Source organism: Corythoichthys intestinalis, chromosome 1 (genome assembly GCF_030265065.1).
Source record: "Corythoichthys intestinalis isolate RoL2023-P3 chromosome 1, ASM3026506v1, whole genome shotgun sequence".
NCBI lineage: Eukaryota > Metazoa > Chordata > Actinopteri > Syngnathiformes > Syngnathidae > Corythoichthys > Corythoichthys intestinalis.
The window spans coordinates 40,063,227-40,135,315 of NC_080395.1; the positions used below are offsets into that span (position 1 = coordinate 40,063,227).

A 72,089-nucleotide genomic window follows, 5' to 3' on the forward strand; every position below is an offset into this window, starting at 1 on the left:
TGTTTTTCAACCTTTTTTGAGCCACGCCACAACTTTTTCATTAAAAAAAAATCCCAAGCCATACCACCAGCTAAAAAGTAAAAATGAATTTCTGTAGCCTATATCAACAATACAGTGGTACCTCTACATACAAATTCCCTCCAGGACCTGGCTTGGAAGTTGAATTGGTCGTATATCGAGTGGGATTTTCCCATAAGAATACATTATAATTTAATAAATTTGTTCCACAGCCCCAAAACCTACGATAAATCCTTAATAACTGCTGCTGGTACAATTACAAATAGCAATTTTAATTGCAAAACAAACAAATTATAAATACAAGTTGTAATATCATGTAACAAATTGGGTTCTAATGTGGCAGTTGAGTTTTGCAAGCTGTTCCTGAACACACCGTGTGACAGAGTGAGAGAAGTGTGGAACAGTTTTTACTTCTTCTTTTCGTGTTGTTGATGGCGTAGCCGTGTTGTGTTGTACAACTGAAATAGATTATTAAAAACTTTATGAAGCCAGCGACTTTGCTTGTCGATCTTACAATAATAATAATTGTCACCTTAACTTATAAAGACTAGAGAACGGAGGTTGGAGGAGGACCGTTGAGATTGGAGACATATTCCGGCCGTATTGTCGAGCCAGGTCACTAGCGCGCACACCACGTTCATAGTTTTCTACCATTTCCATCTTAATCTTAATGCTAAGCGTCACCTTTTACCTTTATTCGCCTCCTGCAGTAACCTTCTTGGGACCCATGTTGATTTAAAATCTGCCGTGCATCCGTCTGTCTTGCCGGAAAACAATGAAATTACAACGCTGTCAAATCGTCGTACTTCGAGCATTTGGTCATATGTCGAGAGAATTGACGACTCAAATTTTACGTTGGAAGTCGAAAGGATCGTATCTTGATGCGATCATACAGTATGTCGAGGTACCACTGTATAGTTGTATATTGATAGAAACAACACAAAGAAAAACACAATTTATAATCATATATTTTTACTCACTCAGTGTGACTTTTTGTATTGGAGTAGATATCACTGCATCACCAATGCTTATTGCCTCACGCCAGAGACTCTTCCAGTAGAAACAATCTTTGCTCCCTTTTGACCACAATTCAATGAATTTTGTCCAGTCTCCAGTTCTGATTTAGCATCTTTCATTTAAAAAAAGAAAAAAAAACCTTTTCAATCGCTCTCACCGTTATAGTTTAGCTAGCTAGCCGCTAACTCTTAGCTCTTAGGGATCACTACACAAAGTAATTAGCTACCTGTTGATACCTACTGATATGGAAGGGTATTACATGATTACAGACCGTAGGACAGCACTAAGCTGGCCACCACATTTCCCCATGGCTTACGGTGACCCCACCCCCCTACAGCTACAGTTCCAAATCCGGTCTGGGTGCACGTGTTTCTTCACTGTTAGCTATTATGCCACGATTGTGACCACTTTAGGTTTGGTAGTAATTTAGTTTGCGATTATCAATGTCATCACTGGAGAAACAGATTTCATCCAAGATTTCTATTTTCCATCCGATAATTTCCACTCACTAGCACAGTGATGCATATGTATTGGGGTGTGCATCTCCATTACGGTGGCGATTAGATATGCATCTCGATGCCCTGCCAGCGATACGATATCATTTGCGATACACTGAATCCCTGCCCGATACGATACTTACGATTAATCCATGTTTTCGATACGATGCGATATGATTCATCCTCCGTCCCAATTTGATATGATACAATACAACCTGTTCCCGATACGATGTGATGCACTTCGATAAAGTGCGATACACCTGTTTGTGATGCTTTTTGATAAATTAGTTCAATCAAATGCGATTCAGTGGGAAGCAAAAATGATGTATCGTATTTTATCTACTAAGTAAGCAAACAAAAAAAATAATATGGAAATTAAGTATGTTACAAAAGGCTTTGGTTTATTAATATAAGAGTAAAACAAAACAAAGATAGCTTAAAGATGCTGTACGTGTAAACGTTACAGTAACATTAATCACTCTCAATGAGTGACTTAAAGTAACACTTTGCAATGTCTACATACCTGTCTGCCAGACAAAACCTAAAATGAAATACACACAACTGCTTGTGCAGAAAAAAAAAAAACACAAACAACTTGGCAGTGGCATCTGCTCTAAACTGACCACTCTCACTGAGAGTCTTAAGTGCAATGTCCATCTATTTCCCAAATAGTAATATGAAAAACAATAACAAATAATGACCTTTCACAATTAGGTCTATCTTTAACAAATCACAACTGCTTGTGAAAAGAATATAAACAACTTGGCAGTGACATCTGCTGTAAACTGACCACTCTCAGAGTGTCTTAAGTGCAATGTCTATACATAAAAAAACAATAAATAATAACTTTTCACAAAAGTAGTAGCTTAGTAGCTTTACTGTTCTTTTTTTTTTTTTTTTTTTTTTTAACCTGTCCAGTTCAGCTGTTTGACACGGAGAATGGAAGTCTAAGTGCCTGGGTAGTCTGAACAGTTTTAATGTTTCACATTGAGAGTCTGACATACTCCCTTTGTGATCATTCAACATACCTCATTTATTATGACAAAACAGCGAACAGGAAGGGGTTATGGGGAACAGAAGAAAAGAAACATGAGAAGAAAGAAGAAACACAAACAACAAGAAATACATTGAACGCCTAACTACACTAACTGGTCATATGTTGGCGCTATCGTCAGCTAAATGTATTTCTGGTTGACACCATGTGGGGGGCCTGTTGACCAGGGAAAGAGGGGGAAGAAGGTGGGGGAGTCTATAAGCTAAGTGATAGAAAGGGGTAGAATGTACACAAATCATCTCTGTGATCTAGAACCCAGTAATCGTGTGAATGCCTTGTGAGTGTAAGCCCATTGGCAACCGACCCTACGCCGCCCCATCACCAATCTCGGCATCGGGACCCCCCCGCCCGAGCGCACCCAATAACATCCAGCTGTACGCGGGCCCCGCCAGGCGCGCAGCAGCCACGCAGACGAGAGGAGACGCCATGCGGGCGCCGACACAGGGCTACGGCCCCCACCCAGCCAGCCCGGGGGGGGGCAGCGCAGCCCATCCCTCCTCCCGCAGCCCAGCAAAATTTAAATTATATTAACATACACAATAATCTAACTATCCAGGAATGCAAAAAATAAACAATTGTCTTAAGACCACTCAGCATTGTCTGTCTAAATAAAGAAATTTAATACAACTGAAAAAATGTCTTAGTTAGGGAATACAAAAAAAAAAAATAAAAATGGAACCCTCTTTCAGGTAAAACACTACTGCTTTTGTCCACAAACACAACCAAACTCAACAAAAAATGAAAGCTCCTTTGGGCTGATTTAAGACCACATAAATCAAATAAAAATGAAAATTTGGGAGAAGGAGTTAAACCTCGGTTCACTACATTTCTCACAATTAACGTTAATAGTAGAAAACATACTGAAGTTACTACTACTCGAGTGCAGGTTAGCAAATTCATACAGTTTAATATAATGCCAACTCTGATGCAGGTCGGACTTTCAGTCGCAAAATTAGTGGTGTGTTCTCCACCTCCCCAACATTGAGGTCTTTTTACATTACTGACAGCGGTTGCTGCTGGCCTAAATAAAATTCTAATATCCCTCATCTTCGAAAGGGACAGAGGAGGCGCCCTAATTTATCCCAACATTTAGTTAATTAAGATAGACAAAAGAAAGGCACAATAATGTACTGGTGTCATTAGACACTTCAACCCTTTTACCGCTAATAAAATCCACTTATAAAGCTCTTGCGTCAACTGATATATAGGTGGCATTGTAGAAGGTTGACAGGAGGGATGAAGAACATGTTTTACTGAGGAAGCACAGACCATACGAGCATGACTAGGCAAAGGGGAGTGTTTACACACACGTGACAGATACTGTATATCATTTAGTACAGAAGCAAATATCTATCCAATGAAATCATGAACACCACAGACTACTACAATTGTAAGCTTTATGTCTCATATTTAGTTCTGATGATCAACATCTGGACTAGCATGTCCTGAGGGAGTTAGACGAATGATGGCCTTAATGAGAACCAGAGTTCCTGTTCAACTACAAGCAATGCAACCCCCTACCCCTCCATTTTCCCTCACTTCCCTTCATCTTTATACCTGCATTTTCTTGCCTTAATTTCCTGCACCAGTTGCTGATCCTCCACAATTGGCCTCACTTCACAGTTGTAGCCGTATTTTCTGCTTTGAACTGCTATGAACTCTACACTCCCAAAGCTTCCTACTTCCTCCTCCTCTATCTTTACAAACCCGATGCTCGCCACCACATCTGACGAGCATGTGCTGCAGAGAACTCCCCCTGTGCCCCTTTAGTTTAAGACCAAGAGGTACTTCGGCCAGAGTGGTAGAGAGTGAAGAACAACAGGAAGGACGGGGGAAGATGACAACAGTAAAAGTGGCGTTATTGTGCAAAAGAGGCAGTTTGAGTCGTTTTGAGAAAGAGAAAATAACTCTGAGGAGGTAGAAAAGAGGTAGGAACAGGAAAACGGAGTCCAGCCAATTGGCATCATTTGAGTTATTCAGCTCAGCTCGAAAACTCTGTCCAGACTGAAAAACCACCAAGGGCCTCTCCGTGCTGTGAACACTGTGGACGGTCTGCAAGAGGAGCACACGCATCCACGAGTGTTAGGATTTATCGCTGGGACTGACTGACGACGCTGGACTCTGTTATCCTTCCTGGCAGCACTCAAACTAAATTCTCTCAGTACAATCCAGCATTCAGAGCCAGGGCTACTACAATGGGCCTGCAGAATGGAGTTTGATATTGACTTCCACAAACACTTTGCATGGCTTCGAAAGGTAAGACCCTATCGACATGCATGTCTTACACTTGTATAACTTTTGCTGTCTTTTTGTTTCTCCTTTGTTACAATGATGTCACACACACTCACACCCACCACCACAAACATTTAAAGAAAAATGTATGTGCATGTGAGTGTCAATCATTTCCAGCCACTCACATGCTGTAGATGTTTTAAAGTCAACACAGCCCCATCATGATGCCATTATGGAGCCATCAGTCCTTCAGCTGCATCCATTAGGTTATAATCATGCAAAGATTGTAAGACACAAAGATAACCTTTTAAACAAACAATTGCAGTCACAATGGAAACTGCCCACTAAGAATACACTTCACATAATAAAATTTTTCTATGTTGGCTCATTATATACTGAGCCCTCAGTTAAATGCAAACCATTCTGAGACACCAAAAATGTGCAATTTATAGAAAAAGAAGTGCAAAGATTTAGCACTTAGCAGCATGTGATCACCAAAATATATTTTTTAAAATTGACATTTGTATTTGAATATACAAGAAGAGCTTAAGAGGTCCAATGTATTATTCCTGGATAAACCCTGAAATTCTCGCAAACACATTGTGCCTGGCGTCCTTGTGTTTGCTCCACGTTGAACCTTGAATGTAAACAAACCACTGCAGTTTTGTAAGAGCTGAGAATTTATCTGGCAAGTAACCAACAAGCACAAGGAAGAGTTCAAATTTACTGAACCATTTGGTCATTTGTCCTGCTGGTCATTTGTCCGGCTTCTCATTTTGAAACTAAACTTTAGACTGTAACTGTGTCAGTAAAAAAATGTGTGTGCGTCAGACTTCAAAAGTAAGGAATATAATAATTATAATGTAACTAGCAAATAAAATATTTGCATTTGGGAATGAAAATTGCAGCCACCAAAAGCTTTGCACATAATATCTATTAAAATTATGCGTGTTGTTGTTGGAAAAGAGTTTGCTAAAGACCTTTTTGGGTTCAAAACAAAACTATTGCAAACCACTTGGGATTCTTGGCGCAGGCTAGAGGCTGAACTACATAATGTTTCCACAAGTGTGGTTTTGTGAAAATTTCCCAGTAAATGTAGCTCATTGGACTGCAATCATAGATCCCTTGCCCATTGATAGCTCAAAAATATCCCTAAATATACAGCAAGCCCTGAGGCTTTATCCAAGTCCCCACTAATCAGATGGAATAAAATGTATTGTACAATTTGAATACAGGATTAGGAGCAGTAAACCTCTTAGAGGCGGAGATGTTGAGGAGTGCTTCAAATACATTTTAACTGAGAGTCTCTGCAGCCTTGAAGAATGCCAGATTTGACCTTTTGGAGCTTAAGGAGCTGGTCTGTGTCAGCAATCAGTACTGGCGCAACTAAGTTTAATAGTTGCCCTGTATATTTCCAAGGTAAGCCATCAGTCAACAGACAACAGTGAGTCATACCAGGAGCGTTTATCACGTTTGGAAGGAGACAAAGAATCTCTCATTCTGCAGGTAAGACAAAATCTTCTTTACTTAAAAAGAAAGACAATATTTAGTAAGAGTTAAACTACTCTTGAACGAGTTGACTCAAAACATGTCAAAGGGTAGAGGTAGATCACACTGTTGTGATATAAATGTTGCATAATCCAACAGCAGTAACAAAGCTCTATTATAGGCTTAGTGCTATTACTACACAAGCCTGTTGTGCAAAGATTGTGAGATGGTGTTTCTGGGACTGCTGAATAAGTACATACCTCAGACAGGTTAAAACTAGTACACAAAAATGGACTGTACAAGTGTATGTGTGAGAAAAGTTGCTGAATTCTTTTGTTTACGTAGTTGTCAGATACAATCGTACAACAGTCTGCCGGGAAACTATCCCAAATTGAATGTTACTGCATAAGTTCTAGCTTGCGTCTCTGAAAACAACAGTTTTCTGTATATACACAACACTGGGTCAACATTAAAGAAGACAAACCTTTGCAGGAAGTTGTTTTCAGTTTTACATTAAACTTTTATAAACTATTCCAATAATGCTCTGACTGCTGAACTCTTGCCAGCTTACACTGAGACACAGAGATACTTTGTGTCATTCAATAAAATATAGAGGTTGACATTCCAGCACTAATGAACATTGTATATAGATATAGTAGCTGATATGCAGCAATGTGAAATTTATGAATGGTAATAATGTGAGAGTTTTTGCGGTGAAGCTATAAATATTTACAACAAATACATGAAGAGACAAACGTATCGCACAGTGGAAAAGGTCACATCAGACAATCTGTTCTTTATCTCCTGAGTAAGTGCTCTTGAAGCCCCGTGAAGGTAGGGAAGGTGCAGGTTAAGAGTGAGCCAAGAGAGATGCTCATCTCAGCACATGGTAATGAAGCCTCGCTGGCATGGAAGATGAGTTGTGTAGGCATAAGAAACAACCTAGAATAAAGGTTACACTTTTCATTTTCGATGTCGTAACAAGTGGAGGTACTTGACTGGCATTTTTGGATGTGGTTAAAGTACAGTCAGCTGGCATGCCTACATCTCCTGAGACCTGCCACACAATAGTTTCCCTATTTGGAAGCCTTTTTTACATAAATTTAGCATTTTTAGCGCAGAATCGACAGGACCTTCAACAACACTCTTTTCTTTAGTGTGTCAAATTGTTAAAATGATGTTTAGCTCAAATTCACAGGAGCTTTAAAGTGCGTACGACAGGAGAAAAAAAGTCTTAAATAGCATTATTATGTGAATTATAATCATATTTTGAGACAATTCGACTATATACAACAATTTAGCAAAGTGAAGATGACGAGAATATATTAGTCTTTTAATCTGCCGGTTAGCCACGCCTACCATTATAGGGCTCTAGCGTCCCCAACAGGTGGATGACGTCAGCAGAGTAACGGTTTCATCTGATTTAGTATGCAGCCCACTGAGGGGGAATTATTCGGAACGAGAAAAACGCGACGAAGAGAGCTGCAAAATGTCATTGTTTCAGTCTCTCTACTCCAATATTTTTACAGGATATTCTTTTTATCCAAGTATTTTTCCCAATAGCTAAATAAATGGCATGGTCATGACAAATAACAGTCTTGTGCTAAATGGAATATGAAATAATAAAAATGCATTTATTCGGGACGGCATGGCAAAATTACTCCATAATAGTCAAAACTGTCGATTTCACCTTTACTGTCGCACCTCCCGAACGATATTTTATGCCACCTAAGTCGGGCTTATGCCGTTTCCCTTCCCCGGCTTCGGAAAATGTAAATAGAATAAGAGGCGTGACAGCTAGACGACATACTAACCCGAACCGAGTGATGTTTCAAAGTCTTCGAAGCAGAAAATCACACATAACTAGCCTGAATCATTTCACATGATGACTGCGTTGTCGATTGTCTTCGCCGATCGCCAACCCGCCCGGAGGCTAACAAGTTAGAGCACGTCGTATCTCTGCTGAGGGCAGAGGGCTCGTTTGCGGGGAAGCAGCTGGACAATGCCGGACAAACCGTCCGACGTCAGAAGAGCGTGTAGCTGCCAAATGGTTAACACGAATATGGCAAAATTATGCTTTACTACACGGCAAAGTCGTAAACAGCGAGACTCATAGGCGGGCGGCTGCAGTTGTTATGCAGCTAACATGACAATATGTGTATGAGGAGAGCTTTTTACATGCCCATCCGTGATCAAACGTAAGTAGTCCTTTATTTAAATAAAGTTTGTAGTGTTTACTTTTGTAATTGCTGTATTCGCGGCTATTTTTAACACAAAGTTGCAATTTCTGTTCGGTTGGAAAATTTGACAGAATACCGGGCACATGAAGAGGGCAATAAGCCGAGTATAGTGCTCTCCCGGCGGAGGGATGTGCGACAAGCCGCCGGTCGTAGGCCGAGGGGACAAGGAGCATGTCAGCCACAAAGTGCAAGCCACCTACATATTAAAATGATCCCATTATTTCACATAATACAAAACACGAAGTTTACTCACTTCCTCGTAAGTCCCATGGTCCCACAGTAGTAGTGGCTAGTTTTGGCCAATATGGGAATGGGGTGAATGGGAACCTTTTGAAACCCCAAAAAGGCGAACACGCCTCTCCCTCGTACAGCAACATTTTTCTGCAGCCATTTGGCTGGCGTGATGCGAAAAATAAACAAATTAATCCGCAAAATCAGCTGAATCCTTAGTCCTTCTCATACAACAGTACGGCTGTATAGTGAAGAGGACTCCTTCTCCCGTACACGTCACAGCGCCCTCTTCCTCAATGCAAGACCGAAGCCGGAAGTCTGTCATTTTTGTAGCGTGGGATGAAAAATTTTTAATAAATATATCGATCGCTTCTTCACACATCCAAGTGGTCCATTTCATTCAGGAGCATAAAATACCACATATATTATGAAATAAACATGCTGTTTCGTGTCACAGGCACTTTAAGATGTTCTATTACGTTCTCCCTTTGCAGGATTCAAAACATTTGTTTTTCCATACATGAACAGGTGGGCGTGCTGACAGACCAGGTGGAAGCGCAAGAGGTAAAAATCAGTGACCTACAAAGTTCGGTGGTGGAGCATCGGCTAAAACTAAACGCAACGGAAGAGATGCTGCAGCAGGTGAAATTCTGCATATCTTTCTCTGCTTTGAAATGCTGGTTTAAAGTAATAAAAGAAACATTGATCAGAAATTTTATGATTACGTTTTGTCCGAATGAATTTGCTTCAGAGGATCGCCCATCAGTCATTCAAAACAGATTCCTGCTGCAGATTCAGTCTCTGCTAATATATTTTGCTCCCTGGGAAGACATTCCTTTTAAAAATTCCATCCTTTTGAGCCACACATTACCTTGGAAACCAAAATATTTAGGATGCCCAGACTCATTCCAGCACAGTGTCTCAGAAACATTGCCTGGTTTATGATGGGCTCGACTGGTCTGTCTGGGCAGGTGATTAGAGCTGAAATAGCCACACCCCCTAACCTTTAACCGCAACTTTGTCTGTTCATGCTTTCTCGCTCATATACAAAGGAGTAGAAGGGAAAAAAAGGAAAGGCAAGACTGACTAATGGCGTAAGAAGGAAAGAAAAGCTGAAAAAAGGTCGCAATATGGGCGGGATACTGGTTAGAGGTTGTACTTATTGAACAGAAAAAAACTTCCACTTGCAGTTATTTGCAGTTGACTTGTACTGTCAAACTTACTAAACTCCATTAAGCACACCATGGGGAAGGATATATGACATTTAAAGCTTCATGAGCCTGGGAACTATTCACTGCCATGCGGGAAGCAACCTTTGCTCTGCTGTAGGCAGACATTACAATACAAGGTAATGCAACACATAAATGTGTCTTTTTTGAATGTTGCTCTTGAACTTCACTGTTCAACCTGTGATTGTATTGTACCATGATTATGCAATTGCCCAGTAGAAGTCTCATTGTTAAAGCTGTATGGGTGCAGCATATGAGAGAGAAGCCAGGACCGGTTTGCCTGAGACGTGGTCATTATGAGGCTTTGGACTTGAGCCGCAAATCTTTTCTTAGTGTCAAAGCTCTAATATTTTCCGCATGCCCCAGAAAAGTAAGGCCAGATATTTTCCAAAATCATTGTTTCAAAAATGTTCCTTCACACCATACTGCTTCAGATGCTCATTTCTGATCTTTGAATGATTTAGCACCTGCTGGGAAAGAACAAAATTTTCCCTATCTGCCCGTATGGTCTTGTGAAAGTCTCCAGGTGGAAAATTACCTATAGTCACTCACAGCTTTAGCTTTGATTGGCAGAATTTCAAACTGACAGTCTAAAAAAATGTTTAAGTTGTATTTCAGTTGTTTGTCAGAATGTTGCATGTTTGAGCCCCATTTTTCCCTCCCCTCTGCTCCCCACCAATCCTGCTGTGCACTTAGAGTGAGCTGTGAAATAGGCATTATAAATAGTGGTCATGCGTTGTGTATATTTAGCCCCCTGAAAGCAGTGGGCTTGTCCAAGCAGACTGTTATTACAGACCTTGTAGCTTGCTTTGCAACCTCATACCTAATGTCGCCTTTGTTAAGTATACCACTATGTGCATTTAGTATTTGTATTTGAAGTGTTTTTTGCTGTATGGCAGGAGCTCCTACATAGGACAACACTGGAAAAACAGAAGCTGAGTCTTAAGGGGGAGGTGTCCTACCTGAAGCTGAAGCTCACTGACATGGAGGAGAAACAGAGCAATGGAGGAGAGAGGCAACACAAAGCAGAGGTAGGGCTTTTTCATGACCCATAGACCATATGTAAAGACAGTATCCATTCATGATGAAAGCTCCATTAATGTGAGTTTGACGATTTTCTTAATTTCCAATCTAAAAGAGGTCATTGGGTTTTGGAAACCTTTTGACTGGACATTTTTGCAAGTGAAAGTGAGACAGCCTCACGTACAAAGAACTCTATACTCTATTTTCATTGAGCCGTATTTTCAAGGAAGAGCGAGTTTAGCTTTAATCTCCTGGGGCTTTTCTGTTTGGAGAACCTTTGGAAATTTGAGCAAAAGTCTGCCAAAAATGAAAAGGCAACACACGGAAACCTGTCCCATATTGTGGTCTTGAACTCAGCTGCTGATTTTATGGAAGTCCATAAACACTCTGTGGACAGATGGAGAGGAACAGTCATAAAAACATGTGTTGCCGATTAGTAGAAGGAATAAAAGTATCCAAGAGGTTTAATTTTTGTTCTCATTTCTAAATGAACTCTACATTTGTTCAAGACAGTTGTCAGATTACCATTGACCCGGCCATTTTGGTGGCTGTTATGAAACTGAGAAGAAGTACAGTTAGAGCCAGACAGAATGTTGTAATGTTGCTGTCAAAACATAGCCAGTCAAAGAGCCTTTGTGTCCTCGGGTGAAAAGAGTTCAGGCATAGTAGCCCTGGCTTGATTGACGGAGAAACGCTCAGTCTTCACTGGCTAGAAGATTTTGTTCCTACAGGTTGGCAAAGATTCACCAAGTCATTTGGAAGGAGCTAGAAAGCTCTTGGGCAGTGTGAGGGGGGCTTAATTTGTTCAAATGCATGTGAACAAAAATGTCTTTGACAAGGGAGTAAAGAAAAATTCTCAGAGTTGATCATGATGGCAGACGGCTGCTTTCCTTTTCAGAGCACTTTTATTGTCTGCACGTTACCTTGTGACATCTGTTTGGAATCAAAAAGAAGAAGAAAAACAAAACTTCTTTGAACGCTTAGCAGGGCTCTCGTGCTTTTTAATACACAAACACACACGGCAAGTTGAAATCCCCGCCCCTTCCAACCAGTAAGCTCAGGGTTTAAATTTAGCCATGGAGGGGCTTCAGATCATCTGTCGTATCCTCTACACTGGACCCCATGTGAGACTTCCTTTGTCCACAATCCCAGGATAACTTGGGTGCTGTTTACAACCACTCTGACGGAACACTGGCACCAATTTCCTTTGAAACATGTAGTAATCGTTCATCCCTGTTGCATTTAAAAATGTAAACTATCCATAGTGGTACTTCTAAAGCTGATTCGCTGGTCATTTAAGCAATCTTAATAACATATTTGTAAAAAATAAATACATAATTAATACATATACTGTAAATAAAGAAACATTTTCAAGGTTGAAGTCAAGCTAGCGCTTGGGTTTATTGTCTGATAACTTGTTTACACATTTGTAATGAGTGTTAGAATAATAATCAAAATTAAACAATTATAATAGGTCGATCTGAACAAACCACCAAATTAGCCATTGGATTAGAGAAAAAGTTCATGTATTTAACTAAATGATGAAGCATGATCAGAGACTTCATAATGATATTGACGGGACACGGGGCGCGGGGCTGATTAATAGAGGGCCTGCATTGTTGGCGTGGCTGTAAAAGCTGAGTGAAATCACAGACAAAGAGCTTTTTTCATTGAAAATTCTTGTGAATAAACGCTTATATCCCTGAATTCTTTATAGCTATGGATGCAAAACAGACTCGATTCTTGGTCAAAGGCCAAAAAAAAATGCAGTTAGCACTTATTTTATGTAAATATGTCGAAATACGATGCTAGTCCGTCAGTCAATGTGGCGGCTGCCAGATGTAAACAGAGCTTTTCCGGTGAAAATTCTTGTGAATAAATGCTTAAATCCCTGAATTCTTTATCGATATGGATGTAAAAACAGTCTCGATTCTTGGCTAATAGCAAAAGAAAAAAATGTGCAGTTAGCATTTATTTTACATGAATATGTCGAAGTACGATGCTAGTCTGATAGTCAATGTGGCAGCCGCCTTATGTAAACAGAGCTTTTCCGGCAAAAAGAAAAAGATGTGCAGTTAGCATTTATTTTATGTAAATATGTCAAAGTACAATGCTAGTCCGTCAGTCAATGTTGCGGGCGCCATATGTAAACAGAGCTTTTCCGGTGAAAATTCTTGTGAATAAATGCTTAAATCCCTGAATTCTTTACAGATATGGACGTAAAACAGCCTCGATTCTTGGTTAAAAGCAAAAAAAAACGTGCAGTTAGCTTTTATTTCATGTAAATATGTCGAAGAATGATGCTAGTCTGTTAGACAATGTGGCGACAGCAAAGAGCTTTTTACATTGAAAATTCTTGTGAAAAAAAAGAGAAAAAAAAAATAATTACCTTGAATCCTCGAACAAATCACTCCTGAGACAATCCTTCCTGTTTGTATGCAGTACAGCTTTCGTACTTTTTCAACATAAATCCGGCGTTGGATCGCTGCATGTGTCACTACGACCGACTGCGAATAACTGAAGCGGATTGTAGGGTGGCCCCCTACTTGAAGGCGTGGGGCGGTGAAGGTCGAATCTGACTCGTCAATATCATTATCAAGGCATGATGGCATGATGTTAAAAAGAAGTGGTTTTAAAGAAAAATGCAAGCTAGTAATTCAAATATTGGACCCCTACATTGTGACCTTGTATCTCTTGAAAAAACATGTCACTCAAATCTAAGCATTATCTTAAACACAGATAAATGCATCTCCTTTCCGCTTTTTTTCTCCTCTAAAACATTCTTTCAATTTCTCTCCCTCCCACACTGCATCCGGCAGAGCGTTGTGAATTTCATTAGTGAGCTGCAGGAGCAGATGTGTAGGTTTCAGAAGGAGATCAATAGCAAGATCCAGGAGAAAAAAGCCTCAGAGAACCCAGCTGACGGTGGCTCACCAACGCCATGCCCCACCCACTCCACATCCCCCGAGGATTCGCACGCCGACCCCTCATGTAACTCGGCCGCAGAGGTGAAGCTCAAACTAGAGCTAGAGGCTGCACATGGAGTTGATAAGAGTAGCTCAGATGTGAAGCAGCTGCGACACAATGGAGGAGAGAGCGTATGCACAGTCTGATGCATGGCTTGTGACGTTGTGCACGGCATGCTTTATCTCTTTTTTTGTGTGTTTATACACTTGCGTTTAGACTGAATGAAACATTTCTAGTAGACATCAAACAACAGCAGCAGGGCTCAATATATAGTACACTATCTATTATTGGTTGCAGAATTCATTGTTCTGTGTTCAAGACAGTCATGCGCTTTTAAGATACACATGCATGTACACAGTGTGTCAAACAAAAAGATGGCATTCTTTTTGAAATGTGAATTGATTACTTAAAATATGACATGCCGCATCATCAGTATGACAAATTCATTGTATGTTGCAGGGTTTGGTGCGGGAGCTCAAGATTCTCAAAGACAAAGTACAATACTTGGAAGACGAGAAATTAGAGTATGAGAAAAGACTCAAAGCCAGCAAGGTAAAAAACTGATGTCATAGTAAATCATAACAGTATCAGCACCAGATTCCATTGCTAACTGTCCACTCTACTTGCTTCAATGCTATTGGATGTGCCAGGCAATGTGAGTGACTCTCATTTTATGTGTACCCTGATATCTGTTTTCTCAAAAACTATTTCAAGTACGAAGTTTTTAAAAAATGAAGATGCTATGGCTTGCTGTAATTGGCAAAAAGCTACATAAAATGTACTTTAAGCCTACATTTTCCTTCACTACCACTGTCAATACTCTTTCAGATTTTTTTCCTCCTCATTCATTATCTTTTCCCCAGTTATTTGTCGTATGGCCTGAAGATCCTATAAAGTGTATTCTCAGTAGGTTATAAAGTCAGAAATCACTTTTTGTTTATTGAAGTATTCAAGAAGGAATGCTTTGTCCTACATTACAAGTAGTTGGACAAATTTGTTTTATCAGCATTCTTCCAGCTTAAGATGCACTTTAAATAGTGAAAGCCTTGCTGTGTGAAAATTACATTGGCATTACAGAACTGCATGAGTTCTTAGATCCTAAGCTAGGCTAACGGTAATGTTTTGTCTGGTGTACTCACAGGTGGAAATCAACAGTCTTCAGCAGCTTCTCTTGAATAAGAATACAGAGATTGAAAGCTTGCATACTCAGCTGCTGACAAGATCTCCTCTAGTCACTGCGAGCTCTGAGAGAGGTAAGCAACAAAATCCTACCTTCTAATAATAAATATACTGTGAGTACTTGCTGGTAGGTCACACTGTAAATTAGAGCTAATGAGTAATTTTGGTTTATTATCATTAAGTGCCTTTGACAGCAAAAAGCATGTTTATTTCATATTTCAGTATTTTATGCTCCTGCAAGAAATGGACCGCTTGGATGTGTGTGGAAACGATCGTTTTATTTATTCAATTTTTTTAATCTCGCGCCATGAAAATGTTTGACTTCCGGCTCCAGTCTAGGGTTAAGGACGAATGCGAATGTGATGTCACCCGGGTCAGCATCTCACAATGCAGCATTGCTTTATAAAATGCAGATGGACTGAGGAGTCAGCTGATTTTGAAGATGAATTCGTTTATTTTTCACATCAAGCCAGCCAAATGTGCTGCAGGGTTTTGTTGCTGCACCAGGGAGAGACGTGTGAGCCTTTTTGGGTTTCAAAAAGTTCCCCTTCACCCTGAGATTGGCCAAAACAAGTCCGAAAACAGTGGGACCATTGGACTTATGAGGAAGTGAGTAAACATCATGTTTTGTATTATGTGAAATACTGGAATCATGGCACACATTTTAATACGGAGGTGACTTGCATTTTGTGGCTGACAATGCTCCTTGTCCACCGACAATGCCACTGGGCCAACGACCGGCAGCTTGTCGCACCCCCCCCCACCCCCCCAGTCCTCTTCACGTGCCCGCTGGGAAAGTGCTAAACTCGGCTTATGCCCGTGCGGTTCGCGGTTCTCCATATCGTCCAGACTTCCGGCCCTCTCTGCCGTCTTTGTGTTGTGTGCCCGGCAATAGACCACTATCCCCGGGTTGGGCTTGGGCAGCTACGCACTCCTCTGATGTCGGCCAGTTTGTGCGGCGGTCATTCTCCAGCTGCTTCCCCGGCAAATGAGCTCTCCTGCCCACAGCAGGAAACCAGCAAGCTGTAACTTGTTCGCTGCCAGGGGGGTAGCCTATCCGTGAAGACAATCGACAACCCCACCACTGTGTGACATGTTCCGGGGTAGTTTTGTGTGATTTTTCGCTTCGAAAGGTGAGAATAAGCATAGGAAACCCCGCTCGGTTCTCCTCTTTGTTTGTTTACGTTCACCGAAACAGGGGCAGGGAAATGAGAAAAGCCGGACTAACTCCGGTGGCATAAAATATCGTTCGGGAGGTGCAAGAAGTCGACAGTTTTGACCATTATGGAGTAGTTTTGCCACGTCGTACTGAATAAATGCATTTTTGCACATTCCCTCCAGCACAAGACTGTTATTTGTCTTGGCCATACCATTTATTTAGCAATAGGGGAAAAATACGTAGATAAAAAGAATATCCTGTAAAAATATTGGAGTAGAGAGATTAAAACAATGACATTTTGCTGCTTTTGTTGTCGTGTTTTCCTCTTTCTGAAAACTCCCCCCTCAATAGGCTGAATTGTAAATCAGATGAAATTGTGACCCTGCCGACGTCATCCTCCAGCTGGGGACGCTAGAGCGCTATAATGACAGGCATGGGCTATACGGCAGATTAAAAGACTAATTTCTCCTCATCTTCGCTTTGCCAAATTGTTGGATATTGTTGAATCGTCTCAAAATATGATTCTAATTCACTTAATAATGCTATTATGCTGTCACAGGCACTTTAAATCTGTCATTCATGTTTGGAGCACATCACATAATGTTCAATCACTCAAACTGCCAGCAACATTTCTTGCTCGCCCAAAATTATTTTCTCGTCCAAGAGTTTGAAATGATAACCATGTGTGAAAACTGGCATCAGTGGCTTCAAAGAATGTTTACAATGATGATGATCATGATGATGTAATGGAAGTGTTCAAACATTCCAAATGTCGAACATTCTAGAATTCCAGCTAAGTTTGTGAAAAATTTGGTGAAAATCCTGAATAAACTGGTTGAATCATAATTACTTTAAAAAAAAAAGTGCCTTTCTTTATGTGAAATGATTCAAAATGTACTGTACTGTATTTCTCTTAATCATAGACCAGGAACTGCAAAGACTTAGAAGTGACATTAAATCCTTGGAAGATGCTAATGATGAAAAGGTAAGCCTCTCTTTTCAGTCCATCTCTGTAATTAAACAGATAGTTGTAGTTTTGCGCACATGCTGTATCCGCGGCATCACTATGAAGCATGATAACTTGCACTTTCAATATGTCGTCATCGTTCATAGGCACCACCCTCCATCCAATTATAGCACAGCCTTGTTTTTGTGTTCTCCCTGGTGGGGACTTTAAAGACTTGCAGACGTGCACCCACATGTGGCAGAGCCGGTGAAAAAACTCATACACGCCCCGAGGCCAACCATTTCAGGCAAAGCCACACTTAAGTAGGCCTCGATCTGCCAGGCCTAATTTAGGAGTGAGCTTGGGCACCACTTCAAAAAATTAAAAAAAAGCACTCTGCAGCTGGTCACCACAACTAGGTTTTCAAGTCGAGCCGAAGTCAGTCCCCTCCCCAGATGCTCTTTTCATACAGACCATATGGTGAGAGGGACATTCGTGTGGTTTAGTGGTCAGGAGCAACAGGAAGCAGCATCTGTGTGTTTCTTAAGCTCAGATAAAAATCTTAATGGGTTTTGTTGACCTTGAACACCCTCTCATTCCTATTTCTGGAGGACCGGCGCATTGAAGAACTCACTCTGCTCTTAAACCAGTGCAAGCAATTCAGAGATCAGACACACAACGCAAGGCAAGGTAATCGAACATTTCTCGCCTACATTTTCTCCGTCACACTCTATAATTTTTCTAACAGTACAATCAGAGGAAATCATTGGATGTAAGGAGATGTCTACACATACCATATACTTCTCGCTTCCCTTTGCTACTGTAGCACCACCTGGTGGCCGTTCCCTGTTGAACGGTAGTACAAATTCAAGTAGCAGTGAGGAAGAGGAGCGAAACCCGATGAAGAATGCTGATTCTGCCAGTGCAAAATCCGTGGATCTAAAGTCTGATGTGGGTATAAACTACAGCTTCATGATTATAACTTCATTTTTACGACCAACTGAACTGAAATGTTGATCCATATGATTATGTTTTTCTATAATTCAGGTTTCCACCAATAGTGCGTCCTCTCATCAAACATCAATTTTGTCTCAGAAGGACAGTGATTGCAGGTATTTCAAGCTGCGTTATCCTGATGACATTAAATCTATGGCGGAATGTTTTTTTCCTCTCATAATCCTGCTGATGTCTGCTCAGGCCAGAGACGCAGACATCATCCAGTAGCATGACTGACTTAACAAGTAGTCAGACACCAAAGGTAATTTACTGGTTTATATATTAGCTACTTCCTGAAATGTTAGATTTCATATTTAAAAAGCATGCTGAGGTGAGGAAGCTTGGGAATGCCAATTGTCAGGACCAGCATTTCTGCAAAAAGTGTACCTGTGGCCAGGGCCGGAGTGGGACTCATTTTCGGCCCTGGAATTTCATGCCTCAGACCGGCCCACTCATTTAAAATTATGTCATTATGCATACACGTGTTAAGTTCAGTGTTCTCTAAAGCCGTGTACTGTAATTCTGTGTATTCCAATTCAGTGCAGGTAATGGTTGTTTAACAAGGTGGCTCTATTTTAACAAGTGCAACACAACATATTTTGAACAAATTTAAAAATGGATTTAAAAAAAAAAAAAACTATATTAAATGATACATTTGAAAAATAAATTAGGCCAGTCAAACGATTAAAATTTTTGATCAAGTTAATTACAGCTTAAAAATTAATCGTAATTAATCGCAATTCAAACCATCTATAAAATATGCCATATTTTTCTGTAAATTATTGTTGGAATGGAAAGATAAGACACAAGATGGATATAAACATTCAACATAAGGTACATAAGGACTGTATTTGTTTATTATAACAATAAATCAACAAGATGGCATTAACATTATGAACATTCTGTTAAAGCGATCCATGGATAGAAAGACTTGTAGTTCTTAAAAGATAAATGTTAGTACAAGTTATAGAAATTTTATATTAAAACCCCTCTTAATGTTTTCGTTTTAATAAAATTTGTAAAATTTTCAATCAAAAAATAAACTAGTAGCCCGCCATTGTTGATGTCAATAATTACTTACACAATGCTCATGGGTGCTAAAGCCTATAAAATCAGTCACACCCAAGCGCCAGCAGAGGGCGGCAAAACTCCATTAAACACAATTAACAAGTGGGCATGTCATTGTACTGTCATTTAAATCTGTCTGAGCAGGGCATGTGTATTAATTGCGTCAAATATTTTAACGTGATTCATTTAAAAAATTAATTACCGCCCGTTAACCCGATAATTTTGACAGCCCTAAAATAAATGAATCAATAAGACCTTTTCTGCAACATCAAATATTAACAAAATGAGTGCTTACAGATAAAACAAACATAGCAACATAACAATATGAAAAATAAAGAATACGTATTGCACATTGTTGTAACAACTTCTAATGATACTATTATCCATTTTCCATTTCCACTTTAAAAACGCCACGTAATTGATTATATTAATTCTAATGTTAACTCGCTGAACGACATGGCAATCTTACCTTCCAGCTCTGCACCTGTGGTGTGTTCATTATGGCTAATGCTTGCTGCTACATATCCCTTGTGAGGTGCTACAAGAAGCCAAAGTTTCCACAATTACATATTGTCGTATCACACGGTGCAAGTTGCATTTTATTCGCCATCTGGCCTTACCACTTTCGTTGTAATCCTCTGTAGTTTGAGGCAGCAAGGTCGTTGCATGAAAAAAATTAGCTATTTTTGCGCATTTTGCCGATTCTTTCACGAGTGCTTTTCTTTTTAATTCTTATTTTTCAGCGCCACCCTTGCTCTTTTTATCCATCCGAGCACCGAGTTAGCAGCTAATTTGGCTCAATACAGACTACAATTAGGGGGCGGAGCTGCATGCTGTATTTTTCGTCTGCACACGTGAGGATGAGTCTGGGAAAAAAAATACTGTTTTTTTTTTTTTTTTTTTTTTTTTTTTAAGACGGCCCACAGGGACAGCGGTAACATAATGTAAGTTATACTCAGTGACACTGTCACAAATAAATACCAAACAAAAAATGATAACAGTGTAATTTTTTTTTTTTTTTTTTTTTAAATAAAACCCGGACCGCCCCATCTGGCCGGCCGGCCCTTCTGGAATCGTCCAGAAGCTCCCGATTAGTCACTCCGGGCCTGCCTGTGGCTGTAACTGACCAGGGAGATATTTTGTAACTTGTAACCAAAATGACACACACACACACACACACACACACACATATATACTGTAACAATCTAGTAGGAGACTAAGAAACCAGCCAGAACCTTAGTTGCCTTTGACCTCACAAATCAAACTGTTCTAGGCGGACTGAAATTCCCAAAGACACGCTCAAACATAGTCTTGAAAGTATTCCAAGAGGAGTGGAAGCTTTGTGTTTTGTTTTGCTTCTTTTAGCTCTGTTGCATATTTCATAGGAGTGTGTACAGTGAACCTCTGCTATCGGTAGGAGAGATGGACAGAGCACAATAATTGACTCCCGTCCTAGAAATGTTTAAATTAATAGTTCTGATGGTAAATATGGTGCAAACTATAATCCCAATCAGTATAAATTCACACTCATTTTGCACCATTTTCCTTAAAAATAAATTGATTTTAAATGATTTGGTGAAAAAAAAACATTTTAAGGCCATTTATTATTATTATTTCTTTTAATTATTTGGTAAGGGCTGTTCGGTCCCTGTACGACCGGTGCCAGAGTTTTGTCCGCATTGCCGGCAGTAAGTCGGAGTCATTCCCAGTGAGGTTTGGACGAATTCTGTTCATAACTTTTATGGACAGAAATTCTAGGCACAGCCGAAGCGTTGAGGGGGTCCATTTTGGTGGCCTCAGCATTGCATCTCTGCTTTTTGCAGATGATGTGGTGCTGTTGGCTTCATCAAGCCGTGATCTCCAACTCTCACTGGAGCGGTTCGCAGCCGAGTGTGAAATGGTAGGGATGAAGATCAGCACCTCCAAATCCAAGACCATGGTCCTCAATCGCAATAGGGTGGCTTACCCTCTCTGGGTTGCGGATGAGATCCTGAGTTCAAGTATCTTGGGGTCTTGTTCATGAGTGAGGGTAGGAGAGAGCAGGAGATTGACAGGCGGATTGTTGCAACTTCTGCAGTGATGCGGACTCTGCACCAGTCTGTTGTGGTGAAGAAGGAGCTGAGCCAAAAGGCGAAGCTCTCGATTTACCAGTCGATCTTCGTTCCTACCCTCACCTATGGTCACGAGCTGTGGGTCGTGACTGAAAGAAAAAGATGCCTGTTACATGCAGCCGAAATGAGTTTCCTCCGCAGAGTGTCCGGGCTCTCCCTTAGAGATAGAGTGAGAAGCTCGGTCATCTAGGAGGGACTCAGGGTCGAGCCGCTACTCCTCTGCGAGAACCCAGCTGAAGTGGCTCGTGCATCCTTTTCGGATGTCTCCTAGACGCCTCCCTGAACAAGTGTTCCGGGCATGTCCCACCGGCGGCAGGCCCCGGGTATGACCCAGGACATGCTGGAGAGACTATGTCTCTCGGCTGCCTTGGGATCCCGCCGGAGGGGCTGGTTGAAGTGGCTGGGGAGAGGGAAGTCTAGGCTTCCCCGCTAAAGCTGTTGCCCCCACGAACTGATCCTGGATTATTCAGAAGATGGATGAACGAACGAACGAACGAACAATCGAACGAACGATTTGGTTTCAGGAAAAAATGCACCAGGAGTTCGCAAGTGTTCAGCAAAGATGATGATTGAACATACTTCCTTAACATCAATTACTAGTTTTCCTTTATCTTTGGCATCATCTTGTGTTATTTTAGATTGTAACAAAAATTCCATAAAAACCTTGCATACTGTATGTGATGTTTTTGTCATCAAAAAGCTTACATGTTCAATAGGGGAAAAACTGATAAAAACATATCAGGAAGCCAATATTTTTTAACTTATGGTCTCTTAGAATTTGCACACACAAATTAGTCTAATGTGTCGATTGTCATTCATCATGTTCTTGTAACTGTGTGGTCCTAAAGCAGAAGGACGCCAGGAGTCCGGTGCTGCCTGTCCGTTCGTCTCCCACAGAATGCACCACTGAGCTCCAAAGTGAACGGTCTCCAGATGACAGTGAAGATGGAGACTCCAGCCAAAGTAAATACACAGATATTAACAAGCCAACATATTATATTACCAGACACTATACTTATATTTGGAGCAAACCGCTCCCCCCCGTAACCAGAAGGACTGCTCTACTTTTGATCATGAGTAATTGTAGGGACGTCAGACGAAGATCAGGGTATGGATGTTTTGGTTTTTTTTTTTAAATCCCAAACCAAACACACCCTTTTCTTTTCTTTAATAATTATATATAGCCCAGCTCCACCCACCACTGACCATTATAACCCACCCAAATCCATATTGCTGCCTACAGATATTAAATACACAATTTAAACCTTACGCGTACAGTTCAGAGTTAGAAAATGATCTGTAATACGTAATTACTATCATCACTTTTCGACAAAGCTTTTTAAGTTATTAAAAGATTAGCTTTATTAACATATGGATGCAAGGGCGTAGGTTTGGTCTTAATATTGGTCGGGACAATATAACAGTATAACCTGCATGTCCACTTTTTGCTGGGGACCGGACATTAATTAGACCAAACATATTTGGTGAATGGGGTCAGGGCTACTTTTCTCACCAATATGAACCTAAATAATTGATAGGCTAAATGATCAATGCAAAATAAATCTGTATTGACCTATGCTAACCTTTACACTGCAAATTTATAATGTCTTAATCTGATAATTTTTGTTAAATCTAGTCAAATAATTTTCTCCATCTTTTTTTTTTTTTGGAGTGTGAAAGGCTAGTTCACAGATTAATGCGTCAGATTCTTCCACTTTACTTACTATTTCTTTGTATTGAGCCCATACATCTAAAAGTTGGCCATTTTTCACCTAAATCAACAAAAATTTTCTTTCAAATAATGTTTTGAACAATATTTTTGAATTAACAACATTTCTGACTAACAAGTTTTTCTTTTAAGATTAAACATACAAACTTTTTGCTTAGAAAAAGTGTTAAGCTTATTTTCATCCAGCTCTTTTGTCAAGAAATCTAAGCAAGTAAAATTGACTAGAAGCACTGTAGCAGTAGCAAAATTAGTGGTGTGTTCCCCACCTCCATAACATTGATGTCTTTCTACATGACTCAAAGTGGCTGCTGCTGGCGGAAAAAAAAATTCAAATATATAATATAGGGGGCGGCGACATGTTGTATTTCTGTCGGCTGTGAATGTGTGTATGTGTGTGCGGGGGCGGGGGGGGGGGTCAAGTCATCAGCCAATCAAACGTGCGTTTGAGTGAAAAAAAAAAATAATAGACTGGCACATTCAGCGAGTGCAAAGGGGTCAGTTTAAGTCTGAACATAATGAAAGTACTGTAATTCACAGGGGTGCACATAATTTTTTCGTCCAGGTTCTCAGAGGAGGACCTGGAGATGTGACTTGGTCCTCATTGAGCTTGAGAGCCGACCCGCCTGATGCGATAAATTTATGACAAGCTTTACTTCGAGCCAATTAACTTTAATTAATTATATTAACAATTAATGCTTGATTAACATCAACTGGCACAACAAAATTGGCATTACTTTGAAGTGAAATGTAAAGAAATAAACATAAAAGCACCAATTCAAAATAAAGGGCATTATGCGGCTCCCACATTAACTCCAAGCCTTTTTAAAAGTGGGATGTCCTCCTCATAAGACCTCATTGAACGTGCATGTTTAGCTTTGTAAAATGCGAGCAAAAACACGTTTGTCAGTGCATGTCGCTGTTCATTACCTTTATTCCACGACTTGTCCATAGGGTGAGTGGGGTCATGTCTGACATCGATAGTTTGCTTAATTGCCACATGCTCTCTGTTTTTTTCGTGCTTTTCAAAGTTTGGATGGCTGAAATTCTTTGACCCTACATAAAATGCGCTGCTCTTATCGGCGACATTGGGATTCTCACGGCACATTTTGTACCACATTTCCGTGCGAGCATCATTTGCTTCTAGCCATGGTACCTCCTGGAGCCACTTTTCAGCAAAAGTCCTTTTTTTCGGTAGCACCGGTGACGTCTCTGTCGTCTGTCTGTCTTTTGATGGGGGTGGGGGAACACGGAAGTAATTACTCAGTGTGGCCTGCCTCTTCAACATTTTGAGAAGTTATTTTCTCGTGTCCGCCGCAAATACAGTGGTCAGCCATCGGTACGGAAAAGCGTATGGAAACCGTTGAGGGCCAGCGCATTTGTCTACGTCCAGTACGCATGCGCGCATGCGGACCACTTATGTGCACCCCTGGTAATTCACTTAATTTTGGTAAGATCAATTCTATCCTCACAACATATAGGGAGACAATCTAAATGACCTATATAACTGAAGTCATTATATAATGCAAATAAGGTTGCTTAAAAGTTGGTGGGGATAATTTGAGCATTCTGAAAAGTTGGTCGTGTTATGTCCCTACTGTCCCTATGCAAACCTATGCCCTTGTATGGATGTGCATTTGAACAAACATGTAGTCAGTATCAACGCTCATACAGTGATTCTGTATCACAACAGTCCTCTTTTGTAACTTTTTCAGCCAAATTGGAGAACATAAACAACTGCTCTGTGACACACAGCCCACCAGGCCACAGAAATGTGGGATCACCAGAGTACATGAAGACAAACCGGAGCCTCAAGAGACTTTGGGGAAAGTGAGTGTGTGAAATATACTGAATAAGGGTAGCCCAATAATGAATGATGATCCATTTAATAATCTGCGACTATTGAAGATGATACCTGCCTCATTCTATTTCACTGAATAGATAATAAGACAACAATAAAGCATTAACTCAACAATTTATCATGTGTAATCGATTTAGATATGATCATGATTTTGTACAGGGGCAATGAAGAAATTATATTTTCATTGAACAGCAATTTTTTGGGTGGAGCCAAAAGAGAGAGAGGATTTTCAATTCCCCCCCCCCATGGTGGCACAAATTCACCTTGCATTTTGACTTCACATATTTATTGAATCAGCCAATTCAGAAAATAATACATAAATAAAATTCATTTAACTTTAATTTATCACTCTCTTCTACATAGACTTCGAAGAACCAATTCTGGAGGAGTCACTACAGGTGATCCAGACACTGGTCCTTTTAGAAGAGGGGGTTTCCGTGCAACGGCTGGACCCAGACTAACACGCACCCCAGAATCACCGGAATCTGCACGGTAACAGCTCTTAACACACTGGTAGTGATAGAAGTGCATCCAATGGTTTCAAACACATTTTTGATTTTCTAAACTGAATATTAACAACATCTACTATAATATCAATATATCGATTTTTTTCTCTCTCTTTTTTTCTTTGTCAGTGACATGAATCTCCCATTTAGCCAATGGACCAAAGAGCAAGTGTGTGGCTGGTTGGAGGACTACGGCCTTGGCCACTATGTAAGCCTGGCCAGGCAGTGGGTCGAATGTGGCCAGACACTACTTTCTGCCACACCTCAAGATCTTGAAAAGGTGAGACAGATACAGTGTATGACAAAAGTGAGTACACCCCTCGTATTTCTGCAGATATTTAAGTATATCTTTTCATGGGACAACATTGACAAAATGACACTTTGACACAATGAAAAGTAGTCTGTGTGCTGCTTATATAATAGAGTTAATTTATTTTCTCCTCAAAATATAGCCATTAATGTCTAAACCCCTGGCAACAAAAGTGAGTACACCGCATGGGAACTACGTACATCCCTAAATGCCCAAATTGAGTACTGCTTGTCATTTTCCCTCCAAAATGTAATGTGACTCGTTACAGGAGTGCTGTCAGCATTGCTGCAGAGATTGAAGAGGTGGGGGGTCAGCCTGTTAGTGCTCAGACCATACGCCGTAATCTACATCAAATTAGTGTGCATGGCTGTCACCCCTGGAGGAAGCCTCTTCTGAAGACGGTACACAAGAAAGCCCGAAAACCATTTGCTGAAGACATGTCAACAAAGCACATGGGTTACTGGAACCATGTCCTAAGGTCAGATGAGACGAAGATTAATTTGTTTGGTTCCGATGGTCTCAAACATGGGTGGCGGCGACCAGGTGAGAAGTACAAAGATAAGTGTGTCATGCCTACAGTCAAGCATGGTGGTGGAAATGATTCCCCCCCCCACCACCATCACCTCTTCAATCCCTGCAGCAATGCTGACAACATTCCTGTAACGAGTCACATGACATTTTGGAGGGAAAATGACAAGCAGTACTCAATTTGGACATTTAGGGATGCACGTTGTTCCCATGCGGTTTACTCACTTTTGAGATACACTGTATATCCAGGACCACAACAATAAAATCTTACCAGCAGCAAGGGGAACAAGTTAAAAGTCCAAACAGACACTATCATAATAATCCTGAGTCAGATTTGACCTGTAACTAAAATAGATAATCTTCTTGGTTGGATTGATTTGAGCTTCTTTCTCAGCTACATTGCCCTATGTCAACAGACACAGATGTTTCTGTTCGTCACATGATGTGGATTTCCAAATTAAAATAAGGTTGTACTGTAATTTAGATGATGAATTACAAAGCAAAAAAGTAGAAACTGAGATCAAGTGTGTTTTCTAACCTCAGGAGATGGGTATGAAGCACCCTATGCACAGGAAGAAGTTGCAGTTGGCATTGAAGGCGTTCTCTAGTAAAATCACAGAGAAGTCATCTGAGCTGGACCACATCTGGGTCACCCGTAAGACTCATGCTTGTATGTTTATAAACTAAAATCCAATAAGTTTTACTCATACGATACCTAAACCTTATAGGGTGGCTGGATGACATTGGTCTGCCTCAGTATAAAGATCAGTTCCATGAAGCTCGTGTGGATGGCCGCATGATACAGTACCTCACAGTGGTAAGTCTTGGCGTAAGTCCATATTTGCACATGAGGCTCATGTTGCCTTGTCCATTTACCCAGAATGACCTCTTGAGCTTAAAGGTGACCAGTCAACTTCATCATCTCAGTATTAAATGTGCCATCCACGTCCTCCATGCTAACAAGTTCAACCCCCACTGCCTACGACGCAGGCCGGGGGAAGAGGTAAGCAAGCGTGCACTCTGGATTGGGCAGGTTTGTATTAAATGTCATCACAATTGTCTTCCGTGTTGCACATACAGTGGTACTTCGACATACATTCGCTTCGACACATGATCTTTTCGACATCCGATGTAAAATTTGACTCGCCATTTGTTTCTACATCCCATGACATGCTCGAAATACGATGATTTATGACAGCGCTAATGGAAGATGGAAATGATAGAAAAATATGAGCATGTGTGGGTGTCGGTCATTGTTGTTAATCTTACTTTTAAAAATCAATTAATTACAGTTACAAATTACTTCTCCCAAAAAGTAATTGCCTTAGTACCGTATTTTTTGGACTACAAGTTGCAACTGAGTATACGTCGTACCAGCCATAAAATGCCCAACGAAGAGAAAAAAAAAAAAACATATATAAGTCGCACCGGAGTATAAGTCACATTTTGGGGGACATTTACTTGATAAAATCCAACACATAGAACAGATCTGTCATCTTGAAAGGCAATTTAATATAAAAGTACAATAGAGATCAACATGCTGAATAAATGTACAGTGTACAGTGCATGAACAACGAAATGCGAATATAATATACTGTCCTCACCAGGATGCTAAGGCTTGGTCCTGGCTATACAGCAAGCTAAACTCCCAAATGACGATGCTTGACGTCCGTATAATTTGCCGAATCAATTTCGTCCTCGATACCAAACAGGTTCGCATCCACGTAAATAAATGATAATTAGGTGCCGTAACAGTAATGACACGAACAGTTAGCATGCGTTCGCTACCATTAGCACATCGTCCAAACAACCACACAACTGGCTTTAAGTGTCCGATCATGGGTGGGAAACACACAACAACAACAGAAAAGATGATCCACACAGGCGTTGCCTCTGTCGAGATATTTTACAAGCATAAACAAGGAACGTAGGTTCGCAGCCATGTTTCTCTCTTGCTAACTCGCCCACTCACTCAAGCTGCGTAGCTGTCCGTCTTCTTGTGGCGTGTAAGCGGTCTTCTTCACGTAAAGAAGTGCGAGTGCGCCATCACGTGGGCGTGAAAGCGCCACAAACCAAAAGCATGCATTTCAATATAAAAAAGTCAATAATACAATTGAACACACATTGCCAAAGGCGGAACACGAACGTGGCCATAGCTATTAAGTTATTCAGATAACTATAGCATAAAAAAACATGCTAAGAAGTTTACTAAACCATCAGTGTCACTCTAAAACACCAAAATAACATGTGAAATGATATCATAATGTGTTAATAATTTCACACATAAGTCGCTCCTGAGTATAAGTCGCACCCCCAGCCAAACTATGAAAAAAAACTGCGACTTATAGTCCGAAAAATACAAAAACATAGGTCACACTATGTGAAGTTTAAAGGGTTTTTGGAACAATTGGCCCGAGCCCAATTATTTACCCTAAACTTAACTAGACACAGGGGTATTGCGGATATTGCGATAACTAGATAGTAACCTTTGCTATTTTTGGAAGTCATTTAATGTTGTGAATCAACCGTTAAAGTTATTAAAATTTCTCCCGTTATTGCATTAGTTCCCTTCTGTCTACTTTTGGCATGTGAACGTTTTAAAACTGTTTCATCATTTAAAGATATTCAACTTAAGATTTAGCTGATTTAGGAGTATTTTAGATGAAAAGTTACTTAGGTTCGCTAGGAAGGTTCTCTACAACAGAGCCTTCCTAAGAAGTCTACTGCTTTAAGATGGCTGTTTACTAACGCATCTAGTTCTCTATTCATGTTTCTATACATGCCTCTTTTGTCATTTGGCATCTAGTTCTATATATATGTGATATGTACCGTAGCATCATGTGGGCGTAGTTTGAGGGCTATCGGCTACAGTCAGGTATTACTGGAGTCACCTAGCATCGCGTTTGCAACGGCATCAAAACTCCCTCACAACTCCCTTGCCTCCTCCCCACTCCTGCTCTGCTCTTTCGTCTCCGTGAGTCTGTCTCCCGCAGACTTTTATTGCGTCATTCAACCAACATAGTAACGCATAGTAACGCACGCCTTTCCATCCTCAGTAATGGTAACGGTGTTGCCAAGATGAGAAAAGTAATTAATTAGATTTATCACTACTGAAAAAAATAACACAGTTAGTAACGCTGTTATATTCTAACGCTGTTATATTCTAACATCGTTATTAACAACACTGGCGCGGTGGACTGACTCGAAAATACGGCCGTAGAATGTCTACAATTTTTATGGTCCTCCCCTGACCTCCATTCGCCAGTCTTTATACGTTAAGGCAGGGGTGGGAAAACTATTCCACAAAGGGCCGCAGTGGGTGCGGGGTTTTGTTGCAACCCATTAAGAGGACACATTTTCACCAATCTGCTGTTTTACAAGTGCAATCAGTCGATTGCAGTCAGGTGCTTCTTATTTATGCTGAAACCTCATTGGTTATACTATGTGTTCTGGGTCAGTTGGAACAAAAACCAGGACCCACTGCGGCCCTCGAGGACTGGTTTGCCCACCCCTGCGTTAAGGTGACAATTATTGTGGTAACAACGCCAACGAAATCGCCAGCGTGGTCAGGTTTTTAATCATTTATTTCAGAACTTGTGCAGCAAACACAGCACGCCTACTGTCCGTCGCAGTTGACGCCGATGACAACATTAAAACAGAAAGTAAAATCTCTACCGCACCTATGTCACTGTCACGTCAGTCACGCGGTGCGTTCAGGTACAGCACGCAAAACACAACAGCCACATTAGAACCCAATTTGTTACATTATTACATGAATTATTATTATTGTTATTATTATACTTTATTATCATTATTATATATATCGTTATTTGTTTTGCTATGAATAATTGTCATTTGTAATAGTACCAGCAGCAGTGACGTGCGGTGAGGTTCATGGTTGGTGAGGCACTGACTCCTTTAGTGTCAGATTTCCAAATATATGAACCAAAAAGGGTAGCTTATACAATTGGCTACTGGTTATTTCATATCTCATCAGCATTCTTCACAAAACACGCACACACGGTACATATTATCGATACTTAAAAGTAAGAAAATAACATGCATTTGCTCTACACCATCAATGTGTTGGCCGTTGCAATTCTATAATTCATGCAACATAAATGAGAGTAAAGAGTGGTGTACAAAACCACAGAATTCAATTCTGACCTTTAGTGAAATATTCAGTTGTTTTTAAAACTTTTATTTCTGATACTTTAATCAATTTATTACAGATTGCGAAACAAAATTTTTAAGTCCAAAATTTAGTTTTTAAATATTCTATTGTATTTTTCTTAGTCTAAGCTCTTTTTTTTTAATAAGATTAAAATGAAAACTGTTTGTGGTCTTGCGCCTGTCCTTCACCGCAAAAACCGCCGTTACTTTGGAAGGGCATAGGTTTGGTCTCAACATTCTTAGGGACGATATAATAGCATAACCTGCATGTAAGTACACTTTTTGCTGCGGACGGGACATTAATAAGACCAAACAGATTGGATGAAGGGGGCAAAGGGCCACATTTCTCATGTATATGAACCTAATTAATTAATAGGCAAAATGATCAATGCAAAATAAATCCTTATCTACTGATAATAACTTTTACGTGCATTGGTTCAGATGATACACTGTTCGATTCAAACCTTTGTTTTCAAAAAATACTAAAGAAACATTTTGAAAACTTCCTGAATAAATGTCTGGTTTTTATTAGCAAACATAAACGTAATGAAAATAATTCACTTAATAATGGTAGGGTCAATTCTATCCTTACAACATATGGAACTATTGAAAGATCTAAATTCTCTATATAACTGAACATTATATCATGCAAAAAAGGTAAGGTTGCTTAAAAGTTGGTGGGAACAATTTTAGCATCCTGAAAAGTTGGTAGTGTTATGTCCCTACCGTCCCTATGCAAACCTACGCCCTTTTTGTAAAAGTTCTCCTTATTTTCCTTTACTTTAAAAAATCTCTCCGCCTCAATGGAGAGGATTGCTTCAATTAGATCGTTCTGTGTTCTATTTGACAAGCCAGAAAACACAGTGGATGTGTCCAAATGTCTAGCTAACCTTTCATCTTTCTCATAAAACCATGTAATCATTCTACATATATGCCACGTTTAGAAGAGCTTACACGCTCATCATTACCACGAAATGTTAACTCTTGTTTAGTTAGGATGCAGGCTGCATTAATGAGGTCTTTCAAACTCTTTCAGTTTTCCTTTACCTTGGAATTGTGGATGCTACCGTTGAGCTTCCGCTGTTCGTCAAAGCCAAATCGATCCTTGAGCTTCCAAAAGTTTTTAAAGCAATCAGGCTTTGAATGTGAGTGGTCGAACTCTCACGTTTGCTGAGGCTTCGTGGTAGTTTTTTAATGTCACAACATCTCGTGTTAGTCCAGTCATTGGCACAAGTTGAGAAGAAAAGGCAGGGAAAGCAGCAAAGGCGATTTTTCGAAGGACAGCTACATAGCCAGTCTTTTCGGGTGTACCAGTCCGTTTGAAAAGCGCGAGTTATCTTCTGTCCCGTAGTTTGAAGCAAACCTTTTTGCTCCGGTGTTGTTAATCGCGTCCACTTTTGACGGAAAGTCCAGTTTCACGTACGCCCCCTTTCAGTGCGGCAGAGTACTATCTGCCGCAACCTGTGCCTTTTCACTGCGGTTTTATTTCCCATCAGCAAAACTAAATATGTCGCTAACAAACATTAAACTTTAAGGGTTAAAGACATTAACCAGACTGTGGAAAATCAGGTCAAATAAATGTATCTGGAAACATTATAATGGCGGCATGCAGATGTACGGCAACCAGCACGCTCCAATTCCATGTATCAACCCAGTTTGTTATGGATTGCGCATTCAGAGGTGAGGCTTTACTCGTTGCTGCCTCAGCTCTCGTTTCATTTCGTTATTTGAACAGGAAATAGGCAAATTCAGCGATTTTGACTATAAAAAATGTTTGAAATGAGTCATACATAAAGAAAGAGCAATGGACAAATATTAATATAAATTTGATGCTATAATTATTTTTTTGTCATGATGACAGGTGAGGCTCTGCCTCCCCTGCCTCCCCTGACCGCACGTCACTGAGTCCAGCAGTATATATTAAGGATTTAGTGTGGGTGTTCCGGGTGTGGAACGAAAAAATGGAATCATAATGTATTGTTATGGTAAAATCCTGATGACATACGACTATTTCAATTTACAAACAAGGTCCTGGAACGAATTAACTTCCTATGTAGAGGTACCACTGTATTTACAGGTCTCTTAGAGAGTAATACAGTATATTTCCACAAGATGGCGACAAATACAAATTTATTTTTGGTATCTCTGACAACAGTCATACATTTATTTATATATTTTTAAATCTGTGAACTTCATATGCTTATCAATTAAAGCAATCAGGAGAGGGTTAAGTCTCTTGCCCAGTTTTTTTTAAAAATCTTAATTCTTGATGACATTCTGCTTGCTTCTATTTTTGTGGCAACTTTTTTAGGGAAGTGTTGTTCCTTGCCAATGTACAAAACAAGGTCCACGAACACATTTGAGCATCCGCTTGGAACACTTTTCGGAGTCCCTTTGGCTAATTAATTTCACTGCACACTTGTCTTAACATCTGATATAAACTGTTACTGTCAATGTGGGAATCATTTTTAGTAAGTTTTGAAAAATTAGCATGCCTTACGTAACCTTGTGTAATCAATCCATTTTTATTATATTTTAGAAACAGCCATCTCCTTCAGAGGTAGTGCAGTGGTCAAACCACCGTGTGATGGAGTGGCTTCGAGCAGTTGATCTTGCAGAGTATGCACCTAATCTGCGAGGCAGTGGTGTCCATGGTGGCCTAATTGTGAGTAATTCTCATCTTTACTAGTGCTTACGACACATGTGTGCAGGCCCGAACTTTGTGTATTAACTGCAACTGTCAATATGTGTCTTTATAGATCCTGGAGCCTCGCTTCAGCTCAGAGACTTTGGCCTTGCTGCTAAATATTCCCCCACAGAAAACATTACTCCGTCGCCACCTGGCCACAGCCTTCTCTACACTGGTGGGGAGTCAGGCCACGCAGGAAAAGAGAGAGTACGGGAATGCTACAGGCCATATACCACTCACGACCACATCTAAAGTCAAGGTACCCAAAAAAAGGACAGAGTTGGGTGGGGGTATATTACAACACTTTCTTATAATTTTATATTTTTTCTTAGTGGATTATTTTAACTGATTAAATAATAATTAATCAATACATACACAGTATAATAGCTGTAATGTGCTTGACTTTGTTACAGCCAAAGAAACTAGGCTTCACGCAGTTTAGTCACCTCAGAAAGAGGAAACCTGATGAATCTGCAGACTACATTTGCCCCATCGAGGGTGGATTACTGACTGTGAATGGGATTTCAAGGGTGACCTCCGCTACACTTAGGGGTATCAGCCCCACCTTGGACAGACAGCCAAAGAAGCAGGAGCACGGCGAGGGCAATCAATGGCAGACTAACATAAACAACTGCTAAGAAATCACAGCGGTCAGCTTTATACTTTCAGCTCATAAAATCCAAAAATGTGGATTCCTCGACGGTCTGTAATGCATATCATGTAAATGAATCACATAATGCTTGAACATGTTTCTCTGAAATGAATGTGTAAAATATGAAGTCAAAGCTGCCCTCAGCATTCCTTTTGCAATTGTTCCGAAAATTCCATATGCTTTAAGGCCCTTTTGAGGGTGTGTATGAGTTGGATCTATACCTCGAGATGACGCTTTATTTATACTCTACATCCTGATTCACTGAACATTTTTGGATCGGACATTTGTGAACTAGGCAAATCTTGTCTGTCATGTCTTGTGTTGTCTAGCACAATAGCTTTAATCAGAGTTTTTGCTAAATTCTCTGTGTCACAATTTTTTTTAAGGTCTTGCTGAAAGCTTTTGAGAGGAAAAGAAAACCTCATATTTGCTGCAATGCTGATATTGTTCCTTGTGTTCCACCATCAAAGTACTGTTGTAAAATATAAATTATTACTCTATTGTTTGATTGGTTCCAAGTACTATGCGTTGTGCTTTTGATGTTTGTACAAGTTATTGATGGTTAAGGTCAGTACTGTATAAGCCTACGATGGATAGATCAGTATTAATTGTTTTGTTCCGAAGCCATCTTAACATGATTTAATACTATACTGAGGCAATAGTTGGATTTTAATACTTAAAGGGAAAGAAAAGGTTTAGTATAAATGACATTCAAATATTATTTAACGGGAACCTCGGACTTAAAGACTTGTAGGCTCTAATAAGCCACAATTGTTCTCATTTACTAAAATATGTTAGTAGAAAAAGATAAAACATTGCCTTTGATTTAAAAATCTGTAATATTTAGTACATGTTTTGACATACGGAGGGCGCCATGTTTTTAGCGCGCAATGGACGCTCTGGGTGATGACGTAGATTGTCACTGTCACCAGACGAATACTAACGGGTTACTGCAATCCTTTCTACGCGCCAAGACGTCCAACTGTTAAAAGCGGAGAGTACTTACTATTTGTGTTTTTATTGAGTCTTTTATTATCTTTCCATTGCCTCAAAATACTTTTTGTACAGTGCCTTGCAAAAGTATTCGGCCCCCTTGAATCTTGCAACCTTTCGCCACATTTCAGGCTTCAAACATAAAGATATGAAATTTATTTTTTTTGTCAAGAATCAACAACAAGTGGGACACAATCGTGAAGTGGAAAAACATTTATTGGATAATTTAAACTTTTTTAACAAATAAAAAACTGAAAAGTGGGGCGTGCAATATTATTCGGCCCCTTTACTTTCAGTGCAGCAAACTCACTCCAGAAGTTCAGTGAGGATCTCTGAATGATCCAATGTTGTCCTAAATGACCGATGATGATAAATAGAATCCACCTGTGTGTAATCAAGTCTCCGTATAAATGCACCTGCTCTGTGATAGTCTCAGGGTTCTGTTTAAAGTGCAGAGAGCATTATGAAAACCAAGGAACACACCAGGCAGGTCCGAGATACTGTTGTGGAGAAGTTTAAAGCTGGATTTGGATACAAAAAGATTTCCCAAGCTTTAAACATCTCAAGGAGCTCTGTGCAAGCCATCATATTGAAATGGAAGGAGCATCAGACCACTGCAAATCTACCAAGACCCGGCCGTCCTTCCAAACTTTCTTCTCAAACAAGGAGAAAACTGATCAGAGATGCAGCCAAGAGGCCCATGATCACTCTGGATGAACTGCAGAAATCTACAGCTGAGGTGGGAGAGTCTGTCCATAGGACAACAATCAGTCGTACACTGCACAAATCTGGCCTTTATGGAAGAGTGGCAAGAAGAAAGCCATTTCTCAAAGATATCCATAAAAAGTCTCGTTTAAAGTTTGCCACAAGCCACCTGGGAGACACACCAAACATGTGGAAGAAGGTGCTCTGGTCAGATGAAACCAAAATTTGGCCACAATGCAAAACGATATGTTTGGCGTAAAAGCAACACAGCTCATCACCCTGAACACACCATCCCCACTGTCAAACATGGTGGTGGCAGCATCATGGTTTGGGCCTGCTTTTCTTCAGCAGGGACAGGGAAGATGGTTCAAATTGACGGGAAGATGGATGCAGCCAAATACAGGAACATTCTGGAAGAAAACCTGTTGGTATCTGCACAAGACCTGAGACTGGGACGGAGATTTATCTTCCAACAGGACAATGATCCAAAACATAAAGCCAAATCTACAATGGAATGGTTCAAAAATAAACGTATCCAGGTGTTAGAATGGCCAAGTCAAAGTCCAGACCTGAATCCAATCAAGAATCTGTGGAAAGAGCTGAAGACTGCTGTTCACAAACACTCTCCATCCAACCTCACTGAGCTCGAGCTGTTTTGCAAGGAAGAATGGGCAAGAATGTCAGTCTCTCGATGTGCAAGTGATAGAAACATACCCCAAGCGACTTGCAGCTGTAATTGGAGCAAAAGTTGGCGCTACAAAGTATTAACGCAAGGGGGCCGAATAATATTGCACACCCCACTTTTCAGTTTTTTATTTGTTAAAAAAGTTTAAATTATCCAATAAATTTTGTTCCACTTCACGATTGTGTCCCACTTGTTGTTGATTCTTGACAAAAAATTAAAATTTTATATCTTTATGTTTGAAGCCTGAAATGTGGCGAAAGATTGCAAGGTTCAAGGGGGCCGAATACTTTTGCAAGGCACTGTATGTGTTTCCCTCTCATACATTTAAGCATTGTGTTTTCTTGTGGTAGCTTTAAAGCAGATTGTTGATCTGTTGACCACATTAGTCACGTAGCATATTTATACCACCCTTAATGCTATTACCACGTTTAAGTATTTTCTTAAGGCATCTTTAGTATGTTCTGTCTGTAGGCATCTAAACAAAAGAAACTGAAAGCACATGGTAGTACTTTGGGTGTCAAATTTGCCTCTTGCAGATGTTTCGCGGGTGTAGCACATTTTGGCAGAACACAATTTTTTTGTGCTACTCTGGTCTCAGGTCTCATCTCATCCCGTCTTTCCTGTTCATTTTGCTTTTGATGCTCGTTTTGTGAAATTTCGACAGTGCTGTCATGCTGATTAATGTTTCGCTTAGGTTCAAATTGAAAGGGTTGGGTTCAAATTGAAAGGGTTGAACAGATGACATGTTTATGTTGCTAGAGTCATACTCTGGAAGCCCAGCAGTGTAACCATGTTACATCACCGCCCTACAAGTTAGACTAATTTTACAAATTGTATAAAATGGAAAACATCAAGAGGGGTTTCAATATCAAATTATTTTGACTCATAATAACGTTATTCTTTTAAGAGCTACAAGTCATTCTCTTCGTGGATCCCTTTAGGTATGCAAATTCTTAGACCTCTTATAATAGAGAAATTAATAGAGAAAAAAAAGACAGCTCATGGGCGCATTCATTTTACGTCAGTTATACCCACGCACATACTGTACATGCCAATGGACTTGAGCACAGGTGCATGTCATAATGGGTAGTCATGACATAATGAAAAAGGGCAGGTAATTTGGGATACTCACACTTGATTGGCTAAAATACTACTGACATTGTCAAAATGTCTGACCTAATGTCAGGTGGCGACTTCTGTAATACGCTGCCATTTATTGACCTTGTTCTTCACTACTACACAATGAAAAAAAAAGAAATTCTGTGGTTTTCAATTTAGCAGACAAGATTCTTTCTGCTGGGATTGCATATGCAAAGAGTCTTGTCTTTCCCTTGAATTAAACATAATGTCCATCATGCCTACTGTCTGCTCAAAGCATCCATGTAGATAAACCACAGCATTAGGGATGGGAAATGATACGATTTTTACGATTCCGATTCCATTATTGATATTGCTTAACGATTCGATTCTTAATCGATTCTCTTATCGATTCTAATTTGGGGAAAAAGAAGAACAAACGTTTTGATTGGCATCGAGTTTGTTTAATCAGAAGTCAAAACCTTACAGACTCACAACGAGGTCAAAAGAGGCCCAAGATCTCAATGTTAACAGTGGAAATAAATGGCAAACATTTTACTGAAACATTTTTCTAATAGAAAAAAAAAAAAAGGGTATATATTGGCGTATAGGTCGTTGCTCTGCCTTTGGCAATATGTCTTAAAGTGTACTATTTACCACTATATTGAAATCCATGCCTTTTAGTGTGCTTTCACGCTCAAGTGGGGGCACCCTTGCGCTTCCTCACGCGAAGAAGAACGCGCTCACGTGAAGAAAAGCGCGCTTACACGCGAAGAAGTGCAGCAACAAAGCATTTAAGTGAGTGAGCGAGTTAGTGTGACAAGGAAACACTGCTACGAGCCTACGTTCTTTGTTAATGTTTGTAAACTATCTACAGAGGCAATGCCTGTATGTATCATCTTTTGTGTTGTTGTTGTGGGTTTCCACGCGTGATCGGACACTTAAATCCAGTTGTGTAGAGGTTTGAACGATGTGCTAATGCTAGCGAACGCATGCTAACCGTTTGTGTTATCACTGTATTAGCAGTTAAACATCGCTGATTTACGTTGATGCGAACCTGTTTGTTATTGGGGACGAAATTAATTTGTTACATTTCTATTTTTAGTTTCACTCTTCAAGTAATGGTGTCATAACGACAGCTGAATAAAGTCAGCATATTATACCAGCGTCTTCTGCATAGTCATTTGGGAGTTTAGCTCGCTGTATAGCCAGGACTGAGTCTTAGCGTCTCGGTGAGGACAGTACAGTCGTATTCCCTCCCGATGCAGTCATCTCCACCTTGCAATGACTGCAAGTGCTTTGTTGTAATTTTTCCTCGTGAAGTGAAGACAAACTTTCGAGCCTTTGAACCTACGTGCTTTCATTGTTATGTTTACGGCTGCAATGCTTGTGCCAAACCATCGTAACCTTTCATTTTCACCCTCTTTCCCGGTGAAGTGTAGCCAAACTTTGGAGCGAGTGGTTCTTGGCGCCATGCTCGTTTGATGCATCTGGACAAGAAGACACGGCACGTGATGACGCAATACGTGTCTTTAGGAATCGTTAAAGGGATCGTTAAGGCTTTTTCATTTTGATCTCGAGGCCTCAATACACTAGGAACCGGTTCGGAAATGGAATCGTATTTCGATTCCCATCCCTACACAGCATATGGACAAAAGTCCCTCCAAAGGTGCTGTTGCCGCAGGTGTGCCCTGTACCAACCCCCCCCCCCCCCCAAAAAAAAATAAAAATAAATAAATAAATAAAAGAAACAACAGTAATGACAACGTAGTGGTGCCACCACAATAGATGTTGTCATAAATCATCATGTCAGAATAGCGGACACCTGACATTGTTTGCTCCCTTAGCCCCTCCTGTTTGAGTCCTTGTCAGTCATAACCACAGACAGCAATGAGGTCTCCAAGGTGCAGTTAGGGCCCAGTTTCCTTCTACTTAGACTAACATTAGCATTATGCTTTTTTTGGAAATTGACAGAGTGACATGCGATGCTGCAAATAGATGTTGACTGTGAGATGTTTATTTTGGCGCGCTCATGCATCACAAGCGCCGCGGCCAAATCTATATTATCAATAATACACCTTAAAGGTAGATTAAAAATGACAGTAAAACTGAGGGCAAAAGCAGTTTAAAAAACAACACAAAAAAAAGACTTACAAAATTTTGCATTTTACATTTAACAACTATTGTTTGAAGTGTAGTTATACTTACACATGGTCTTTGAATTTCATCATTTGGGGCTGTACCACAAGATCTACTGCAAATTAATGTGACTTTTGGACAACTTTGGGTATCTTATAAAGTTGGAAGTCTGTCGAGGGCTGCAAGCTATATTTTAAAACACATGCTACGCCTCTATTGGCATTTTCTTGCCATTTCATTGTCATTTGACTTATTGGTGTTAAATTAAAAAGTTGCTACTTTTGTCTCATCATTTTGAGTTCTGTCAGTGTATTTAACGTGTTCATACTTGTTGTACACGGGGAAATTAACCCATTGAGTAATTCTATTAACAATACGGTGTGTAAATTCTATGACCAGCAGATGTCAGTGTTGCCTGTGATTTTACCCACAGTCATAAACCCATGCTGTGTGCGTGCCTGTCCAAATGTCACATTTGATGTTTTCATTTTACTTAATACATACTGTCACTCGTTGGATGTGTATTATAGTAATGCTTATTATACTTTTCTTCGTGTATTAGCTTTGAGGACAATATCAATACTGTGATAGCATCAAGGATCTTAATCACTAAAAAAAAAAAAAAAGACAAAAAAAAAAAGAGTTCAACTAAATTGAAATTTTAATTTTTAATACCTTATCAATCTATAGTTGTAAGGTCTTATTGTTGCTGCATTCATTTGCACACTTTTTTATGTATGTGTTAAGAGATGCTGGCATTGTTTATAATAGTGTATCTCGGCTAATTTCACTAATGTGATTCAGCCCCCACTAGCTGACAGTTTAACAGCTATTATTTGTGTCACCCTTTCTCATAACACTTAGCAGTAAATTGCTGCATGCACGAGACAGAGCCATGAGTGACATTTTACCTTGCAGTATGATATCTATTGTCTTAATTAAGTGAAAGCGATTGTGGCATTTATTGTTTTCTAAGGCACTTGCTAATGGCAGTGGAGGGGGAAAAAGTGCTAAATAAATCATCACGGTTTACAATACATAAATATTTTCCAAAGCATTTGCTAATGATTACACATTAGCCTCCGTTGTGGGTGTCAATCTATGAGAATACATCACAAATAAAATCCCTGTCATGTTCAAGCCAACTGTTTATTTATGCTGTATCACTTTTGTGCTAAGTTAAAATGAAGGTGGAAATAAACAGTAATATCAACCGCTTCAGTTATGAATGTGTTTAAGCTTTCAGTCAGCTCCCGCAGGCATGATCGATGGACTCACTCAGTTGACTTAAGTGGAGCCTAATCATGCTTTTCTATGATGTCATCACTTGTTCTCGTCATTAACTTGCCACCAGCTTGCCACTTTGAGGAACATATTCCTTGGAAGGGCGGTGCATGTGTTGCATACTCCCCATCCAGACACTAAAGCTAGATCTCTACCCTAGCACACCAGTTTGTTCTGACAGGCCCGCCACAGCGATGACGGCCATCACCCTGATGTGGCCGAGCGGCGTGCGACCCGACCCTGACGCGCCGTCAAAAGGAGCAGCCGGACGTCAACATGAACCTTTTTCTGCCCTGTTGAACCTTAGGGAGGCCACCCTTAATGTTCTGATGTGTATGTGTATGTTGGTTTACAATAGATAATCAATATTCAAGGGACTATAAATCTAATTGAAATAAATAATGCTAGCCTCATGGCATGCCCTTGCTGTCATTCTGAGTAAGGAGGGTTATTCACACATTTTAGGAGCGGATTAGCCCAATTTTGAAAATACAGTATAGCTGAAGATGAAAGTTGTGTTACAGAATAGGTCAAATCTATATTACAGACCTCTTATCATGATGTGTTTCGATTCAGTGCAGACAGAGAAGTTGGGACTTTCAGCTGCAGTTTGCAGTTGGTTGGGATAGGCTCCAGCACCCTCGCGACCCTTGTGAGAATGAGAAAAATGAATATACTGTGTCTATATATAGTTACACAAAATTATATACTGCAGGCCTCTATGTATATTACAAGTAGTGTATTTATTCGCTTCACTTCGTACTTCATTGTCAGCTTTAACTCTACCCCTGGTGAAACTGAAAATATACCCAACAAGGGTAGCGCATTACATGCATTTGGGAACATAAAACCATCTCTCATCTCAAACAGTCCAAATGGTTGTTCCAGCTGCCAAAACTATCAGAAAAGTGCTGAAACACAAAACAGTTTAGATGTCAAATGAAAGGAAGCTATTTGGTTTCCTGGGGGCATCATCACAGTTGATCAAGAGTGACATGCATCACCAGAGGCTTTCATGTCCAATGAGAGCACCTGTCCCACTCTCTGAAAGTGGACAGAGGCATGCCATTGCAAATAACGTTTCACATGCACCACAAAGCCTTAGTAGACACAGTGGGAGTGCAGATTATACAGTTGTAAAAATACAGAATATTTAAAGGTAGTCGGTTTTAGACTGAAATGAATAAAAACTACAGACAAATGTGTGATCTGAATGTTCAGTGGTTGCGCAGCTTTGAGAAATGACACTGGCTATACTCTCCTCGTTTTTTTCGAATACCAAAAAGGTTAATGGTTTCATATGACCCATTTACATGTATAAAAGAAAAGTGGTAGTCCTCACTGATCCTTCTGTCCCAGTCGGGTCAATACATTTGATACGTAAATTAAAAAAACGTATCAAAAAAACATGGTCAGCAGGTTAGTATTTGGCTATTTCTATTTTTTTATTGTTTATTATTTACTTATTATTTTATTTATTATTTATTGATTTATTTTATTCTATTTTTGACTTGCTTTTAGATTACATATTACATTGTCTCATGTTCGATTTGTATTCATTTTTTGTTGCAATTGCTCTTAACGTGCTACATAAATAACACTGAGTTGATTATGTCGGTGCAAGAATTGTTATTCCTAAAATGCTGTTTTATGCAGCTGTACATCACACAGAATGCAAGATCTAATTTGCATTTCAAGAGAGTTCTGGCACAAAATACAAATGTTATATTTGGCCATCAGTTTAGATAACATAATGTCTAGGAAATGAACAAATAATATGTGAGATTTAAGTGAAATAAGTGCTGTACTATCTTTTTGGGCAAAGATCCCAGTATGTAAACACAGACTTGGTCCATGTTGGCCCCCAACTGATTCTGCTTGAGGGGATTGTGTGAGTCCCACATTGAACCTTCACAAATCAAACTGAAGGCAGTACTTGGAGTACAACCAGAACAAGTTGGATTGGATCCAGTGAACCTGTTTTTCCTCAAGTCTAGTAGGTGTTACAAATCTGAGCCCAAAAATTGACATTGTTGATGTCTACAATCAGGTTGTAGTAACACAAATTGTGTTTTTACTAAAGAGAACCTTTGTAATTGTTCTGCAAAACACCAATATAATTGATATGGTCTACAGATTAACCAGCAGACCTGCACCGTAGAGAGAGGTATTGTACTGTGTTTAAGACAACAAGAAAATATCACAGTCACTAATGGTGGAGTTGTGCATTTCATTCACCTTATTCGGCACAGGCAGCGTGGAATCGATTCTCACTCAGTAACGGTGCGAATGTGAGTACGAATGGTTGTCTGTCTTTATGTGTGGCATGTGACTGACTGGTGACCAGTTCAGGGTATAATCTGTCTGTTACCCGAGGTCATCTGGGATATGCTCTCCACAATCCTGACTAGAATATGTGGTGTTGTAAACATTTACACATATTACAAGGCATGTTTGAAGCTCAGGTCAAAGTCAGCGTACACTTGCACAGAGGAAACAGTTGCCACATGTATTATCTACGAACGTGTCACTCTGTTATTATTAAATGTAGTCCTTCCAAAGTGAAGTCTGTTTTTTTTTTTTTTTTTTTTTAATTTTCTAGATTTTAGAAATTATTTATAAAATACATTTTCTTCTTCTATCCATGCTTTTTCTTATATGTATTTTTTTATATTTATATTTGTATATGGTTGAAAACACAGACAAGACTAAAAAAGCAGTTTCTGCTCTTGCACCCCTCTTTAAAATAAACTACTGTATTCTAAGCCAAAAGAACTGTTGTGTTTGATAGAACATTATTTCTATATGCTGTGAGAGCAGATTCATGCCACATTAAGCCCCCAAACTATTTTTAATTTGTCCGTTTTACCTTGGAAACCCCCGTTTACAGACGTCGCGCAACCGTTTTTGTTTCAAATTAGCCATAAAAAGAAGGTAAGTAATTATATTTATTATTCAAAATGTCTGTCATTTTTAACTCAGAACCATTAATCGATGTCTAATATTTCGTTTAAAAAAAAACACTTAAAAAAAATTATTCCCTCACATATTTTAAACTTTTAAACAAATTACGTCACAATGAAAAAAATGGTGTCTGTAAATAAGTCACAGATATTGCCAGATAACTATCGCTTATTTTTTGTTTTTTTGTTTTTGTTAGTGTCGCATTTTTCTCGATATGTTAGATAAACGATCTAAACAAAGAAAAATTGAAACAAAAAAAAAATAAACGTAAAGGTTAAATATATGAAAAAGAACATCTCGACCACTCCTTGATGTCTGTGATTTCTGCATTGCGACCCTTCTTATATTACCATGTTTCACCCATAAAATCCCCCAAAAATCCGGTTATGGCCATTTACATCTGTGTCTTGACACTCGGTGATACATGCTACATGGAGTTTTTGGATGGAAACAAGGAAAGTACGCAATAATATCTCGTTAAAATTGTGGCGTCTTTAATTCTGCTCTCTAATGCTCTCACCTCCAGTTGGGGTTTTTCTGTGTATTTATTTATTTTTCTAAATTTTTTATTAAATGCCCTCTTTTTCAAAATGTTTCTTCCCCCAGAAAATAAGCTTTCCAATGATGTAACACACGTGCATATCGGACAATTTAGAAATTTGGCCAAATTGGGGGTCTCAGAGCGAAACTTCAAGTCACCTGAATGTTTTCCACTATATTCCACTATATATACACTCACCGGCCACTTTATTAGGTACACCATGCTAGTAATGGGTTGGACCCCCTTTTGCCTTCAGAACTGCCTCAATTCTTCCACACAGTTGGTGCAGATTTGTCGGCTGCACATCCATGATGCGAATCTCCCGTTCCACCACATCCCAAAGATGCTCTATTGGATTGAGATGTGGTGACTGTGGAGGCCATTTGAGTACAGTGAACTCATTGTCAAGTTCAAGAAACCAGTCTGAGATGATTACAGGTTTATGACATGGCGCATTATCCTGCTGAAAGTAGCCATCAGAAGTTGGGTACATTGTGGTCATAAAGGGATGGACATGGTCAGCAACAATACTCAGGTAGGCTGTGGCGTTCCAACGATGCTCAATTGGAACCAAGGGGCCCAAAGCGTGCCAAGAAAATATTCCCCACACCGTTACACCACCACCACCAGCCTGAACCATTGATACAAGGCAGGATGGAACCATGCTTTCATGTTGTTGACGCCAAATTCTGACCCTACCATCAGAATGTTGCAGCAGAAATCGAGATTTGTCAGACCAGGCAACGTTTTTCCAATCTTCTATTGTCCAATTTCGATGAGCTTGTGCAAATTGTAGCCTCAGTTTCCTGTTTTTAGCTGAAAGGAGTGGCACCCGGCGTGGTCTTCTGCTGCTGTAGCCCATCTGCCTCAAAGTTTGACGTACTGTGGATTCAGAGATGCTCTTCTGCCTACCTTGGTTGTAACGGGTGGTTATTTGAGTCACTGTTGCCTTTCTATCAGCTCGAACCAGTCTGGCCATTCTCCTCAGACCTCTGGCATCAACAAGGCATTTCCACCCACAGAACTGCCGCTCACTGGATATTTTTTCTTTTTCGGACCATTCTCTGTAAACCCTAGTGAGGGTCACCTTTGAGTGACTTTGAACGTGGCATGGTTGTATGTGCCAGAAGGGCTGGTCTGAGTATTTCAGAAACTGCTGATCTACTGGGATTTTCATGCACAACCATCTCTATATAACTCTCATCTCTTATAACTCATTATATAATGAGTTAAAACAGGTGCCATTAATACAGATAACGAGTGGAGCCTCGTTAGACCTCGTTAGACCTTGTTAGAAGAAGTTAGACCTCTTTGACAGTCAGAAATCAAACTTGTTTGTAGGTGACCAAATACTTATTTTCCACTCTAATTTGGAAATAAATTCTTTAAAAATCAAACAATGTGATTTTCTGTTTTTTTTCCACATTCTGTCTCTCATAGTTGAGGTTTACCCATGTTGACAATTACAGGTCTCTAATCTTTTCAAGTAGCAGAACTTGCACAATTGGTGGTTGACTAAATACTTATTTGCCCCACTGTACAATAGCAGTGCGATTGTGTGCATTGTAAGTTTGATTATCAAACTTGTGTGCATGTATGTGTGTGTTTGTGTGAACCTCAAAAACATCCGGCAACGGCACTGTTTGGTGATACGTGAGCACCTTATCTGGCAAATATTGCATAAAGGAATATGCAGGAAGACAAACCCCAACAGCGATGCTTGATGAAATTAACAGACAAAAAAGGTCTCTAATGAATAGGCACTTAATTACTGCTTGATTAGCATAATTATGCATGTTAATAGCTTCTCAAATGAACTGCACTTGTCAGGAGGGAGGAAGCATCTGTAGCGGCGGCAGTCTTGATACATATTTTCTCCTCTCCAACAGCGTTGTCTAACTCTTCCCCTTAAGTGTTCACCATTAATCACCGCACACTCCTTTTTCCTTTGGAGTAAAATTTGGCATTTTGGGATAATTGGGCTATTATCATGTGCCTGTCACCTTTACACTGTTGAGCTGCCATCCTTCTTACGTGCTGGCATTCTGGGAAGATGGAAGAGCATGGATCTGGGAAGCATGGCAGGCAACGATAAGCCAAAGTAATACAAATCATTTTTAACCGTGACTTCAGTATACAAAAACCACTCAAACACATTTAAAATTTTGTACAATACTTGCTCTAAAGAGGACTATGACAATAAAACTCCTACCTAATGTTTAGCAGTCTATTATGTGAAAACCAACTCGCGCCACACAGACTGACTTCTACAGTGAAAATAACCTTCAAGTGGTCAATTTCCATCCTTTATCCCACAGCAATCGAAACACCGATAAACCAATGCTCAACATAAAGCAAAGATGAGACAACCATGTTAAACATTTCCTCTTTTTGCCTGCCACTTAATCGGACTTCCTGCTATTGGCAGTCTCAAGAAGACACGGGTGAGACGGATCTCAAGGTTGAAGGTGTTAGCCAGAAGCACTTATGGATTGAAGCAAAGGGCACGGTTTGAGATGAGCCGCAACGGCATCATCGGGAATTCTCCTCAGGAGTATGCGCCATTTAAAAACACTGCTGATCACTATTACTTGGAATAACGTTTCAGGAATCAGAGCTTTAAACTGGAGATGCCGAAATTATAAACAAAGGGAAAATTGCCCTGTTGTGAGTTTAAAAAAAAAAAAAAAAAAAAAAAAAGGGATACGTTGGACTTGTGTAAATGTAAAAATGGGTAATATCAACATTACAGTAATGTATCTGCTAGTAGCCATTCGGGGTGTGGTGTTGATGGCTGTACTGGATATTAACTCACTGACACTGGGTGGTCTGTCATTCTCTCAGACAGCCTCTTAAAGGCCTTAATGGCTCATTTACATTATTGATGAGCCAACCCTGTGTCACCTCAAACGGAGACAATTTAAAGGATATAATTTTATGCAAACTACTTATTGATGCACTAATGATCCATTGGCCCTGGTTTTGTGCGTTAATATAACACAACTGTTGCAGTTAAATGTGCATTGTCAATGACTGTGTTACCCGTACTGCTGCTGCATTCAAACATACAAATACAGTTGCAACTGCATTTACTTCAATGATTCATATTAAATTGGTTCCATTCAGAGGCAGCCTATGGAAGGAAATATTCATCTGATTGGAGAAGCTGTGGAAATCTTGACTGAATTAAACTTTTGTTACTCTCCATGTGCAGTTTGCCATCATTACAGTGGTCAATAATATTACATAATGCAACGTTTCCTCGTTAGTTTAGTGCTTGCATGATAAGATACAGATATTCATTAGTATTATGAGGACATCTATTTCATATATAATGGTAGCAAAAATGCTTTAGAAAAAAAAAGCAAATGACTGAGGTTATGCCATCGTTTAAAACTAAGAGTCATGACTGACACGAGTAAAAAAAAAAAAAAATATATATATATATATATATATATATATATATATATATGAGCAAGCAAGGCATTGTAATGAGCAGAACTTAATACACTTGTAAATTAACTAACCGACAGGATTTCCTTTTCAAACAAACCATCACAACCACTGACACTCAACAGTGCAGTCTTATCTAATCAAATGTGCCCGATTAGTTTTGTCCATTTTGATGTCTTATTGTCCAGTGTAACGCAAAGTAGTAATTCTAATTTTCCGTACCATTTCACTGGTAGAAGTATTGAAAAACAAAATCGGTTGTATGCACACAAAACCTGAGCTGAGGAGGATGTTGTCAAGAAAATGTGTGTATTGGCGTTGCAAAACTGCACTGCCTCCTACTTCATGGCAAAAATACCATGCGTACATCGTTTCATGTGACCTCAAGTAGGTTCAGCTGCAGCTCGTAGTACTCGCCCATCATTCTTCGCCTCTTTTTGGTGCCTTCCACGTCCCATGACGCGGAAAAGACGTTAGAGGTTGGGTTTTTGATGCCTTCCGTGTCCCATGAAGCAGAAAAGGGGTCAGGGTTTTAGGTTTGAGTTTAGGGTAAAGGTTAGGATCGTTGAAAGCAAGGGGCGCAACCTACAGTAAATCCTTGATAAATACTGCTGTTACTATTGCAAATAGCAATGAGAAAGAGCAAAACGAATAAATTATGAATAAAAATAGGAATTATAAAATAATAATAGTAATAAAAACAATAATAATACCTGAAAATAATGTAACAAATCGGGTTCTCATGTGGCCGATGTATTTTGTGTGGTGTACCTGAACGCACCACGTGGCTGACGACAGAGTGAGAGAGAGTGTATTAGAGTTTTTACTTTCATTTTTCCGTGTTCTGTTGTTTGCCATCAGCTGCGGGGGACAGTAGGCATGTTGTGAAGGCAAGTTCTGAAATAAATGATTAAAAACCTGACGAAGCTGGCTACTTCTTTGGTGATGTTACAATAATAATAAGTGTCACCTTAACTTTAAAGACTGGCGAACGGAGGAGGACCACCGAGCTCGTAGCCATTCTATGGCCGTATTGTCGAGCCAGTTTATGGACGCGGACACCATGCTCATATTTCCCTATCGTTTCAAACTTCATTTCGATGGAAAGTCTCACATTTTTCCTTTTTTTTCACCACCTGCACTAACATTGTTGGAACTCATGTTGATTTCTCTCCCAAGAAAATCCACCGTGCGTCCGTCTTGTGAGAAAATAAAGACGCTGCCGGGCTCTCATAAATCGTCGTATTTCGAGCATGTCGTCGGATGTAGAAACAAATGGCGAATCAAATTTTACGTCGGACGTCGAAAAGATCGTGTGTCGAAGCGATCGTATGTCGAGGTACAACTGTACTACGAAAGGAAACCAACTACAATAGTCTGCGATACATGTCTAATGATTTTCTCTGATGGCTCCATGACAGGAATAAGTGAGATACGATTACAGCTCATTAACATGGGCTGATAAAGACATTTTAATTTCTGATAGTCATATTAATACAGTATATCTGAAGATTCAGATATGTGATGTCTTCAGGGCAGGTGAAAGTGACATAAGATGAATGCTGATTAATAGGCTGAAAAAAGACATTTTAATTTCTAATAGTTATAATCATATATTTGAAGATTCAGATATAATTTTGACAATATTCTAACTTTCTTGGGGGTAAAATAGTTCAATTAAATGATAGAACTGTTCCAGTATCTAAACACTTGTCGTGTTTATTTATTTATTTTTTTTAATTTGGATCTTTTTTCAGTATGATCCCCAGTGCTTATTTTTTTAGTATAATATATCATCCTAACTTGTTCTCTACTTCCCTCCCACTTTTTGGCTATCTTTAGAAAAGGTCAGAGAAGATAAATGTATAATCTGATTGTTCTGATGCTCTCCTGAGACACCCCCTTCCTTCACCAAACAATAATCAATAATTCGATCAATCACATTTGTTGTTCACACAGTAATGCAAATGGAGCGCTATTGTGAGCCTGACAAATTGGGAAGCTTGTTGGCGGACAGGGAGAATGGCTGTCCCACACAGAATAGCACAAGAGCTTAGAGCGACATGGAGGATTTGTCTTCCTGATTGACTGGCCTCAGGCTTAAACGCTTATCAATCTTTTGATTTCAGCGGCATCGGTGAAAAAAGAAAATCAGTCCTCTGGTGGACACACTGAAGAAGCATTGCAGGACCGCAAAATTCATGTTCTGTCAATAAATTTTTTTTTTCTCACTTGACTAATTTTTTGACAGAGATACTCCGGACTATCTATATATACTATTTTCGTGACCAACATTATGGACAAATTAAAAGCACAAAAATACTTTATCTACAGTGGACCCTCAAGATACGAGCGCAATCAATTCCATGACCAAGCTCGTAATGTGAATGTGTTCGTATCACGAATGTATTTTCTCCATAAGAAACAATTGAATTCCAGTTAATACATGCAACACTTACCATGACCCCCGCCCCCCAGGTTACCCCTAAATAATAATTCAAGAGATTGTTTTTAGGCTAAATAATCTGAAAAGGAATTTAAAAGTATATAAAAATTTTTATTTATATATAAGCACTTGTCTAGCGATAAGACGAAAGTGTGAGCAAGCCGAGTTTATACTCTTTACAAAGATCGCTAACACGATTCATGTTATGTTCATGTTTACATATTGTTTCTTGCTTTGTTTCAATCGCAGCAATCTTTTCTTTTTCTCACCACTGTCTTTGGTTGCTATTTTCCTGGGTGGCACTGTTAATGTTCACTTGTAAGCACAAATGATTTGGATGCACTTCCATAAAAAATTCTGTCAACGGAGACAACGACAAGTGGGCAGATTTGAGAATCTGTTGCAAAATGCTCGTACTGTATGCCGCCTAGTGGAATGCTGAGGCACTCGGACATGCCAAGTGATGGAGAGACGTTTCTGGTGCTCGTATAGTGAAAACTTGCTCACATAATGAGGTGCTCGTATCATGAGGGTTCACTGCATAGTATGTCTCATACATTACTCCCATCTTCTCCAAGTGTCCTGAATGTTCTCACATAAATGTTTCACCCAATAACTCACATGTCCACGCACAGAGAGTTGACATTGTTCAACCTGTGGTCAATCATTGTCGCCCTTGGAGGTCAGCTTCCTGACATGTCTTGTATGGCAGACTCTGCCTCTCTAAATTAAGAGGCCCATAAAACAGCTTCACATTTAGGATCTCAATCACAGGGTGAAGACCTATCACACCCCTCAGGGCTCCTGTAGCCCAGCAAGACCATTTTAAACTGAATTATTACGCTCTTCCCACATGTCCACAGGTTCCAGTCAGATTGATGGCCAGAAATAAAATGTCCCATTTTACTTTTTCTCCTTTCACATATATCAGTCACCAGAAAAGTCACTGTCTAACAGGCCCAAATCTACTATTATGTATGTTGATTACTACCTGTAGGATAACACACTCAATAATATTGCAAACAGCTGGGATGACGCCAGAATTGCCACACTACGTTACTCTAACACACACCAATGTTGATTCAATAGTTCAATTAGGAAGGCACAAAATATTTAGAAACATAGAAACAGTTTCATAACCAGACCGGGTGACCATCTTGTTGATGTACGAGTACATACAGTATAGGCATTTTTTATTTTGACTGCACTACATTTTCTAAATAATTGATATATTATTATAAGATATTTTTGTTGAGTATTGCCTTAACCATAGAGCAGAAACAGAAAAAAAAAATATTTACCAATAAAAAAATCTTGAAATATACAACTAAAGTAAACTACCAGTGCTCTAACTAAATTAGATAATAGAACATCAATGTTAAAAGAATAATCTTAATTAATCAAAATAATTCTTTATTTTGTAAAATGGTGTTTGTTGTTGTGGTCCATAATATTTGGAAATCATGACAAAATGTGACTTAAAACATTACTGTACAGCTAACAGTGGCAGTTTGACTGTATGTGTTTATAAAGTGCTTTTATTTCTTATGAGTTCTTGACCAAATTTCTGATTAAAAAAAAAAAAAAAAAAAAGGAATTCCAGTGTTTTGCTAAATTGTTTTGCTAATTGATAGACAAAATAATGGGATACTGTGATCCAGTGTTGTTAATCTTACTTTAAAAAGTAATTAGTTACAGTTAAAAAATTACTTCTCCAAAGAGTAATTGAGTTAGTAACTCAGTTACCTCAACGTAAGAGTACAGTGGTACCTCGACATACGATCACTTCCACACACGATCTTTTCGACATCTGACTTAAAATTTGACACGCCATTTGTTTCTACATCTGACGAAATGCTCGAAATACAACGATTCATGACAGCGTCGCAATTTCATTGTTTTCCCGCAAGACTGACGCACAGCGGATTTTCTTGTGAGATAAATCAACATGGGTTCCAAGAATGTTAAAGCAGGTGATGAAAAAATAAAAAAAATGAGGCTTACCACTGAAATGAAGATGGAATGATGGAAAAATATGAGCGTAGGGTGCACGTCCATGAACTGCTTGATAATACTCCAATGATCTCTGTTCGCCAGTCTTATACATTAAGGTAACAATTATTATTCTGGTACCATCGCCAAAGAGATCACCAGCTTCTTCAGGTTTTTAATCATTTAATTTAGAACTTGTGCAACAAAACACGCATCGCCAACTGATAGCAACAACAGGACGTGAAAAGAAAAAGTCAACTGCACTCTCTCACTCTGCTGTCAGCCCCGTGGTGCGTTCAGGTACACTACGCAAAATACATAATGTATTTGTTTTGCTCTTGTAATTGCTTTTTGCAATAGTAACAGCAGTATTAAGGATTTTGTAAAAAAGCACTGAGCTGGTGTGACTAGAAGAATGGATATCACTGCAGATAGTCCGGTTAGAGCAATAATGATGCCCATCCCGAATTAATCAGACCAAAACTTTCTCTTCATCAACGCGTTGCCTTTTTATTTTCTTTCTATGAGAACGTAGGTCTTAACTATCTTTGAAATATGCCTGATCATAAAAACAACAAATTGCAACTCACCACCAGGCGGATCCAAAACACGTAACATGCAAACAACCTGGCATTTTAACAGATTTAGTGTAGGTTTTTGGGCTGTGGAAAGAATTAATGGAATTATAATGTATTCCTATGGAAAAATCTTGCTCGACATACGACCATTTCGACTTACAAACAAGGTCTTGGAACGAATTAACTTTGTATGTAGAGGTACCACTGTAATTAGTAGTAATTAGTAGTAAAGTAATTAGTCGGCAAAGTAACTGACTTTACTTTCATGTTCTACGCGTTACTACAGGATCCATTCTATAACGTCTTTCACATCAAATATGTTTATATTAACTAATTGAATTGAACTGTTTTTTTTTTTTCATTCAAAAAAAAAAAAAAAAAAAAAACTTTGGTCAACATTTTTTCATTTTTTTTTTTTAAATTTCAGCTATATAAGCATGTAATGGTATACAGACTTTCAAATGCTTTGAGAAAAAAAAAAGCCTTTTACCTGTTGTACTGAACCATGACTTGTGTGTACTGTCACACCCCTAATATATACAGTACACATGTATTTTTCAATATGCAGGTGAGGGTCGGAATCTCTTCCCTCTTCTATCTTTTCTCAAGTTGTTTTGATTTAAAAAAAAAAAATCACACACAGTTTATGAAATTCAAGAAAAGTTTAAGGCAAGGGACTATTTTGGGTCATAAAAAACCCAAAATAAATCATTATTATATTGTAGCATCTATGAAGACAACGTCCACTTGGTGATGATAATGCACACTGAACAGGAAAACAGTCCATTATTTTCAATTAATTGTACCCACCTGAACGCCATGAACAGTATGTAAAAAAAAAAAAGTTTGCCGAGTGTTTAAGATGCCGCTCGACACGTTAAATGCTAATGCTAGCGAGAACGTGAATGCTATGCTAACTCTCCGAGCCACCTAGCATCGGGTTTGCAACGGTGTCACAACCCTCTTCCCCTCCTTCCCTCTCCCGCTCTGCTCTCTCGGTGTCTGTCATACATCCCGTCATTCAACCAAATTGTGGTAACCCACGCTTTCACGCCCTCAGTAACATTAACGGCGTTGCAAAGATGGGAAAAGTAATTAATTAGATTACTCACTACCAGTGTTGGGAGCAGAGGTTGCGCTAGACATTTTCGTTGTCTGTCATTTTCAATGATAATGACATATTCAATAGTATTTAGTTTTCATTCATTTTTAATTTTGTAACGCTTGCTTGGCGGCGAAAAATTAGACACTGAAGTTGTATTTTTCTCCCTCTTTTTACTCTGCTTACCGCCAACAACACCAACAAAACAACTCCACTCCCAAAGAAAAAGAGGCAACCATATAGACCCCAATCACCAACGTCACACAATGATCTTAATTGTGGTTGTCAGCCCAAAATCTTCTAAATATATATTAAATGCATCTTACCAGATATAAAATGACTACTACATAGTCTGTGGTGATCATTTGGTGCCCAGATTTCTTGTCGAATTACAGCAGTCCATCTCGCTCTCCTCTTCGGGTCTCTCAGAATACGGTAGAACTTCAAGTCTCTCCGTCTATCTTCTCTGTTACTGCAACCGACCGCCACACACGCCTTCGCCATTTTGATTATTAATGTTAACGAGCAGAAAAACACGCCGTAATAGGAGGCATGTACGTAGCGGTAATGTGTAAACACGACGAGCTGACGGACAATATGGCTGCTCCAGTCAGGGGGCGGAGTTGTGACGTCATGTGATTGGGGTCTATAGACAAGTTTCCTGAGCGAAATATGGGCGCCGCCATCTAGGAAAATGTCTGCTTCGCACTTCCGGTCCAGTTGAGTAGCAGTGTATTAGCAGTGTATTGACGACGATAAAACTACGAAATCAAGCCAGAGCAACCCATGGAATCTTCAAAAATTGATTCAGCACGACCTAGATGACACGTAGATGAGATTGGATAGCAGTTCGTGTCACTTCGTTGATCATTCGTGGACAAAATTATTAACAATGGTCAGCCTGTGTTAACGTGAGGAATGGATTGATACTACGGCCATTAGTGACCAAAATGTGGTGAAATTACAAGTTATATTACATTTGCCGACTGCAGAAGGGCTGACATGGATTGTTTTGTTACAAGGAAATGCTACAAGGTTATGTACATATGATGTTAACACAGATAGTATGTCATTCTTTTTTTTTATTGCAGGCATTGATCGCAATAAACATTTAGACATGATTCCATTTCTTGTTTTTTTTTTTAAAACGATTGTTGCACTCCAAAACAGGTCAATAAATCACATTTATAAAAGTATTGCAAAAATAGCATACGAGAATGTGATATCATACCGCAGAGCTCCGGAGCCTCGTGAACAAATAGCGACATCACGGAGGCCCTCGGCGGCATTTAGATGTGCTTTTTTCCCGTCCTCGTTAATTCCAGCTCCAATAGCATATATTTAAAGATGCTGCCGTTCACAAGTTCGTAGTTGGATCACGGCGATCTCGGCGAACCACAGTCTGTCACAATTCCTGCCTCTCTCTCGGCCTCTCCGGAGTCGAGCTGTCATCATCATTGTGGAACGCAAACGATATATGTTCGATATATGTCCATCAACGTACAAGTCAAGTTGTCTTCCCTTTTATAACAGCGTTTCCCAGCTGTAAACAAACGAATAAAAACTTGTAACATTTGGATTTATGCGGTGCATTCAAACACGATTAGCAGCAGGCGGATAGCAGCAGTAGCAGAAGCTAGTTGTTGTAAAAACAATTAAACTTCGTAATTACAATCATCATCGTAATATCAATAGCAAAGGCAACAAGTCGTTTCATGCGCCAGATTTTAGGTTTCGTATTTTTAGAGCACATTACCTTCCATAACAGCGGGGGCATGACTGCAGGAGCTGTCAGTTTTGTACATCTCCTTCCGTCCCTCCTGTATGACGAGTACGTGCACCCATGGTTTGGAAATCGACATGGTACGAAGCATGGAGGCCTTGGCTTGGTTCTCCACCCGCCTACATCAAAATAACATTCCCGGGATCTTGTATAAAGACCTTCCAACTTCGATTCCACCGCCATTGACTTCAATGGTAAACAGGCGGAAACGGAAGGGGAAGGGAGACATAAGGAAGTAAACCGGTACCTCGAAAACTTGTCTATACACAGGCGGCAATCTAGTCCACCAATTGGATCACGCGCTGGCACACCGGGTGCACCAACAAGAACCTCGCGTTGATGATCACGGTGCTGCCGCCAGACCCCGGTGACGCTACAATATTCTGACAGAATAGCCAACGATGTCATGCATTAAGAGAGACAATAGCTAATTAATATGCCACCCTGTGGTCTGGGGTGTGAATTGCAACCTGTCAAAATGACGGGCGGACTTCAGTTTTTTCCGTCACCGTTTTAAAAAAACGGTCAACGACGGAAAATATCCGGTTAACGCGACCCCTGGTTGGGAGTAATGCCGTTATAAATAACGCCGTTATGTAACGGCGTTATTTTTTCAGTAACAGGGTAATCTAACTAATTAATTTTTCCGCCGTTACAATGTCGTTACCAATACTGACGGTCAAAAGCGGTGCGTTACTTACTCTGAATAAATTGAAGAAATTACCAGCCGTGTTGAGTCGACTCTCTGCTCTGTTGATTTGTCATCCAAGACTTGGGGTGCGTTCAGGTTCGAGAATAGCGCACGTACTTCTGACTCCAAGCTGTTTGTCCCTGCCCATTCAATTAGACAATGCTTTCCAAAGTTTGGTAACGTTTCTGTGTTTGCTACAACTGATGCTAGCCTCGTTCCCATCTCCCACTGTCAGCCAGCAATAATTCTGCTTCCATCTTGAGGACGGCAGACGCTTTGTAGGTGACGTGAATTGTCGGGAAACGAGCCTACCTGAATGCACCCCCTCGAGAGATGCGATGGAAGTGATTGTGATTGGCTGAGGGTTAGAGTCATGTGTCGTGGTAAGCCAATCAGAGCCGGTGATTTCACAAGCAAACCGAAACAGCGCGTGCGGCAAACACACACACGCAAAACAGATGCACAGGGTCGGGATGGCAGGGTTAGGGTATTCGGAAGAAAAATTGTCCTTTAAAGAGGTGGAGATACTATAGATGGACACTATTTCAAGTTTGTCGAAATTAAAGGAAAGAACCTGCATGTAATGTGCAATTTATGTCCCAGGGCAAAGCTTTTGTCGATATCTGTGGTAAACAATTCATATCTGCTGAAGCACCTAACAAGTTAACTACCTGTCTGTTCTTCTCTATTCCACTGACTCGAATACTGCTCAGAAAATTTCTAATTCTTTGACATACAACAAGTTCTTTTTAAAGTAACAGAAATAGTTACTTTTCCTGGTAACTAGTTACTTTTACAATAGAGTAATTCAGTTACTAACTCAGTTAATTTTTGGAAGAAGTAGTGAGTAATGTAACTAATTACTTTTTCAAAGTAACGTGCCCAACACTGCTCACTACTGACAAAAATAATGCCGTTGGTAACGCTGTTGTACTCTAACGCCGTTATTAACAACACTGCTGTGATCATACAATTTCAAACCCTTGCTTGAAGACTTCGCTGTGACAAGAGTATAATTTGAAACCAACAATTACTAGCTAAACAGACAATTTCTTTGTATAGTTTTGAACACATAATGAGTTAATATGTACTTGGGAGAAGAGGGAATTATTGTGGTTGCATAGTGGTTGAATAATCATAGGAGCCCTGTATGGTATTCAGAAATTAGTCAATAGCTGGTAATGGAGCTCATTGGAGTTGAATAATTGGTTTCAAGGCCAAAGTGCACAAGGCTAAAAACACAGCCACAAAATAGCTATCACAACTCAGTGTTGGTTCGAAGCAAGGATACATTATGGAGAGATGGAGTCAAAAAGGTCGTCGTCCATAAAACCTATGGCAAAATGTATGTAGACAAAATACTAAGTTCCATTAACCGTAGGAAAAGATTTATCCTAAATGGTGTAATACTATGCACAAAGATTGCATTGAAAAGTATACTTGGCTGCTGTCAGAGGAGAAAAAGAACCCCGTATAAATAGAAAATGAATGGGGAATGTGGTCAAAAGTAATTAACTCCCCTTCTCTCCACTGTCCATTAGCCCTGACACAATGACACTTGAGGAAAGTAACATCCATGTCAGCTCTGGCAGCCGCCTGTTCTGATCAGATAAACATTTTTTGTTTTGTTTTGACGCCTGATTACAAAATGATTAGCCAGCGTGCCTGTCTCCTCCTTACCCTTCACCTTCCCTGTTGTTTGATTGACAGATGTGGCGATATGCTGTGGGATCTAGCACCCTTTGAGACAGCCACATACATGCACACAAGAGAGCACATGCACTTGCACATGCACTTCATATTATGTTGAAATTGGTCAACTGGTTGGTCATTCAGTATGTTAAATGTAAAATGCAAATGATGACTTAATATTTCTTTCGGTTTTTCCTTTTGTTTTTTTTTTTTTTAGATTTTACTACTTGCGATGTTCCACTGTAATACAGTGATGCCTTGTTTTTCAAGCTTAATGGGGACCAGAACCCGCTCCTATAAGTGAAAAACCACCAAGTAGCGCACCCCCACTATTTTTTTTTTGTGTGTGTGTGTGTTCAGTGAATTTATTCAGATTTAACATTGAAAAGAGATACTTATACGACATTTTTTTCCTTTTCCCCCAAAGTATTATTAAAAAAAAAAAAAAAAAAAATGTCATGTTTTTTTGCTCCCGATCCGAACCCGATCGTTTTAATTTGAGTATCTGCCTATCCCGATATTTCCCGATCCGATTGCTTTTTTTTGCTCCCGATTCAATTTCAATCATTCCCGAAAATTTTTCCCGATCATATACATTTTGGCAATGCATTAAGAAAAAAATTAATAAAACTCGGACGAATATATACATTCAACATACAGTACATAAGTACTGTATTTGTTTATTATGACAATAAATCCTCAAGATGGCACTTACATTATTAACATTCTTTCTGTGAGAGGGATCCACGGATAGAAAGACTTGTAATTCTTAAAGGCCAGATGTGACTTTGTATATTGTAACTAAATATTGCCATCTAGTGGATTTTTATGACCTTTCAGTAAATGTTAATTCAGGCATTTAACTTCTGCCGAAATGCATGATGGGAAGTGCACCCATGACTGTGCGAAGTGCTACCAATTGATATATCTTCTCTGCGTTAGGGACTAACTTAAGGAGATAAGACAAAAATCAAGTGCTGTCTTGCTTCCCCACATTGTTTCCCATGAAATTTCTAATCGTAGGGAGAGGGTTAGTAAGGCTTTAGCCAATTAAAAGAAAGGCTCCAAAGGCTGCCAAAATTCACTCTACTCGTTATACGCTGCCTTTTATCTCTCTATATGAGTAAAACGGCGGCATTATAGGTTGAGCGTGACAATGCGAGAGTGGGTCGTGCAGCGCATGCATTAATTTCATTAAATATTTAAACGTGACACATTAATTAATTACCGCCGCTAATGGGATAAATTTGATAACCCTACCTTAAGCCTAAAGACTCTGGATGAGTGTAACATATTATGTTTGTAACCTTAAATACAATTAGAAAACGATTTAATTAAAAAATATACTGTATATATATTAAAAAAAGGCATGGCCGATACTTTTTTGCCGATTCCGATATTTTTAAAATGACGTGATCAGACCCGATCAATCGGGATGCTGTACATAATAAATGTTTTTTGAGTGCTTCAAATGTAATAATGATGATAAATTACTGTCCCACCGAATTATTCTTAAACAAGAATAAAGTAGTTGTAGAAAAATGCTTGGCTTTATTAAATGCTTCACTGAGTGAGTCTACTCAAATCTGCTCGGATCAGCTCACTTACACACAATGAGTTGCCACAGCAACTGTTTAACAAGTTAAACGATGATTGATGCATGCGGAACTTCAGAAATTCATGACTCTGGCAAGTTCAAACACATTCATCAGTTGATCATCATTAACCCCTAATAAACAACTCCAGTGCACGTACACTGCCTGCCTGACAAACAAAGAGCAGAGAGAGGGAGGGAGCGAGAGGGAGACTGCGCGCGATCGGCTTGGGACACCTTATTTGTATGTTTTTTTTGTTTGTTTTTTTTTTAATCTGAAAAAATAATCTGCGATGGACTGAGGGTGCAAAGTTTGAAGCGCGGAGTAGCGAGGGATCACTGTATACTAAAGTTCAAGAAATGTGCTTGTTTTGATTCAAAACTCCAGAGCCTGTTTTATTATAGTGCCTTGTAGCATTTAACTAATAAAATATCGACCAACATAGTGTACAACCGTTTTTTTTTTTGTTTTACTAAAGCTACTGTGTGTGTTTGCAGCAGTACACACTGCTTGTGTGCAGCAGACTTCTCCTAAACTCATCCGGATGAGAATAAATGCTAGATATTTTTACTCTCTGGTGAGATGTAACTTTGTAATGTAACATGTAGATGTAACAATCTTGAGTGCTCCCTGACAATAGTATATTCGTCGAAACAGGCTGTTAAGACAGGACAAGCAATTTAATTGTTGGTTCACCTAAGTCTTTACATCATTCATTTTCCATGCCACTTTTTCCTATGGCCCACAAATGTAACGTACAGAAAAGGACAAAAGTAAATTCAAGCATTAAACAGTCAGATCAGGTTGAATTCTTTTGAATGAACTCGAATGAGTTGAGTAGGAAGATTTAGGATTGACAACAATAAAACCTAATTTGACTTGTAAAAGTGGGATTTAGAGGGAAGAGTAAATACATCATCAAAAGCCAAATGATTGAATACACCTTTTGCGATAAAAAGTCATTGTATATCTCTGTATGAAAATTAAAATGAATATAATAAAACAGACTTTTAAATGGGTGTTTACAATCATAATAATGTTGTCACATCCATGCCGTTAATCATTTACTTGCTCCTGATGGTTGACACCAACTTTACACTGCTTGAGATAAGAAGAAGTGATAAGAATGTCATCAAGTACGGTCATGTTTCACGCGTCGTGTGACCCTGGCATTTTACAAACCCACAATGAAAAACAAACACTTTTATTATTATTTTTTAAAATCTTTCTTTCATTTATCTGGCAAGAGTTTTACAGCTTACAATTAAAGACATTTTAAAAAATATGAACACATATTTTGACCATGTGATCATTTATTTCCATAAAGATTGCTTAAACATAGGACATCCTTGTGTTTGGTTCAGTAGCAGCAGAAATGTCCGTCCATCCACGGGGTGTAGGAACTTGCATTTTGATAAGAAGGCAATAAAACATGATAAGGCCACTATCTTGAATCTATGCATGTATCGATTTAGTGCTGTGAGTAAAAATTGGCTGGCACCATCACGAGTACTGTCATGTTTCATTCTTGGTTAGCTCAAAATATACAGAGGTATTTTTGAAAAAGCATAGCATCTTTACTCCGAGGAAAAATGATCAAACATATGTCCACACAAAAGTATTTTAACAAACATAGGCAAATGCACATATGATGGTTGTCAGGTGCTATTTAGTCAACCAGAAGCATGGAAAAGCAACAGTAGTTTTAATTCTGAGAACATTGTTGATCATTATAGTAAAATATTTATATTCACGTATTGTGTACAGATGCTAAGCATTCAATAAAAAATGTTTTAACATTAACTCGAACATAAGATTGTGATGGTATTTACCCCCCCCCCCCCCCCCCCCCAAAAAAAAAAAAAAAAAAAAAAATCTTTTCAGACCTCCAAAGCATTTATGGTCAGACTACTAAAAAGATAAATAATTTTTAAAAAATTGTCTGCTGAGCCTAAATCATGGACATAATTGAGTCTATGAAACCATGTAACATTTCATTTAGAAACTTTCGCACTAGTGTCAGCCCAGTGTGAAGAGCAGTCCACGGCAAGCGCAAAATGGATGGACATTTCCACAAAAACGTACATTGAGGTACCATTTTTCTCTGGAACTTCAGACTCACCGCTGTTCCAGTGATTGAGTCTGGCGACCGTCCGGTGGATCAAATTCCCAGGGCGGAGCAAGCCACAGCAAACAGACAGCGTAGTGGACCAATCAGCGATGGGCGGACATGACGTTGGTAACGCGAAAAGAAACTAGCGCGAGTGGTGAATGGAGAAGTTTATTCAACATGGCTAGCACGAGACAGACTGTTGTCAATGGCTTGTGTTGATGTGTTTTTAGTAATTTAAAACTGATTTTACCACGGATTGGAACATATTCTCGGCTCTCCCGTTCGCCATCTGTGTTGTTGTGGACGACTTCCGACTCGTAAGTGTGACGTTGCTCGTTAAGAACACGTCACGCAAATAATCGAATCTGATTGGACGGATGATTTCGTTCGCCAAGAGAGACCATTAAGGAGCTGGGTCCCAGACTATTCTCACAGTGTTTGAAAAATACAGGGAGAACAGTCTGGCCGTGCCAGGCAAGGTACCATTTAGCTTAGCAAGGAAAGGTATGAGAGTCATTTTTCGAGTGTGTAAAATACCAGGTCAGAAGGAGGATAGGCAGGCGGATGTTTCGAACACACTTGGCTCCTGTGGCCCACATTTAATTAACAAAAAAAAAAAAAAAAAAAAAAAAAAAAAAAACAAAGGACAAAATCAACAAAACAAAACGAACCAAAACTTCTGTCCAAGGGGATCACAGCCATGCCGTGGAATACCTCTTCAGTCCTTGCTCGGGGTAAAATCCGCGTCTCTCTCTCTTCAAAGTCTGCCCCCTTTTATATATTGGGGAGAGCGCCTTAATTGCAATTGCATGCAGGTTTGGTGGTCGCCTCCCAGGGGTGTCGCCGTCCATTCCCCAAACATGTTACCTCTCCAGTAGTAGGTGCACACTACCAAGCTATCTGCTGGCATCATTTTGGTAATGTAATTTTGGTGAAAAAAGCATTTCGGACTGACACACACACACACACACTGTACATATGCACTGTACAGTATATACACACACATATGCATGAACTACTCACCAGTATCAAAGTCAATATTTGAAGTACATATTAATAGATTTTGGTTAGTGGTGGTTAATGCCTCCAAAGTAAATTATCTGCTGGCATGTTGACAGTCTTGTTTTTCTTCTACCAAAAACACCTGAAACCATTGCAGTGGTTGTGATAACGGGTGTTGTGCAATCAAACAGATGTTCTTGAAGGCCTTAACTGACAGAATCATGTGTTTCAACACATGGTGGTGTGCCTTGGCCTTTGATCACTGAGTGACTCAGTAACAGCAGTCACATTTCACAGCATGATCCTGGATGTGTGAAAAACAATTAACCAAATCAGCAAGACATATACAACACAAATTTCATTTTGCTTTAAAAATGTGTTATATACATGAAGCGATACTCATTGAACATCTTTTTTTTTTTGTTTTTTTTTTTTGCAGGGCCTAGCACACTGTTGTCTTCAGAGGTGGGTAGTAACACGTTACATGTACTCCGTTACATTTACTTGAGTAACTTTTTGTGCAAAATGTACTTCTAAGACTATTTTACGAAGCCATACTTTTTACTCTTCCTTGAGTATGGCTTCGCATTACTCTTACTCCGCTACTTTGGGCTACACAAGAGTCGTCATATTTTTCCTCTTTATTCTTCATATTAGATTTATTTATTTATATTTGCTAGTGATGCCAAGAGGAGCTCTACCAATTTCACCAATGAGACGTCGCAACATACTCACATGACTCCATTATAACAATCAGATGCAAGTTTGCCATTCTGTGATCACGCCAGCCTGTTCAATCACATGGTGTCTTTAAAGCGCCATAAAAAATAAAGTATTTGACATAGAGCGATTCCCTCAACATTACTTGAAAGCACGGATTTTAACCTCTCGCCCAGTCTTTATTTGGCACCGATGGACCATGGAAAACCAGAGATATGATCCTGTTGATTTCATAATAGCAACTATGAAGGAACTGCTGTATTCACTATTCAAACTAGGAACTTTTTTCTCCACTAGAGGGCACTCATGCTTGTTGGAAAAATAATGCTTCATTTCTGTCATTTTTCTCTCTCGCCGGAATTCAATGATTATTATCATTATTATTTTCATTTTTATTTTTTTGGCTTAATGTGGTTATGTAATATGTTATTGTGCAGTATCATTGTAACAACAGTTCATATAGATCACTTTGTGCTAAGAAAAAAAAATCAAACAAATTTGTAGGCAATTACTCACGTTACTCATTACTTGAGTATTTTTTTTCACCTAATACTTTTTTACTTGTACATTTTTTGGAAGAATACATTAACTTTTGCTTGAGTAATATTATTTTGAAGTAATGCTTCTCTTACTTGAGTACATTTTTTTGGCTACTCTACCCTACCTCTGGTTTTCTTGACATACAAGTGATCTAATTGCTGTATGGTGGCACTTAAATTACTTCACAAAAAGCAGTAGTTTGGTAGATAGGAAAAAAATCTTTAAAAATAGGATTCAAGTTATTAATCAACACTCACTCTCAGTATTTCAAACCATTGTAGTCAAATGCCTCATAATTGGCTCACCTTGGAGTTTGACTAATATTTTCCTAAACGTAATTCCGCAGTCATTCATGAATTCAGCAATTCTCTTTTCAGTTTAGTTAAAATTCCAGCGATTAACAGTTGTTTTGGACGAGTCATTTCACTATTTTTGTTGTTGTTTTATCAAAAAGTCTCAACTCATTGTCATACACCTGCTTGACCTCAGAGAATCTTTAACCTACAATGCCCAAAATATATCGGTAATACAATGACATGAAATGCCTTTTACATACAAAACAGGCTGATTAGTTGTAACAGATGAACTACGTACCCTTGTTTTATTTTTCTGGCCATCTGCTGTGTGAAAGAATGGTGCTGACCTACAGTGATTGCTGATGGAAATAGGAATGAGCTAACCCCTCTCACTGTGAAGGCTTCCTGTGGAATCTTCAATATTCATGTTGAAATGTGATGAAGTCATAGCTAAGTTCAGGACGAGCTAAGTTCGGGACCTTCCATTATGCCACAACAGAGACTGGACGCTTGGCTGATTATAAATCACCTTGGAAACACACGCTGATGCAAAATCCATAATGCGAACATCATGCTCGGAACCATATTTAAGTATTCAGGAGCATTGCTGCGATTGCCTGTTAGCATGCGTTTTGCATTTATTTACCAATTAAAAATGCATTTGGTATGGATTTGAGAGTACTATGCAAAGCTGCAGTGCTCCTGTAAACAGATTACGGTCCTGGGGGACAGTGTGGTATTGAATGTCTAAATAGGCCTGCTATGATTTATGATAATGCGTAAGAGAACAGGGTCCGTAACTCCAACTGGGAATTGGAATATTAACATATCACTACTATTATATTTTTCTAGTTCTAAGTAAACTTGGCTTAAATGTAATACATTTCTATATAATTGTATTACCCCTAATAAATGAGTTGTAATGACCATTTTACATACAGAATACGATGGTGTTGATGCGACTTGTCTTCCAAGTGGAGTACAGGCGATGTTACCTAGCCAAAAGAGTTCAAGTTTCCTTTCCTCCAAAGGAATATAGGAATTAAGGCCAACCTGCACTTCAGCAGGCTCTGATCTCCCAGCTTTAGCATTCAGCTATCACGAGGGGCTGCAGCCCATCTTAAACAGCGACTCCACGAGTGGGAGCGAGGTGTTCATTAAGGTCTCTTTCATTTCATTTGACGGCTTGAATGCTCAGAGCAAAGGGAGATTTGGGGCATCACTATATGTGACAGAAGAGCTTACAGATGTAATCCAGCCTGCTTATCGGGGAATCATCTACTCTTCAAATTGCTCTTATTAAAGGGTTTGCGCTTGCAGTTGGTGTAATTAAGCAGTCTCTTAATTTACACCAATGTGACTTAGTTTCTCTATTCAGCAGCACAATCGGACTAAATATCTTTTATTCCGTGGCTCAGCTATGTTTCAGGCTAAGGCCGAGCTATTATCCATTTAGCTGTGGGTTTGCAAAGACTTTAAAAGAAGTAGTCTTGTAGTTTTGTCTTACAATAGGCCTCGGCTGCAGTACACCAGGGTTCCAGGCAAAGTCAAATGATGTTACTTTTTTTCTTCTTTGTAAACTGCAGGCAGCTTAACAGAGCCACACACTAAACTAGTTGTATTTTAATTTGGCAAATCTAAGGTTAAGTTCATATCTTTTACTACCTTTTGCCTCCACCCAACAAAGATGGTTACAGGCAAGTTGTGTTATTTGAGGTTTCACATTTTACCAAGGGTTTTAAAACATACAAACGGCACCATTTAAAGTAAAGAATGTAGAGCTGAAACGAATACTCAAGCAACTCAAATTTTGCCAGCTCTAAGCATCACGTTTTGCCCGGGAACCTGATGCGGGATAACGCACTGATGTCACGTGCATAGAGGAAGAAGCAATAAAAAAAATAAAAAATAAAAAAAACCTTTCTGCAGCCGACAGCCGCTACAAACTACGCCGTCGTTGCTAAAAACTAGCCCAACTGATGTGGTGGTAGCAGGTAGCATCTGATGCGCCTCATAGATAGCACATGTATGTTGAACTAGATGCGAAATGACAGTCAGCGGTGTTAGTAAACAGCCGCCATCTTAAAGCAGTACACTTCTCAGCGCTAATAAGTAAGATTAACGTTACTGTCACTCGCTCATGTACGTAACAGTAGCTCTGCGGAGGGCTAGGTTTCTATTAAGACCACTGTCGATGTGTGGCTAACGTGTCTTACATACAGGCTTTATTTAATCTGTGAAACATAGCGCTGGAGAGTGATGAGGGTGTAAAATGAATATATGATAAAGCTAACTGTCAATTTTAGCTCAGTAGTCATTGCAGGATAAAACACCAAGTAGCACTGGCCCCTAATGTGCTCCAATACAGCAGGTATCATACTGTAACGTTGACAAAGAATCACCCATTTTATTAGGTTGCAATTATTTATTTTTTGGTAACTTGTGGAACGATAACAACAACAGGAAGGCACGTCTCTCGCTCTCCCGCACCTCCCTCACCCCAGCACGTCACGCGGTGCATTCAGGAACGCATGCAAATATCTACGCCATATTATAATCTGATATGTTACAATACATTTATTTTGAACACTGCAAAAACTCAAAATCCTATCTGGACTTACAGTTTAGACTAACTTAAAACTTAACTAGAACTTAAAAATCGCTTGACACAAATGGAAATTCAATTGAAACACGTGGGAAAAACACCTAACTTTTAAGTGATGTGTGTTATCAAGTGTAATGGCATTTTTAGGTAAGAAATATATATATTTTTATAAGATCTAAAAGTTTTTGGAGTGAAAGCAGTGAATTGGTCTTTTTTTTAATTCTAGTCACATCTGAGAGGCAATTGTTGGCTATTTTCAACAATGTACATCGAAAATAAAGACATTGATTGACTGAAAATGGTTCAATATTAGATGAAATGTCTTTTTTTCTCATGTATATTTATAATTGCTCTTTACCTAAAAAATATGTTCTATCCGATTACTCGATTAATCGATAGGATTTTCAGTCGATTACTCGTTTACTAAAATATTCGATAGCTGGAGCCCTGAAAGAATGTAACAATTACTTCTATATTTCTTTTGGTCTCGCCTTTTGTTTTGTCTTCAGCAAATGAAATGGATACTCAATCAGATTTAGGTCAGGTTTTCGGTTGGATTGCTTAAAGGTGCTCTATGGCAGTGTTTTTCAACCAGTGTGCCGTGAGAGATCGTCTGGTGTGCCGCGAAAGTTCTCGGTCGAGTACTGTGCAGATGAGCAAGTTATTGGTCTTGACGTGTTCGATAACTGCTTGGATTCCTAGCCATAGGCGATCTTGCTGTCCGCGACAATGTGGACCCCAGCGCGTCTACTGCACATCATTTGGTTAGACTCGTCATGTGTTGATATATTCAAAAAGGTCCTTTCTATTTTATCCATATGTGACAATCGTCAATCCTCCCCCTGTGTTTTATTCCAACACATTGTTGAGGACAGCAAGGTGGCTAATGGCTAGAAATCCGAGAATGCTTTGAACGCGATACGAGGAGCTATCCAATGGTGCCAAACATGTTTAAACGTCATCTCCAAACGAAACACCCGTCGCTTCAAAATAAGCCGATGGACTATTTTGTTCGCCTTTGTGAAAACACAGAGAAATAGGCAACTTTTTTGAGAAAAACTACAAAGGTAAACTAGAAAGCCCTCAAAGCGGAAACTTTTTGCTAAATCCAAAAAGTACCTCCCTGTGACAGAAACAATAATACTATATGCCTGCAAAGCCATTGTCTGCAAGATGCTCGGCCCTGACGAGGTTAAAGACATTCCTCAAGCCCCCCTGTCTGATAATTCTGAGCTTTTTCAAGCCTAACTGCTATAAATAAAAAAAAAATAAATAAATAAATAAAACAAAGACAGAGCTGTTGAAGAATAAGGATATCGTCTTTGTGTTCATCTAAACAGGCTCAAGTTTCACACTGAGTAAGTATACGTACTGAGAAATTATTTTATAATTAAATATGCTGTACTGAAAATAATTTGGAACATTTTTGGTTTGTGGTGTGCCGCAAGATTTTTTCCAATGTAAAAACGTGCCGTGACTTAAAAAAGGTTGAAAAACACTGCTCTATAGAGTTTGTCACTTTCTTACTCGCGACTGCCTCCTCCAGCCTAAAGCGTAACTGCAACCTCTGTGTTGAGCTTGTGCATGGTCTGCATTCGTGTACAAGTTGTACTGGAGTTGGGGTTGTGCTGGATGCCGGTCTCTTATTATTGTCTGCAGAATCCATGGTAAATTGTGGACAGTTACCGGCTTGCGTGTGGAGTGTTTTTGCCAACCGGAGACTAGGTGGAAGCCAGGTGGGACAGCGCTGCTGCCGCAGGAACGTGTATGGACATCCACAGGTGCGTGTTTGCCCAGAGTGTTCGACCCAAAACGTCTCTATTGAAGGGATGAAAAAGGTCGTTCAGGGCAGTTTCAGTTAAATTATCAGGACTCTGTACTCATCAGGGCATTGGTGGAGCATGCATGGGATATAAAAGTACATTACATTAACACTATAAATTCCATATAGTGACTAACTTCTTTGCTTTAAAAATTATTTAGTTGGCATTCACAGTATGGTTTGGATCATCATCCATCTGCTTTGGGAACAACTGTCCAAAACATTCAGAATTTAACAGCTGACTATAAAGATAATATTGATCGAAATGCTTCAGATTTCATCCAGGTGCTTTTTTTCAGCACCAATGTCACCAATAAATTAGGGGAATCAGTTACGTGAGCGGCTATTGTATGCCTAACTGGGCAGCTTACTGGGCAATTGTCCCATTTTTTTGGTCCCCTATAAAGTGTGATGTAAATAAAGTGTTGTAATTCCTACACTTTTAAGCTGTTTTGGATATACAGCTGAAAGCATACATGTCTTTATCTTTTTTTTTTTTTAAATCCACTGTGGCGGGGAAGACCTGACTGCATATTCTTGAAAAAACTTTTTTTTTTTTTTACTTTCCAATATTAAAGGCACGTTTGACCTAAGCCATATCATCTAAGAGAGCAGAAAAAAGGGGCTAGTCTAATTTGAAAACGTGTCACAGTTGTCTTTAGAGGAAAGGCACACTACACCCTGGATTGGTTGTCAACTCCAGGACAAAGAAGGCTGGTGATTTGACTGGAAATCCATCCATTGCCAGCTGCATGAAACTCCAAAACGTGAACACGCACGTACACTACAACTGAAAGGCTTTACCATTGTATTTTTCAATCAATCGATTTGTATTGAACATGTTTTATGCTCACGCAGTATCAGAACCTGTAATGATGAAAAAGAACAAGAACAAAATGTTTATCAAAAACACAGTCATATAGTAGTATGGTTCTATATTACATAGTCAAACCGTTATTACATGTATTAGTCTATCTGGATGAGATCAAGTTTTAATAGATTGTTCCTAGTATATGTAGATCATATTTTGTTTCTGTAGATCCAAAGAGTATTTGGACCTGGAGGGCCTTTTCTCACCAATAAAGTGAATGGATATGGAAGCTGGTGTTATAAGGGAAAGTCCGTAATCTCTCTATTATACATACAGTACATCAATTGCAATATGTGTGAAAATAAACATTATTAAACCTGTGCTGCAGTAAATGCAGGCAATCACTGCAGCAGAGGGCATTCTAATGCGTGTACCATCAATAGAGGAAGATAGAAACACGTGTTTTACAATCGTAATGGTAACAAGGGTGTTTCCCTTTGTTGGTCCTGGTTTAGGAACCTTTGAAATGTAATTAGATTTTATCAGTCAGTAAAAAAAAGCCTTGCGTCGGGGTCAACTGTATATGTCATGTGATTACAGCATTATATTCTGATAAGGGCGGTATTTCAGTATGAATGAAGACGTGGCCTTTGGCCTTCTGTGCTCTTCAATCCATTCTCATTCCTCGCTTGTAAAAATAGTGACGATGGGTCAGTGGCATTTAATGTCAAGCAGTAAGGCTACAGGAGCCTCACAAGCATCCATCTGAGAGCATTTGCTAAAGACATAAAGCTTGATGACCCCAATTACACCATGCAAGTTAATGCTGGGTTATGGAATATGTGAAATACCTCACATAATAATGGTCGTTTGATGATTGGAGTCATGTAAGTTGTCAAGTATTTTAAGAAGCGGTGCAAAGATACAGTACCAATATTAACGGCTGATACCACTGTAAATCGAAACGAAAACAAGAAAAAGTTTCAAACTAACGTCCTATTCTATGATTTTTAAAAAAGAAGAGCAAATAGCAAAAAAATATTTTTCCCCCAGTGGGCATGTGTCGGTATCCCTAATCTAAATTAAATGAATAAATAAATAAGTACATTAATAAATAAATAAAGTATTCAGTGAGTAATCAGTCATGGATACTCACTCCATCCATCCATCCATCTTTATACCGCTTGCCTTCATTGTAATGTGCGTAAATGGAACCTATCCCAGCTGACTTTGGTATACGTTAGGCTAAACTCTGGACACAGGGCACAGACATTTATTGATACTCACACACATTTTGATGTAGGCCTGATTGAAAGCCATTTTTTTTCGTATTGTATCGTGAGCTACCCACAGGTTTAAAAAGAAAGCCTTCAATTAACCTCACATGGATGTGACAATGTCAGTGGAGTGGAAACGGGGGGACATGTAAGACTCAGATCTCTTAACTCTGAGACAAACATGATGTCATCTACTCCACTGTCATGTCTCGTTGCTAAGATATTTGACAGCAATTCTCCATTTTGAGGTTGTTTGCTTTCACAATCTACCAGAGTGTGATTGTGTATCTGCCAAACTCCCTGGCAGACACAAAGGAAGGTAGGCATTATTTATTATTTAAAACTGACACACAAACACACATGTGGACCCCGACCCACACATACATTTTAACAATGATTCAAAAGGCAATGTTTCATTGCACAGCATCAATATATGGCGGAAGACACAGACAAGGCTGAAAAATCCGTTTCTGCTCTTGCACCCCTCTTTAAAATAAACTGCTGTATTTTAAGCCAACTGTTGTGCTTGATAGAACAATATGTCTATATGCTGCCATAGCAGATTCATGCCGCATTAAGCCCCCAAACTATTCTTAATTTGTCCATTTTACCCTTTACAGTCGTCGCACAACCGCTTTTGTTTCAACCAAGCCATAAAAAGAAGGCAAGTAATTATATTTATTATTCGAAATGTCTGTCATTTTTAGCATTGAATCATTAATTTATGTCTAATATTTAGTTTTAAAAACATGACTTTAAAGAATTATTCACTCGCATATTTAAAACTTTTAAACAAATTACGTCACAATGAAAAAAATAGTGTCTGTAAATAAGTCACGGATATCTGCCTCGTAATTATCGCTTAATTGTATTTTTTTGTTACTGTTGCATTTTCCCCAATATTTTAGATGACAAATATTCCATCCAAACAAAGAAAAAAATGTTTAAAAGGGTAAATATATATAAAAATAGAATCCCAACCACTCCTTGATGTCTGCGATTTCTGCATCATGACCCTTGTTATATTACCATTTTTCACCCCTAAAATCCCCCAAAAATTGTAGCGCACTCCTCATCGGGATCCCTGACAAGAACCTACAAAGGCTTCAGTATGTCCAAAACAGCACTGCCAGTGTCCTGTTGAGGGTGCTTAAACACGAGCACATAACCCCCATCCTTCACACCCTACACTGGCTCCCTGTTCACCTCCGTATTGAATTCAAAATCCTCCTTCACACCCATCACTGTCTACACGGTGTAGCCCCCACCTACCTCACCGAACT

The 72,089-nt window shown here is 39.4% G+C and overlaps 1 protein-coding gene across 4 annotated transcripts; it reads left to right on the top strand.

The window, feature by feature from the left end:
• Window positions 1-4,339: 4,339 nt before the first annotated feature.
• ppfibp2a (PPFIA binding protein 2a) lies at window positions 4,340-34,902 on the top strand. 4 transcript variants are annotated; one of them, XM_057852639.1, is made up of 22 exons: window positions 4,340-4,842; window positions 6,238-6,324; window positions 9,306-9,419; window positions 10,906-11,037; window positions 13,849-14,037; window positions 14,456-14,548; window positions 15,138-15,249; window positions 17,258-17,319; window positions 17,892-17,970; window positions 18,107-18,231; window positions 18,328-18,392; window positions 18,478-18,538; window positions 22,304-22,418; window positions 24,897-25,011; window positions 25,406-25,534; window positions 25,678-25,828; window positions 26,930-27,041; window positions 27,115-27,203; window positions 27,267-27,389; window positions 33,099-33,224; window positions 33,319-33,507; window positions 33,662-34,902. In XM_057852639.1, the coding sequence occupies exons 1-22, from the start codon at window positions 4,795-4,797 to the stop codon at window positions 33,884-33,886; spliced, it is 2,541 nt and encodes an 846-aa protein (XP_057708622.1). In that variant the 5' UTR covers window positions 4,340-4,794; the 3' UTR covers window positions 33,887-34,902. The 4 variants fall into 4 exon arrangements, with proteins under 4 accessions (XP_057708622.1, XP_057708630.1, XP_057708640.1 ...); XM_057852647.1 differs by having other exon boundaries at window positions 22,307-22,418; XM_057852657.1 differs by lacking the exon at window positions 13,849-14,037.
• Window positions 34,903-72,089: the final 37,187 nt, after the last annotated feature.

Coding starts and splice junctions, on each gene's coding strand:
- ppfibp2a (XM_057852639.1), top strand. CDS start 4,795: ATGGAGTTTGATATTGACTTCCACAAACACTTTGCATGGCTTCGAAAG. Junction 25,829..26,929: donor CACCTCAAGATCTTGAAAAG/GTGAGACAGATA, acceptor TTCTAACCTCAG/GAGATGGGTATGAAGCACCC. Junction 27,204..27,266: donor TGATACAGTACCTCACAGTG/GTAAGTCTTGGC, acceptor CCATTTACCCAG/AATGACCTCTTGAGCTTAAA.